Source organism: Salmo salar, chromosome 08 (genome assembly GCF_965601325.2).
Source record: "Salmo salar chromosome 08, fSalSal1, whole genome shotgun sequence".
Taxonomy (NCBI): Eukaryota; Metazoa; Chordata; class Actinopteri; order Salmoniformes; family Salmonidae; genus Salmo; species Salmo salar.
This window is the reverse complement of record NC_138298.1, coordinates 25032401-25104489: the sequence shown is the minus strand read 5'-3', so window position 1 is coordinate 25104489 and position 72089 is coordinate 25032401. Positions and strand designations below refer to the sequence as shown.

Below are 72089 nucleotides of genomic sequence, written 5' to 3'. Positions count from 1 at the left end.
ATTACCTCTACAGCCAGGCTCTGGGGAGCCAACTCCAGTATGCATCCTAAATGACTATAGGTCCTGGTCAAAAGTAGTGCACTGTATAGAGAATAGAGTGCCGTTTGGGACGCACCCCCAGTCAAATATGAAAGAGACGTGAACTTTAACCTTTGTATATAAAATGGGACTTTTATTGCTTAGCCCAAAAGGTATTCTGACTCATCCTGTGGAGGTGATAGTGTGTCTGTGCTTGCCCCCCAGTAACCGCTGCTATTTTTCTTTCTCCTTTCCTTGCACCTTTTGCAACCACACAATCTTATCGAGAACCTTATAAAAGTGCTCACTTGAGTGTTCCTTTGATGAAAGCAGTAATGATATCGCCCCCACTTGAATGTGGAGGCCCCCTCTCTGAGAGGCAATGTAGTTTTGTTTTGTTTTTCTGATTTGATTCTGGCAGCGGCAGAATTATTTACTACTTTTACCCATCAGGAACAAAAACCCTAAGATACCGTTGAAGTATAACATCAGAATATCCATGTGTGTTCCATCGACATATGCCGAGTGTACAAAACATTAAGAACATATTCCAAATTGCGTTGCCATCAGAACAGCCTCAATTCCTCGAGGCAAGGTGTCAAAAGGATTCCACAAGGATGCTGGCCCATGTTGACTCTAATGCTTCCCACAGTTGTGTCAAGTTGGCTGGATGTCTTTTGGGTGGTGGGAAATTCTTGATACACACGGGAAACTGTTGAGCGTTAAAAATCCTTCTTGAACCTTTCTCCTCCCCTTCATCTACACTGATTGAAGTGGATTTAACAAGTGACATCAATAAGGGATCATAGCTTTTACCTGGATTCATCTGGTCAGTCTATGTCATGGAAAGAGCAGGTGTTCATAATGTTTTGTCCACTCAGTTGGCAGTTATGTATTTTTTTCTAGGACACCTCAAGTATTTATTGATATTCCTCTCTCTTTCTCCTTTTCCTCCTCCTCGTCTTTGATCAACAGGCTACTCTAACGTTTTATCAGCCTGGCTACGTCCCTCCTTTCCTCCTCATTGTCTTTGATCAACAGACTACTCTAACGTGTTATCAGCCTGGCCTGCGTCCCTCCTCTCCTTCCTCCTTTTTTCTCCTACAGTCTATTCCAGAGTACCTGCTGCAGCAACAAACGTAGCAACTTTCATTTCCTTTTTTGGAAATGTTGTAGAAGAGAAGTGGGGGGGGGGGGGGGGGGGGCCTCCACACAAAGAAATGAGTTCATGTTATTTTGGAGAGCAGCTTGAACTCCTGAACGACCCATGAGAATGGAACTACAGAGTGGTGTTTTCAGGACAAACAGGAGGGCGAGAGAAGAGAGGATGAGAAAGGGTTGAAAGAAAGTGAAGGGAGGGCGAAGGGTCGGAATTTTGTGAGTGCCAATATTCCACTCTACCTAGGTTGTGATCCAAATTATATTGCTGTAATTAATCCTCACTGTGTGTCTTCCTGTGTCCACGCACCCGCTTGTGTGTGTGATCTGTGTGTGTGTGTCCTTAATGTTTGTGTGTGTGTGTGTGTGTGTGTGTGTGTGTGTGTGTGTGTGTGTGTGTGTGTGTGTGTGTGTGTGTGTGTGTGTGTGTGTGTGTGTGTGTGTGTGTGTGTGTGTGTGTGTGTGTGTGTGTGTGTGTGTGTGTGTGAGCTAGCTATAACCTGCTGCTGTATTCTCTCCAGATACCCGTACCTGTGGTATGGCCAACTGCCAGTATGGCTGTGAGGTGCTGAAGGGAGAGGTGCGCTGTCAGTGCCCGTCGCCAGGGCTTCAGCTGGCGCCGGACGGAAGAACCTGTGTGGGTACGTTCTGTTCTAGTGATAAATATATCAGCACGCACATAAGCGCACGCACACATCCACACACACACACAACAAGATGTGTGAGCCTTATTCAATTATTCAATGCCAGAAGAAGCATTACTTCTTTTCTTGTAATAGAAAAACGTGAGACGGGTGAGTTGTTTTTGTCTTGTCAGCCTTTGAATTTGCTGAATAGATGATCAAATGAAATTTGATTGCCACAGAGCTCGACAAAATACCTTTGGCAGCAATGAAAACACAAGTTAGAAAATCAAATAAGGCCTTGAATGGGGAAGACAGCAGCAAGGAGAAGAACTTTCCTGTTATTCTCAAACACTCTTCTTCACTTTCTGCTGGTCCATTGGCATTCTGAATGTCCTTGACAACCTCAACGGTGATTCCTCTCTCTCTCTCTCTCTCTCTCTCTCTCTCTGAGCTACTAATTGCATTTTTACTACGTGGAGACTGCATAATGGCCTTTCTTAATGAAGGTGAATGCACTGACGGAAGTTCACTGGGAGTAAAATGACCAGGGATCTCTCTCTCTCTCTTTTACATGCCATCACTCAGAAGAGTAAATCTCAGATGGACAAATTGAGCCAGTTAATCCGTGTCACATCTAAATGCAGGCTCTGTCTATTGGTTCATCTTAAATACAAGCTCTGTCGATTGGCTTGGCTGAGCCTTAAGGTGATGCACTCTAGTCGCAGTTTGAGACTGAGGGGAGGTAGAGGGGGTGTGGCTTCAAAACAGAGGCACATCAATCATTGTTGTAGAAGGAGAGAGAGGTTCCTAGCCCACAGGTTTTACAATGGCTCTGGAAATATTTGAGGAGACCCCTTCAACCCTTTTCGGAAAGAGGAGTTTTTTATGGAAGAGGGTGTCTGCTTTAAATAAATGCTAAGGTCAAGGGTCATCAGTGTTAGCAATTTATGTTATTCTTCAATAACACAAACTCCAAAGCAAATCAGGGGGAGATCAAACTCTCAAACTCTGCATGGTGACTTTATCTTCAAAATATTCTTATACCAGAGAGAGTTGATAGCTGTTCCAGGGTAGGATGATTTGGATGAATTATATGTCTGGTCCAGTCTACTAGTCTACTGTAGTCTCTTTGTTATTTTGTGTTGTTCCTCTGGCAACAGAAGAGGCCTATGGCAAGCCCATGGCAAACCCATGTCAAATCCCTCAAAAAATGAGTAAATAAATCTGAAATGCAAAAATTCTTTGCTGTAATCTTGTGATGTGGGCTAGACCTATATTGACAGGCGATGGAGATTGAGAGGCGAGAAACATGTTGAGGACAATACGCTATGATTAACGAGTCATCCTGGGATTAATGAGTGCTGATTAATGATTAACTCCTGGGATTTTTGGATTGTTCCAGAAACTTGACAGCTTCATATTTCATTTATCCTTCTCATAAAAATGCCCAATTAATCAAAGGGTTTGTCAGCAGAAAAAACAGCTATGCAGAACTGAATACAAGCCGATAAACACTAAATACGAAGTGATTGAATGAAACAGCACTGTTCTTTCTAGGCAAGCAGTTCTTTTCATGGGTAGGTTTTCAGACAGAAAAGTAGTGATTGATTGGAAACCTTGTACATATTTTGGCCTGTTGTAGGCTACCCTATAGTATGCATCCATCTTTCTCTTAGACTCTCCATAACACTCGGTAAGTTTCAAGTTGGCGTAACTGTCAGTTGTTTCCCTCATGCAACATTTTACAGCACATTAACTCATGGTATTTAAGTGAAAAAGACTCACCTAAGCCTGTAGTCCTTTCAATGTCTTCCTGCCCCTGTAACTACAGAGGTGATTTGAGTCAACCCGGACGGAACGAGCTCTTAAAACCTTCCCAACCGTGGTGTGTATTCTTCTGATCACAGGATTTAATACATAATCGGCTTTCGTTCATGTTTGAATAAACCCAAAGGAGAGAAGAAGAAATAAGGAGAGAAAAGACCGGTGAAAGAGAGGAAATGCTGTTCTGTTGAAAGATGCAGATGAACCTGTAGGCTATATTTATATATGTAATACCTATATGTGTCAATGTGTTGCTAGCCAACATAAGCATACACGAAGAGACAAATATTTCCATTGATTTACATGGATACATACGGCTTTGGTATAGGTGAAACTATATGTTTATTAATAAAGAATTGAAACCCTGATGAAGGTGGGCTAGCTGATTAAACGTTGGTATTTATTACATGCATTGAATCAGAGCCATGATATTGTACAGCCCTTCCTTCTTAGTATTAATACCTCTCCCTCTAAGTATTAATAAAGACTCAACTATGAACTGTAGTTTCATCTGTGATGGTCTTACTTTCAGACGTGGACGAGTGTGCGACCGGCATGGCCACGTGTCCCCGGTTCCGTCAGTGCATCAACACATTTGGGAGTTACATCTGCAGGTGTCACGAGGGCTTCGACCTGCAGTACATCAACGGGAAGTACCAGTGCCTAGGTACGTAATGAGGTCATCCAGGCTTTCCACACGTCTTACCTGGGGTTTAAGGGTCAAAAGGTCAACGGGCAGGCTTGTTGAGATGTTTTGACCCATCATCGAGTCATTGCGTCTGGAGCGCAGGTGTTGTTTTGTACATTAATCATTTTAAGAGAGAGATAAGAAGAAAGAGAGAGGGGGGGGGGGGGGGACAGAGAGAACAAGGGAGCGGAAAGAAGGAAAGAAAGAGGAAAAACTGCATAACTTTATGAAATCCTGTCAAATCTCTAAGTATTTACTGCATCTTCTCTGAACAAATCACATTCACTCTTTAATCTTGAACGGAGAATCATTCAGTGAGCAGTCTATTGGAATAACGCCTCCTCTGTTCTCACGCCTTTGAGATGTGTCAACAATCAAAAGTTCAACACTGTCAGTCTGTGCAGTGTTCACTAAACTCCTCATAACGTATTCTCTGAATGGGTGAGGGTTTTAATTAACTAACAAGCATTCTTCGTAAAGGATTCAGTGTACTGAATATTCTCTCTCTTCACTCTAATAAATAGCACTTCCCCTAATAAAAGGAGACATTGACATAAACGCTGAACTCCCTCTCTGAGTGAAGGGGAAATTAACCTTGGCCAATTAGCATGCTGTACTTCTGCTACCTTTCACTGTGTTTATGTGCTGTGCAAGAGCTCTCTTTTCTTTCTGTCTTTCTGTTTGTCTGTCTTTCTTTCTTTTTGTATTTTTCCCTCCCTCCCTCCCTCCCTCATACTCAGCTATGTGGTTCTCCTGTCTTTCAGATGTGGATGAGTGCTCCTCAGGCCAAAACCAATGCAGCAGTTTCGCCACCTGCTATAACACGCCTGGTTCCTACAAGTGCAAGTGCAAAGATGGCTACAGGGGGATGGGCCATGACTGCAAACGTAAGCTTGGCCACTGAATGGCCCCGCGGCCCCTCTCTCTTTTTAAAGGGGACAGGGCCCCCTTTTTTATTTTCTTTGGTCGTGTTTTTTGAAGGCTGGAGGGTGGACGAGATTAGGGGGTAGGAAAAGTAGTCTGCAACTTAAGAGCAAGGGGCTGAAATTCTTGTCTCTGTGATGGCTGTCACTCATGAGTGAGATAACCCCGCCCCTTATCGTCTAGTATGGCCATCTTTATCTTTAAAGACAAAAAAAGGGTCAGTCTGTCACGGTTGTTGTAAGAGACGGACCAAGGCGCAGCGTGTATTGAGGTCCACATATTTATTTAACGTGAAACTTCTTCAACAAAACAACGAACAAGCAACAAAACGTGACCATGTGGTGCAACAAGCACAAAACCAAACAATATCCCACAAAACACAGGTGGGAAAAAGGTTACCTAAATATGATCCCCAATTAGAGGCAACGATTACCAGCTGCCTCTAATTGGGAACCATACAAAACACCTAGTCACGCCTGACACAGGGCACAGGGCCTGACACAGTCAAACGTTTTCCAGACGTCAGATGTCTCTTTCTTTTTCTTCTTCCTCCGGCTAGTGTCTCCTTCCTCTAACTTGATAGACCACTCAGACGCCTGTGTGTCTCTTTTGTCTTTGTTGCTGCTGTTCGCACAGCGGCTCAATGGCAAAAATAAAAGTCATCTATTATCATTATATATCCCCAGTAGTTGAATCTTTTGACTGAACTGCTGTACGCCAGTCAGTGTCGGCATCTCAAATTGCACCCTATTCCCTATATAGTACACTATTTCTGACCAGAATGCTATACGGCCTGGTCACAAGTAGTGCACTTTATAGGGAAAGGGTGCCGTTTGGGATGCTACCAGTGTAGCTAGCAGCACACAGAACCCCTCCGCCCGCCTAGAGCACTAGCAGAATCCCGACACTGGTATTTGAAACAATCTGTCGCCCTACCGGTGTGATACAGAAGTGGCTCAAGGGGGAGGGAGTTGATTTGCGATATCCTATTTGTGTGTCACATGCTGTATCAGAGCCCCTCTGTAACCTGAGAAAGCTTGAGCCGAGACTCTCCTTGAGAAGCCCCACACCCCTACCCTCACCCCCCTTCAGTCCTCAATCATGAAGCCCTTTTTCCTCAAGTCGTCCCTAAATGCCTTTTTTTATTCTGCCCTCCGACCTGTGGAATGCGAGGACAAACAATAGATGGGTCTCGAGTCTCTCCTTCATGACAACAGAGGCTTTGGGGGTGATCCTGAGTGCAGGGATTTTTATAGGTGGGGTTGGTATCACTCCACACATGAATACCAGTTAGCTGGCTGGCTGGCTGGCTGGCTGGCTGGCTGGCTGGCTGGCTGGCTGGCTGGCTGGCTGGCTGGCTTTAGCTCAGGGCTGAGAACTATGACTGCTCTATCAGGGGATAAAGTGGAAATGAATGTTAGAAAATTAGTCTTGATATAAGGCAGTGATTTGGTTTCAAAGATAAAATATTTAAAGTCCCTCAATGATGGATACAGAGATAAAGTTGGTTGCTTGTTTACTCAGGTAAAGTCATTGCAGATGAAAGAGCTGGCCTTTCTTTCCAAGGGTCAGTTGGTCACTGCAGTCACCACTTCTTTATGCCTCATTAACACCGAAGCAGTCAGGGTCGTGTTCATTAAGCACCAAACTGAAGAAAAGAATACACTGAAACAGGGAGGGACTATCTGGACACCTCCAATTAGAACTGCACATTTGTTTTCCGTTGCAAAACATTTTAAAACATTTTTATGTTGCGTTCCCAAATTAACACAACCCAGAATTCAGCTCTCAATCCAATTTCTGTTTTCTTTTCCCTTCTAGCCATTCCCAAGGTGGTCATCGATCCCCCCAGGTTCCCCCCGAACCACCACAACATTATCCCTGACTCGGACCACAAGAGGACCACCACCACAATCCGACCGCCCATGACCGCCAAGAGAGTCGCCCCCACCGCCCCCAAAAGAACCACAACCACTCCCAAACCAACGACCACTACTACTACAACTACTACTAGAGCACCTTCTACAACCACACCCCCACCACCCCCACCTCCTCCAAGAACGATGCCCCCCGCCCCTCGTAAGCCAGTGGTCCCCACGAGACTACCAATCATACCCACCAGGAGACCCCCTGTAGTCACCCGTAAGCCCTACGTGCCCCCACGGCGTCCCGCCATCACCTCTCCACCGCCCCCCACCCGCAGGACCCCGCCCTACGTGCCCACACTCCGCCCGCCTCCCCCAAAACAGCCCGAGCCGGTCACCCCAGTGGACAACACCATCGAGAAGGAGGTCACCAAACAGAGAGGTGACGTCCACAGTAAGTCTGGTTTTTGTTTTGCTTGAGGTTTACATTGACTGTTATGCATAGAGAGTGTGTGTGTGTGTGTGTGTGTGTGTGTGTGGCATCCATAAACTTCTGAATGTCCACCTCAGCTACTTTTCTGCAGATTTGGTTAAAAAGAAAAATAATATTTATCGGCCGGAGAGTCAAGTGTGCGCTCCGACAGCGAAACGAGATGGGTGGGGCTAAAGCTTAAGAGGGTGTGAACGATGCTGAATGGGTGTAGACAAAGAAAAGCTCTTCACTAGGTAGCAAAACATTCAACGGCGATATTCTCAAAAGTGAGTTTACAAGTTGATCAACTTTCAAAGCAGAATTACTTTCCCATTGTTCCTCAAATGCAGTGTATGATATACCATTTTCTAGCTCTGAGTCTCTACTTTTATCTAATGTAAAAAAACACCATTTCAAATGTTGGTACATAAGACCGAATCCAGGTGGTGAGTCCCATATGCAGTCAATTTATCCTGTTATGGCTAGGGGGCAGTATTTTCACGGACGGATAAAAAACGTACCCGATTTAATCTGATTAGTACTCCTGCCCAGAAACTAGAATATGCATATAATTATTAGCCTTGGATAGAAAACACTCCAAAGTTTCTAAAACTGTTTGAATGGTGTCTGTGAGTATAACAGAACTCATTTGGCAGGCCAAAACCTGAGAAGATTTCATGCAGGAAGTGGCCTGTCTGACAAGGTGTCGTTCTTCTTGTCTCTGTTTATTGAAGAGTGAGGATCTTAGCTGTCCCGTGACACTTCCTACGGCTGCCATAGGCTCTCAGAAGGCGGCAAAACACTGAATCGTGGCTTTGCAGGCTCTGGCTGAAACAAAGTAGCGCGTTTGGGTAGTGGCTGGTTACAGTACTGTGAGACTCAGGCTCGTGCCCGCGTCGACCGAAAGCTTTGTTTTCTTTCCTGTGTTTAGCTAAATGGACATTCCCGGTCGGAATATTATCGCTTTTTTACGAGAAAAATTGCATAAAAATGGATTTTAAACAGCGGTTGACATGCTTCGAAGTACGGTAATGGAATATTTAGATTTTTTTTGTCACGAATTGCGCCATGCGCGCGACCCTTCTTTACCATTCGGATAGTGTCTGGGACGCACGAACAAAACGCCGCTATTCGGATATAACGATGGATTATTTTGGACCAAACCAACATTTGTTATTGAAGTAGCAGTCCTGGGAGTGCATTCTGACGAAGACAACAAAAGGTAATCAAACTTTTATAATAGTAAATCTGATATTGGTGAGTGCTAAACTTGCCGGGTGTCTAAATAGCTAGCCCGTGATGTCTGGGCTATGTACTTAGAATATTGCAAAATGTGCTTTCAACAAAAAGCTATTTTAAAATCGGACATATCGAGTGCATAGAGGAGTTCTGTATCTATAATTCTTAAAATAATTGTTATGCTTTTTGTGAACGTTTATCGTGAGTAATTTAGTAAATTGTTAGCAAATTCCCCGGAAGTTTGCGGGGGGTATGCTAGTTCTGAACGTCACATGCTAATGTAAAAAGCTGTTTTTTGATATAAATATGAACTTGATTGAACAAAACATGCATGTATTGTATAACATAATGTCCTAGGGTTGTCATCTGATGAAGATCATCAAAGGTTAGTGCTGCATTTAGCTGTCTTCTGGGTTTTTGTGACATTATATGCTAGCTTGAAAAATGGGTGTCTGATTATTTCTGGCTTGGTACTCTGCTGACATAATCTAATGTTTTGCTTTCGCTGTAAAGCCTTTTTTTAAATCGGACAGTGTGGTTAGATAAAGGAGAGTCTTGTCTTTAAAATGCTGTGAAATAGTCATATGTTTGAAAAATTGAAGTTTTTGTATTTTTGAGGAATTTGTAATTCGCGCCACGCCCATCATTGGATATTGGAGCAGGTGTTCCGCTAGCGGAACGTCCAGATGTAAGTTAACTTGATAAGACGCTTGACAAGTTTCTGCCAACTGGATGTGATCACATTTACATATGCATATTTCTTTCATCCAGTTCGTAATATATCAGGCATGATTGTGAAATATGTCCATCCAACCATTCCCAATGACAAAATGAAAACACTTTATGTCTCTCTGTCAACAAGCCAGTTGTGAAGCGGTCCAGAGAAATCACGTGTGTATTATTATCTTAACCCATTTTCAACAGAAACTGGAGAACATCTGAATGCCATTGAACTGAGGGGGATTGTCAGTCTTTTGCCAAAGTATATTCCACTATCTATCTAGGCCAGTATGGGGGGGTGGGGGGGGGGGTAATAGAGGCTAGAGAAACATTATTTTAACACAGTTAAGGGCAGGTAGAGAACTCAAGACGGACCATACAGGCTCATGGAAACCTTACAGGCCCATGGCTTTTGGGGGAACATTCGTGGTCATAGCATAGGCTCACCATATGATAATACCACTTGCTATGCAGTTATTGACAATAATTCACCTAGTTGCAAAAAATGCAGACTTGGTACTAGTCTGACACCTTTATTCTCATTGGATCAGACTTGACCTTACACAGTTAGCCTGCACTATAACACACTGGCCTGGTACCAGATCTGTCTTGCCAGCTCCAATGGTCAATGTGACGTTATATTGTTCTGGAAAGACAGCACAAACAGATCTGCAATCAGACTAATATAATACTGGAATACAAAACATCTGAAAATCCCAGTGCCTATTTGAACGCTGTTGATTAAAAGTCATCGCCAAGGCCCTCTGACATCAATAGGCTGTGAGGATGAAAGGGTGGCGGTGCAGCAGCCATGGTGCATGCTGGGAGGTGAGATAGATCGTGTTTCCCACCGACCTAGCCAGATGGCCTCATAATTAGAAAATTAAAAAAACTAGCGGGTAGATTGCATTCACATCAGTTTGCGTTATTTGGAGGAAGACATCCATATATTCAGCTGAATAGCCTCGGAGAATGTCTTTGAAATGTGTTGTTTGAATGAGATGAGAGGGAGAGGAAAGGACAATGCCCCGGCCATATCAATAGAATATTTTAATTGGATTTGTGATTCAAGAGGATAAGAATGATCGTCAAAGCATAAGGAATACTGTTGTCAGATTTCTGTTGTCCTTTGCAGAAGCTTGAATCAGACTTGGGCTCCCGAGTGGTCAGCAGTCTAAGGCACTACATCTCAGTGCTAGAGGCATCACTACAAACCCTGGTTCGATTCCAGGCTTTATCACAACCGACCGTGATTGGGAGTCCCATAGGGCAGTGCACAATTGGCCCAGCGTCGTCTGGGTTAGGGTTTGGCTGGGGTAGGCCGTCATTGTAAATAAGAATTTGTTCTTGTTAAATAAAGGTAAAAAAAAAAATGTTTTAAGTTGTTCAGAACTTGGAAGCATCAGCTTGTTTATACATTTCAGTTTGTTTACTTTTAGTAAAGTAAATGAAGTAAAACGTTTTGTAAAGTAAAATATAAGTTTTAGTACTTTTAGCTCGTAATTGGGACTCTGTAGATTGCCCTGTAATTGTCTTGTTGAGGCTGTGCTGATCAGTCAAGGTGGAGCTGATGACGCGTGCCAGTCATTGAGGAAGAGGGATTGAGCGCTAACCACTTTCTTGGTCCTGTTGGAATCCTTTTGAAGATACATCCTCCCTTCCATTCATTCCTTGAAGTGGTCGCAGCAAAGAAGTACCCCAGGAAAACTCTGTCTTCTTACCCACACAAACATTTCATAAATGTGTCACCATCGGCTAATCAAATTCCTCTTTAAAGGGATCGTTTTCCAGGTTTTTATCCCAATCTTAATTTATTTATTACCTCAAGAGAGTAAACAGATATTCTGGAGTGATATTGTTGCAATATAAGTACAATTTTGGAAGAGAAGTGTTTCCCCAAATTTGTTTGTCACACGTTCATACTCACATCCCATGCATTGTTTACTTCACACGGCTTCCCATAAAGGTTTTATTTAAATTCTAATAAAAACACTTAACTTCTGTTGAGGTAAGAAAACAATTATGAATTGGGTAAAAATCCAGAAAATTATCCCTTTAAGACACATTCAAAAAAAGGAACTTGTGCATTGAAAAAGCCTGTGCTTGGCTTGGTTAGCAGAGTATGTGAAAATCCCCTCTTGAGCTTTAAGCCCCGTCGACTGCCCAAATATTTGCCACAGAATTAAACAAGACAGGGTCAAGAGGAGCGCTAGCGACAAGGACGTCTAACACAGTGGAGTAAATCAGATTTATTAAGCGTGGGAGTGCAGCTGCTGGCCGAGGGAGATTGATTCCCTGAAGTAATACTTAGCCCTTTGTTTCTCACAGTGTAAAGTGGAGCTGTACATTATCGTGTCCAACTGCCATGGACTTCAGTAGGGCAGACCTGGGTTCAAGTTGTATACTGAAAATAAAAATAAACGCAGCATGCAACAATTACAACGATTTACCTGAGTTACAGTACATATAAGGCAATCAGTCAATTGGAATAAATTCATTAGGTCCTATTCTATGGATTTCACATGACTGGGCAGGGGTGCAGCCATGGGTAGGCCTAGGTGGGCATAGGCCCACCCAGTGGGGAGCCATGCCTAGCCAATCAGAATTAGGTTTTCCCCACAAAAGGGCTTTATTACAGACAAATACTCCTCAGTTTCATCAGCTGTCTGGATGGCTGGTCTCAGATTATCCCACAGATGAAGAAGCCGGATGTGGAGGTCCTTGGCTGGCGCGGTTACATGTGATCTGTGGTTGTGAGGCAGGTTGGATGTACTGCCAAATTCTCTAAAACAACGTTGGAGACGGCTTATGGTAGCGAAATGAACATCCAATTCTCTGGCAACAGCTCTGGTGGATATTCCTGAAGACAGCATGACAATTGCACGCTCCCTCAACTTGAGACATCTGCGGCATTGTGTTGTGTGACAAAACTGAACATTTAAGAGTGGCCTTTTCTTGTCCCCAGCACAAGGTGCACTTTTGTAATGATCATGCTGTTTAATCAGCTTCTTGTTATGCCACACCTGTCAGGTGGATGGATTATCTTGGAGCAATGCTCACTTACCGGGATGTAAACAAATTTGTGCACAGCATTTGAGAGAAATAAGCTTTTTGTGCGTATGGAAAATTTGTGTCTGTCCCCGTAGGAGAACCCTTTTTGGTTCCAGGTAGAACTCTTTTGGGTTCCATGTAGAAGGGTTCTAAATGAAACCCTTAAGGGTTCTACCTGGAACCAAAAAGGTTTTCTTCGAAGGGTTCTCCTACGGGGACAGCAGAAGAACCCTTTTTAGTTCTAGATTGCACCTTTTTTCTAAGAGTGTACAGTAGCACGCTCAGCCAATGTAGCTCCTAGGGAGGTCCTCCCCCCCTCCCCCCTTTCCCCTTCCTCCTTGGCCTGAATACGTCTATGGCCTGGATGCCTGGCATTGCTGGAGAGCCTGGTGTCTTGCCAGGGAATCTGTGCACAGCCCTCTGCTTCCTGATTCCACAGACAGACAGACAGATAGGCAGACAGACAGGCTGACGTGCTACATCAATGTCAGGTCAGGAGTGGCCCAAGCTAGTGGCTAACACTGGAGTAAATGAAGTAGACTGCTAGAACACAAGGTGGGGTGGGAGAGCCAGGGGTTAGGATTCAGACGTCAAGTGTCGTGCCTTTGGAACAGTATCAGTGTATCGTACCCTAATTGAGGTGTTGGCAGTTATGTTTTATCAATCCTATTTTTCTTTGAGATTTTGTCATTGTCAAAATATCATTTTCCATAGGCAACTTAATCTAAACATCATGTTTGACAAGTTAAACCTGGTCAATAGGACTTTGAGTGACGTTGAGCTAGACAAGAAGTACTGTACTTAGAGTAAGGTGCATCTTAAGCTCCCACAAACTCCCATGTTTCCATTTGACCTGTGACCTTTTAGGCATTGGGGCGACTTGGCATTCCAGTATATAAGGCAGTATGACCACAGTTATGTCAGTAGAGACTGAGGGTTATTTCAGTAGTGGCTGTGTTACTGTGCCACGAGAGAGGGGCCCCAGGGTCGTGTGTGCGTGCGTGCGTCACAGCGTTTACACGGCCATTGCATCAGAAACAGCTGAAGACCCCCCCCCCCACCCCTTGCGCTGTGTCTACCAATCATAGGGTCTGAATTAGCAGAGTTGAGTACAGTAGGCAGAATGGACCTAATATGTGAACCCGTTTGTAGTACAGTGTACTGCAGTGTATGAATGTGTTTTTGTTCTCATTCAGGTGCCATGTATTTTGTCTCTATCCAAATTATATCGTATCTTTGAGGGTTGATATCAATTTTCATGCTCTTATATAGCGGTGGTCAAACCTGTCTGAGAACATATTCACCTGCCAGATAGGTGTGCTGATTAACAGCCAAATATCCCAGAGGATATTGCTCTTCTCCCTACTATCTATCATTATCAACAAAATATGTATTTTGTATTCTCTGTCAATGTAGCGCGTACACACAAACACTTATTCATTTCCTTAAAACCTCTTGATTCCGTTTTTTCTCTTTGCTCCCCTAGTTCCGCGTAACCATGATCACAACACCGTCTTGGGGGTCGACTTTGACATTGAGCTGGGCAACACGGCCGACGAATCGAAGGATGACCCAGGTAAACAGAAACATTTGTCAAACACGAAGGGAAAGATATGATAGTGACTTGGTGTGTTTTTGATGGACTGTCACAGGAAAGTCACAGATTAGATTTGTCCTGTTTGTTTATATGACACATACCCAGAATGCATTGCTTCATGATTGATTGATTAATTGGTTGAGTTGAAGGTTTAATGTAACGACCACAGGAGGTTGGTGGCACCTTAATTGGGGAGGACGGGCACGTGGTAATGGCTGGAGTGGAATGGTATCAACAACATCAAACACATGGTTCCAGCCATTATTATGAGCCGTCGTCCCCTCAGCAGCCTCCACAGGTACTGATGCGGCAGTTAGACAAACACACACACGCTGACGCACACACACACACACACACACACACACACACACACACACACACACACTTGAATAAGGAAGAGCAGTGTACTCTTGGTACTTGAGAACGTTATCCACCACACCTGGGGCTTGCTTATGTGATTTATTGATGTCAATAAAACACTATTTAAATTGCCTAATGATTCCACTATGGGCTTATTTTGGCATGCCGTACATGATCGGATCAGCAGTTTGGCGTGAAACAGTGCTTTCATTGGCTCAGAGAATGATCCTGTTAAGTGCTTTTCACGACCCAATGTTCAGGGTTGAAATGATGAATGCTAGTTTCATCTCAAGACACAATTTGTACTTGCGATGCATGAATTATTATGGCTTATGTCCAAAACAAATAAATCAAAATCGAAATGATCATTCGTATCCGATTACTCACTGTCATGACCACAATGTATTTCTTGATGTCACGTCCTGACCAGCAGAGGGAGTAGTTGTGTAGTTTTTGGTCAGGACGTGGCAGAAGAAGTCTCTGTATGTGTTTTCTAGTATGTCTGTTTCTTTGTTGGTCTGTGTGGCTCCCGATCAGGAACAGCTGGTTATCGTTGTTCCTGATTGGGAGTCATATATTAGGAGTGTGTTTTTCACCTGGGGTTTGTGGGTTGTTGTTTTTCGCACTGCTATATTCTGTATAGCCTGTGAAACTGTCACCTGTCTTTCTTGTTTTCTGTGTTCACTTTATTCTAATTAAATATAAAGATGAACATTCATATCCCGTCTGCGTTTTGGTCATCCATTCCCAACGACAGCCGTTACAGTTGATGGTTTATGCGGAGTGGCTAAATGAAATGATATGGTGGCTGACACACTTCGATGAACACACACACACACACACACACACACACACATAAACACACAAGCATACATACACACGCGCACACACAAACCCACACACAGTTATCATCAGATTTATTTTGTGAAATGAAGGCTTGCTTTGCAGGCAATTCAGATCAGTTCGCTCCCATTTCATCCATCACGGCGCTCTCAGTCCACCGCTCTTGAGAAATCAATATTTATTGTTCTGTAATAACTTGTGCATTCACCACCTTTCTTTCACATCTTCTCTATGTTCTTTCATATACATAAGAGAGAATGGAAATGATGCTGCATCCATTGGAATCAAAGGCACACAGCAGGAGGGATTTGAGCCACGTTCACGCAAGGAGAGCCTTTGTGTGAGCTTCGTTCAAGCAAGGAGAGCTTTTGTGGGGTAAAGGTACTTGAAATATGTGAAACAATGTTGTTTAAATTCCTCTTCAGAGGCTGGTTACCTGAGCTGCTCCTTTGATAATGGCCTTTGCGGTTGGATCCGGGACAAGGATGGCGACCTGCACTGGGAGACAACACCGGACCCATCTGGTAAGAACCAGAGTTCACTTTTTTAGACTTTACTTTTTGCTAGTCAGATTAATGCAAACCAGATTATTCTGGACGTTGCTACAAATGGTTCAGAGGAAGCAATATTTCCTCAGGGAAGGCAAAAATAACATACATGTCAACTTCAAAAAAGTTGACTAACCCTTTAACCTCACTTTTGCATTCAGATACTAACATTTTAATGATAAGCACAGAAGTTCTCTTTTCATATTAGAACATTGTCTCTAAAAGTGTGTTGCTGGTTTTACAACAGGAAGGTCTGATCCTTGGTAGATCTAGCTGTGGTTATTATTCATTGAGAAACAAGTGCCTTTTGAAGAGACTGCATTATTCAACAGTATTCAAATCAAAACACTTGATTACAGGCAGACAGTTGGTTCAGAGAAAACAAGATGTGTTTTTTTTTGCAATGGTTCCACTCAATCATATGTCAAGAGTAAATTTAATTCAGTCTATTCTGACTCTTTTTAGTAGTGTAACTTTATAGACCCAGGAGGACATTTTGGGGGGTTTTCGGTACGAATTTCAATGAGGACAATATTCTGTAAAATGGAGCTGCCGATAACGAAAAGATGAAGCCACCTGATTGAGACACATGCATCTGAAAACTAAAACCAGTGTTCTAGCATCTCCTTCGTTTCCAAACGTTTTCCCCCGTTTTCTCCTATTGAACACTACCCTGATTGTGATGTCACTTTCTCTTCCTCTTTCCTCTCCACAGGTGGAAAATACCTCACCATCCCTGAGGTGAGCGACAAGAAGAGCGGGCGAGGGGCGCGCCTGGTCCTCCCGTTGACTCCTCCCTGGAACGACGGTAACCTGTGTCTGTCGTTCCGCCACAAGCTGGCAGGACACCATGTGGGTATGCTCCAGGTGTTTGTGAAGAAAGGGAAGCAGTACAGCCCGGCCGTGTGGGGAAGGACGGGGGGCAGCGGCTGGAGACATACCCAGATCACACTGTGGGGCACGGGACTTGAGAGTGTGAGTATTCAGTAGTGTATATACAGTATATATATATATATATATATATATATATATATATATATAAACTCAGCAAAAAAAGAATCGTCCCTTTTTCAGGACCCTGTCTTTCAAAGATAATTCGTAAAAATCCAAATAACTTCACAGATTTTCATTGTAAAGGGTTTAAACACTGTTTCCCATGCTTGCTCAATGAATCATAAACAGTTAATGAACATGCACCTGTGGAACGGTCGTTAAGACACTAACAGCTTACCGACGGTAGGTAATTAAGGTCACAGTTATGAAAACTTAGGACACTAATGAGGCCTTTCTACTGACTCTGAAAAACACAAAAAGAATGATGCCAAGGGTCCCTGCTCATCTGCGTGAACGTGCCTTAGGCATGCTGCAGGGAGGCATGAGGACTGCAGATGTGGCCAGGGCAATAAATTGCAATGTCTGTACTGTGAGACGCCTAAGACAGCGCTACAGGGAGACAGGATGGAGAGCTGATCGTCCTCGTAGTGGCAGACCACGTGTAACAACACCTACACAGGATCGGTACATCCGAACATCACACCTGTGGGACAGGTACAGGATGGCAACAACAACTGCCCGAGTTACACCAGGAACGTACAATCCCTCCATCAGTGCTCAGACTGTCCGCTATAGGCTGAGAGAGACTGGACTGAGGGCTTGTAGGCCTGTTGTAAGGCAGGTCCTCACCAGACAACACCGGCAACAATGTCGCCTATGGGCACAAACCCACCATCGCTGGACCAGACAGGACTGGCAAAAAGTGCTCTTCACCGACAAGTCGCAGTTTTGTCTCACCAGGGGTGATAGTCGGATTCGCGTTTATTGTCGAAGGAATGAGCGTTACACCGAGGCCTGTACTCTGGAGCGGGATCAATTTGGAGGTGGAGGGTCCGTCATGGTCTGGGGCGGTGTGTCACAGCGTCATCGGACTGAGCTTGTTGTCATTGCAGGCAATCTCAGCGCTGTGCGTTACAGGGAAGACATCCTCCTCCCTCATGTGGTACCCTTCCTGCAGGCTCATCCTGACATGACACTCCAGCATGACAACGCCACCAGCCATACCGCTCATTTTGTGTGTTGATTTCCTGCAAGACAGGAATTTCAGTGTTCTACCATGGCCAGCAGAGAGCCCAGATCTCAATTCCATTGAGGACGTCTGGGACCTGTTGGATCGGAGGGTGAGGGCTAGGGCCATTCCCCCCAAAATTGTCCGGGAACTTGAAGGTGCCTTGGTGGAAGAGTGGGTTAACATCTCACAGCAAGAACTGCCAAATCTGGTGCAGTCCATGAGGAGAAGATGCACTGCAGTACTTAATGCAGCTGGTGGCCACACCAGATACTGACTGTTAATTTAGATTTTGACCCCCCCCCCCCTTTTTGTTCAGGGACACATTATTCCATATCTGGACGAGTTCCCGGACATGTCTGTGGAACTTGTTCAGTTTATGTCTCAGTTGTTGAATCTTGTTATGTTCATACAAATATTTACACGTTAAGTTTGCTGAAAATAAACGCAGTTGTCAGTGAGAGGACGTTTCTTTTTTTGCTGAGTTTATTTAAAAAAAGTTTGGGGTCACTTAGAAATGCCCTTGTTTTCCATGAAAACATACATGAAATGAGTTCAAAATGAATAGTAAATATAGTTAAGACATTGACAAGGTTATAAATAATGATTTTTAATTGAAATAATATTTGTGTCCTTCAAACTTTACTTTCATCAAAGAATCCTCCGTTTGCAGCAATTACAGCCTTGCAGACCATTGGCATGGTAGTTGTTAAGCGCCGTCCACAGGGTATTGTATGGCGTTGCAAAATGGAGTGATAGCCTACCTTCTGCAACATCCCCATTTACCCTGTATAAATCTCCCACTTTACCACCACCAAAGCACCCCCAGACCATCACATTGCCTCCACCATGCTTGACAGATGACGTCAAGCACTCCTCCAGTATCTTTTCATTTTTTCTGCGTCTCACGAATGTTCTTCTTTGTGATCCGAACACCTCAAACTTAGATTCGTCTGTCCATACCACTTTTTTCCAATCTTCCTCTGTCCAGTGTCTGTGTTCTTTTGCCCATCTTAATCTTTTCTTTTTATTGGCCAGTCTGAGATATGTCTTTTTCTTTGCAACTCTGCCTAGAAGGTCAGCATCACGGAGTTGCCTCTTCCCTGTTGACATTGAGACTGGTGTTTTACAAGTACTATTTAATGAAGCTGCCAGTTGAGGACTTGTGAGGCGTCTGTTTCTCAAACTAGACACTCTAATGTACTTGCCTCTTGCTCAGTTGTGCACCAGGGCCTCGCACTTCTCTTTCTATTCTGGTTAGTGCCAGTTTGCGCTGTTTTGTGAAGGGAGTAGTGCACAGCATTGTACCAGATCTTCAGTTTCTTGGCAATTTCTCGCATGGAATAGCCTTAATTTCTCAGCCAGAACAAGAATATACTAACGAGTTTCAGAAGAAAGGTCTTTGTTTCTGGCCAATTTGAGCCTGTAATTGAACCCACAAATGCTGATGCTCCAGATATTCAACTAGTCCAAAGAAGGCCAGTTTTATTGCTTCTTTAATAAGAACAACAGTTTTCAGCTGTGCTAACATAATTGAACAAGGGTTTTCTAATGTTCAATTAGCCTTTTAAAATCATACACTTGGATTAGCTAACACAACGTGCCATTGGAACACAGGAGTGACGGATGCTGATAATGGGCCTCTGTACGCCTATGTAGATATTCCATTATAAAATCAGCCGTTTCCAGCTACAATAGTCATTTACAACATTAACAATGTCTACACTGTATTTCTGATCAATTTGATGTTATTTTAATGGCCAAAAATGTGCTTTTATTTTAAAAACAAGGACCCCAAACTTTTGAATGGTAGTGTATATATACAGTACCAGTCAAAAGTTTGGACACACCTACTCATTCCAGGGTTTTTCTTTATTTTTACTGTTTTCTACATTGTAGGATAATAGTGAAGACATCAAAACTATGAAATTACACATATGGAATCATGTGTTAACCAAAAAAGTGTTATATTTTATATTTGAGATTCTTCAAAGTATCCACCCTTTGCCTTGATGACAGCTTTGCACACTCTTGGCATTCTCTTGATTGTCTGGGTTAGGGGAGAGTTTGGCCGGCTGGCATTTCCTTGTCTCATCGTGCTCTAGCGACTCCTCATGGTGGGCCTGGCGCCTGCAAGCTGCCTTCCGGTCATCAGTTGGACTGTGCTTCCTCTGACACATTGGTGCGGCTGGCTTCCAGGTTAAGCGAGTAGTGTGTCAAGAAGCAGTGCAGCTTGGCAGGGTCATGTTTCAGAGGACGCATGGCTCTCGACCTTCTCTCCTGAGCCAACATTGTAACTACCAATTGGATATCGCAAAATTGTGTAGAAAAAGGGGGTAAAGTAAAAAAATGTAATAATATTAGAGTGTAAAGCTGTATACAGTAGCATATAGAGCGTATTAAGCAGTATACAGTAGTATATAGAGTGTAAAGCAGTATACAGAAGTATATAGAGAGTGTAAAGAAGTATACAGTAGTATATAGAGAGTTAAACAGGTGACAGTAGTATATAGAGAGTGTAAAGCAGTATACAGTAGAATATAAAGAGTAAAGCAGCATACAGCAGTATATAGAGAGTATAAAGCAGTATACAGTAGTACATAGAGAGTGTAAAGCAGTATACAGTAGTATATAAAGAGTGTAAAACAGTATACAGTAGTATATAGAGAGTAAAGCAGTATACAGTAGTATATAGAGAGTGTAAAGCAGTATACAATGGAATACGGAGAGTGTAAAGCAGTATACAGTAGTATAGAGAGTGTAAAACAGTATACGGTAGTATAGAGTGTAAAACAGTATACAGTAGCATAGAGTGTAAAGCAGTATACAGTAGTATATACAGAGTAAAGCAGCATACATTAGTATATAGAGAGTGTAAAGCAGTATACAGTAGTACATAGAGAGTGCAAAGAAATATACAGTAGTATATAGAGAGTGTAAAACAGGTTACAGCAGTATACAGTAGTATATAAAGAGTGTAAAGCAGTATACAGTAGTATATAGAGTGTAAAGCAGTATACAGTAGTGTATATAGAGAGTGTAAAGCAGTATACAGTAGTATATATACAGAACACCTTCCTAATATTAAGTTGCACCCCCTTTTTCCCTCAGATCAGCCTCAATTTTTGGACTCTACAAGGTGCCGAAAGCGTTCCACAGGGATGCTGACATGTTGACTCCAATGCTTCCCACAGTTCTGTCAAGTTGGCTGAATGTCCTTTAGGTGGTGGACCATTCTTAATACACACGGGAAACTGTTGAGATTAAAAAAACCAGTAGCATTGCAGTTCTTGACACACTCAAACCGGTGCGCCTGGTACCTAGTACCATACCCCGTACAAAGGCACTCAAATATTTTGTCTTGCCCATTCACCCTCTGAATGGCACACATACACAATCCATGTCTCAATTGTCTCAAGGCTTGAAAATCCTTCCTCCCCTTCATCTACACTGATGATTGAAGTGGATTTAACAAGTAACACCAATAAGAGATCATAGCTTTCACCTGGTCAGTCTATGCCATAGAAAGAGCAGCTGTTCCTAAGGTATAAAGCAGTATACAGTAGTATGTCTGACACCACACTTAACTTTGCCATCTGTGACTGACCTTTAGCAACGACTGGTACGTTGGTTATTGGAGTGTGTGTTTGAATCATGGTTGTCCTCAATTGATGTTCTACTATATAGCCATATCAGAGACTGCCTTTCTCCCTGGCTAACCATCGATGCCCCCCTCCTCTCAAGCCATATCAGAGACTGCCTTTCTCCCTGGCTAACCATCGATGCCCCCCTCCTCTCAAGCCATATCAGAGACTGCCTTTCTCCCTGGCTAACCATCGATGCCCCCCTCCTCTCAAGCCATATCAGAGACTGCCTTTCTCCCTGGCTAACCATCGATGCCCCCCTCCTCTCAAGCCATATCAGAGACTGCCTTTCTCCCTGGCTAACCATCGATGCCCCCCTCCTCTCAAGCCATATCAGAGACTGCCTTTCTCCCTGGCTAACCATCGATGCCCCCCTCCTCTCAAGTCATAGCAGACTGCCTTTCCATGCCACCTCTGTCTGAAGCTGACTAGACACCATTCACATTCCATTTTGATAATTAGTTGTACCTGTTTTTTTTGTTTTGTTTTTGCTTCTCAAGTGCTTTGAGATAAGATTTTGTAATCGAAAGTGCTATATAAGCTAAATAACGTATTTATTGTGCTGTGTTGTTGTTCCCAGGTGATCCTGAAGGGCGAGCGCGGGCGCGGCCGGAGCGGAGAGATGGCCGTGGATGACATCACCTTGAGAAAAGGTTCCTGCACCGAGGAGCACAATCTGAGAAGACATTAATACACACAGCAGAGAGAGACAGAGATGGAGAGAGAAAGAAAGAGAGAAGTGGAGAGAAGATAGAGCCCAGGGTGGAGCAGACTCTGATTGGACCCCCATAGAGGGTCCAAGAGCACCTCTGGGGAGAAGGAGCATTTCTCTCTGCCTGTCCACCAATAAGAAGACCGCACCAAACCTGTCCACCAACAAGAGGACTGCACCAAACCTGTCCACCAATAACTAGACTGCACCAAACCTGTCCACCAATAACAAGACTGCACCAAACCTGTCCACCAATAAGAAGACTGCCCCAAACCACAGGGGAGAAAGAGGGTCCGCCATGTGATCCCCCACCACCCACCACCTCTACCCAGTCTCTCCAACTCTCCATCACCCGGTCCCTCACTATTAACCTGTGCATGCCCCTGGTAACCCTGGAAACGTCCCTGTGAGCACTGCCACCCAGCCAACCACACCGCCCAAAGGCCTTCATCGATGTTTCATCATCTTGCTTTCATATTTTAGTCAGAAGCCATATCTGATTATTTGCTATCCATCATTTAGATTGTCTAACTGTTTTAACCTGCGTCGTGTTCGTTAGGTACCAAACAGGGAAAAACTGACTGAAACGGGGAGGGACTACGAGGGCTTGTCCAATAAGAAACAATTATTTACATTTTCCATTACAGAGCATTTTAAAACATTTCCTGTTCTGTGCCCTAATGAACGCGACCCAGGGACAACAAGAGAAGACACCAATCTGTAATGATAATGGGGAGAATGAAAAATCCAAACCCTGCTCAGTTTATTTAGACAAATCAAATTCTGTAAAACTAGTGCTGAGGCACTCGTATGTTACTATTGCTACAACCGTACGCAAGTTCACATGATAAGCCATTATGATAAAAACAAATTCTCCCACTGCAAGATTTGTTTTATTTTAATGGATTATTTCCAAGACTTTCTGAAATGGGTCTTGGAGAAGTGGCGTATGAATTCTGAATTTTAAAATTGACCGTGATTTCTCTCTATGTGCTTTGTTCTATTAAGTGCAAGTTGGTTGTACTGGCGATGACAGTATCAACGATTTCTGGCTCTCACCCAGTGTATTATTGTAAATGTAGTCGTGTGTACATATTCTAGAACACTTTCATGCTCATATTAAGCTGTGTGGTTTATACGTTTATGTAAATTCAGACTTAAGTATTAATTGGAGTTGAAAAATGTATGGTTTTCGTTTGTTTCTATAATTCAAGATCAATATATGGATAAACATTTGAACCTTGTGGGAATACAAGGCTGTTTACAGTACATAAATGACCATATCTGTTCATGTTTTATGTTGAATTACTAGATCGCTTCCTCTGTAGTTTTTTAACGTTTTGCAGTACACAGTTGCATTATTGTGTCATCTGCCATAATGAAGTTTCTGATCTGTTGGAAATTCAAACTGTACTATATGCATGGATCAGTTCACCAAATTCTCATATACTCAGCCAATTATGTAAATAAAAGGACATTGACTGATACATGTTTGACTAAGCGTGTCATTGTCATGTTGTCTTTGTCTTTTCTGTGTGACACACTTTTACATCAAATCTAAAACAAAAAGCAATGCTTTAAGTGAGAACTAGGCATTTGTCTGAAGCCAAAAATTCACATGAGCACCACAATGACCACTCCACCCATGTTCCACTAAAGTTTTCCGGCACATAACTTTGACCTACTACGGTAGCTATGTCGCAAAGGTGGTTGGTGGCACCTTAATTGTGGAGGACAGGCTTGTGGTAATGGCTGGAGCAGAATTAGTGGACTGGTATCAAATTTATTTATTTATTTATTTTATTTAACCTTTATTTAACCAGGAAAGGCTCATTGAGATTTAAAATCTCTTTTTCAAGAGCATCCTGGCCAAGATAGGCAGCGCCAAGTCATTACAAAAATTAGACAAACAACATGAAAAACTACAAGTAATCTAGTAAAAACCATAGAATTAACAAAGAATATAACAAAATCAAAAACAGCAAATTAAAAACATTGACATGTCAGGGAATCAGTCTCAAGATCATTCATCAGTGATTTAAAAATACCAATCGGGACAAGTTCTTCCAGTTTAAAAGTATTTTGTAAGGCATTCCAAGACGATGGCGCAAAGCCCTTTTACCAAATTCAGTTCGGACATTTGGAACAGTTAGCAGGATAAAGTCCAGCGAACGAAGAGAGTATCCACCACATTTCTGAACAATAAAAATGCCCAAATAAAAAGGTAGTAAACCCAAAATGGCTTTGTAAATAAAAGTATACCAGTGACTGAGCCTACGAGTGACTAGAGAAGGCCAGCCAACCCTGGTATATAAAGTGCAGTGGTGCGTAAGGGTTTTGCAATTTAAAATAAATCTCAAAGTGCCATGGTAAAGGGTGTCAATTGATCTCAAACACTGAGCGGAAGCATTCATATATAAAATATCCCCATAGTCTAGTAAAGGCATAAATGTAGCTGATACTAGCCTCCTTCTGGCTTCAAAAGAAAAACAAGCCTTATTCCTAAAATAAAATCCTAATTTCAGCTTCAATTTTTTTTAAGTTGTTGAATATGCATTTTATAAGAGAGGCCATCATCAATCAAAATTCCAAGATATTTATATGAGGTTACAACCTCAATCTCCTTGCCCTGACAGGTAGTAATAGGTGAAAGGTTCAGAGGTCTATTTCTTGCTTTAGAAAACACCAGTAGTTTAGTTTTGTCAGTATTGAGGATAAGCTTCAATTGAGACAAGGTATGTTGAACAGTATTAAAAGCAGTTTGCAAGTTCTGGAAAGCTTTTGTAAGAGATGATGCACAACAGTAAATAACAGTATCATCAGCATAAAAATGAAGTTGTGCATTTTGGACATTTTTGTCTAAATTATTTATATAAATAGTGAATAAGAGAGGACCAAGTACAGAGCCTTGGGGCACACCATTTAAGACAGACAATTTAACAGACCTAAGCCCATCAAATTGAGTGCACTGAGTTCTATCAGACAGATAGTTAACAAACCATGCAACTGCATGCTCTGAAAGACCTACACTCGACAATCTCTGCCTTAATATAGCATGATCAACTGTATCAAAAGCCTTAGAGAGATCAATAAAAAGTGAGACACAATGCTGTTTTTTGTCAAGAGCTTCAGTGATATCATTTAAAACCTTCATGGCTGCTGTAATTGTGCTATGCTTCTTCCTGAAACCCGATTGGTACATTGATAAAATAGAGTTAGTATATAAAAACTCTTTTAGCTGGTCACTCACAAGGGTTTCAAGTATTTTCACCAGGGGTGACAGCTTTGAGATTGGCCTATAATTATTTAAAAGAGTTGGATCTCCCCCTTTTAAAAGTGGCAGGACAAATGCTGATTTCCAGATCTTTGGAATTTCATTACATTCCAGGGTTAGATTAAACAGATATGCAAGTGGTTCAGCTATGAAATCAGCTGCCAGATTTAAAAAGCAGGAATCCCAAAGATCAGGACATGCAGGCTTTCTCTGATCTAAGGATTTCAGGGCCTTATGTACCACCTGCACTGAGAATGGCAAAAAGCTAAAAGTTTGACCAGCTCTCACTGGTTCATCAACACAAGGTTGTACAGAGACAGAGGACACTGAATCAAACAGTCTACCAGATGATACAAAGTGCTCATTGAAACAATTCAGCATTTCAGTTCTGTCATATATAGCAACAGAGTCCTTCAATACACATGACGGTAATTCATTAACATTACTGTTACCAGACATAGACTTAATAGCCTTCCAAAACTTGCTAGGGTCATTCAGGTTATCAGTGGTAACAGACATAAAATATTCAGACTTGGCCTTCCTGAGAAGAGAAGAACACTTGTTTCGTAACTGCCTAAAAACAAGCCAATCAGCATCAGAACACGATTTCCTTGCTTTAGCCCAGGCTAGATTACGGTCGTGAACAATGCAAGAAAGCTCAGACGAAAACCATGGATTATCCCTCCCTTTAACCCTGAACCTGCGGAATGGAGCATGTCTGTTTACTATTTGGAGAAAACCATCATGAAAGAATTTCCAGGCAGTTTCCACATCAGGGATAAGCTCAATCTTGCTCCAGTCAAAATAAAACAAATCATGAAAGAAAGCCTGCTCAATGAAACACTTCAGATTTCTCTTACGAATAAAACGCGGGTTAGACTTAGAAATCTTAGTATTTCTAATAGCAACAACAGCACAATGGTCACTTAAATCATTACAAAAAACACCAACCGCAGAATATTTATGTGGAACATTTGTCAATATCAAATCAATCAGGGTAGATTTATCTGGGCATTTTAGATTAGGGCGAGTGGGTGAGTTAATCAACTGGGTAAGATTCATAGAATTACAAAACATTTTTAAATCATCAGACACCGGCATTAACCAACACCAGTTGAGATCACCAATCAAAATCATTTCACTGTAAAGAAGTTTAGACATGAGGTGCGTCAAAGAAGAAAATGCATCACCGAGAGCAGAGGGGGGTCTGTAACAGCCAATCACAGTTATAGAAAGACCCTTAGAAACCTCAATATTCAAAGCAAGAAATTCCAACTGTTTACAAATAGTTTCAGACTTTGCCACACTTACAGGGAATTTCGTTTTTACATATATAGCCACACCCCCACCTTTCTTAACCCGATCAGTGCGATAAACATTGTAACCAGTTATACAAATATCCGTATCAAGAACAGACTTGCTGAGCCAGGTTTCAGAAAACACAATTATATCAGCATCAGTTGATTTAGCCCAAATCCTAACCCCATCCATTTTTGACAACAGGCTGCGTACATTTAAATGAAAAATACCAAGACCAGATCTTGATTTAAAATCAGAGGGGGTTTGGAGACATTGCATATCAGGGCCAGGGTTAGGCTGCACGTTACCTGATATCAACAATAGAAGAATAACTAGGCACCTCTGTTTAATAACTTTGCACGGCTTCTCTTTTTTAAGAGACCTACTGCAAGCGAAGTCTACAAGTGAGTTTCCAGACAATACAAAACAGTCATTTAAAACCATTAGACTTTGGTAGTGACACAAATTCGTAATGTTCACATCATGCCACAAATACATCGGCACTTGGACGAGTGGAACGAGTGAAAAGGAGCGAGTTCCTGCAAACAAAATGTCCAATGGACGGGAGAGCACATTGTCAGATGTACTCACCCAGCGACAATGTTCGTTTTCTCCAGATCTCGTTAAAGTCAGTGCACAAAGCAATACCACGAAAATTGTCATTTTCTCTGACAAATGTAAATAGAGCCCAATGAAGGTAAGGGGAGAGAGGGACAGCGTATATGTAAATCTGAATGGGAGTATTTGCACGTGTGAGTAGATTGGGTGTTGAGGTTGATTGAGAGAGCGGGTTGGGGATTGTAGAGCTGCCACTGACAGCCAGACGAAGAGCAAAAAGGAGCAGCTTGGACGAGACACTCCGTGGATGAAGAAGGAACTCAGGCCAGCCAGAGATAGGGTTACTTTGGTAAACTTCAGTGCCGAGTTGAAGTGCCAAGTTGAGGAAGACCCGTGATCTTTACAGCAGCAAAAATAAAGTAATTTGCACTACACAACAAGGAAGTTACTCAGTCATAATAGGTTATTAGTAGGTTAAAATGTACTAGTCACAGACAAACGACTTGACATGCTACCATCTTGGATGCTACCATCGTATACCATCTAAGTCACACGACGATGATAAAGATTCTCGATCTGCAGAACGTTTCCCTCTCATGGAGTCCATGTGTTTGATGCCATTCCATTCGCTCCGTTCCGGCCATTATTATGAGCTGTCCTCCCCTCAGCAGCCTCCTGTGCTATGTTGGTTTATTGTACTTAAAACAATGTATTTGAGGAGGTGTGCCAACAATAATGTAATTTGTACTGCATACAAGTTCAAGTATTGGATTCTTCACACACCACACTAATCCCATTCAACTACCTTTCAAGGTGTTTTTTAATTACATGAAAGGAAGCTTTGCTTTTATACTTACAATACCATAATGCTTGATTGACTGAGCTGTTTTGTCTTGTAGTAATGTGGTGCCTGCCTGTATTTCCATAAACCATTATTTTAGCAATACATGTAATTGAGAACCAAAATATTTTTTGGGGTCAGTAGGTTCCCAACATAAGTGGTGGTGTGTTGGACACAGTCACTCATATATAGAGGTCTATTCATGGGTTGCATGTTTGTCACAATATTGTTTTGGGTTGATGCCCGACTGAGCATTCTACTCAATGTATCGTCAATGAGCGCTGATGAAGATTTAATCCGAAGCGCATTACAGTGGCTTGGAAATACAATGACACTCAAAAGGAGGCAAATAATTAGTAGGAAAACCTTTTGTCATAATTTTGTCGATCAGGAGCTTTACCGAGGCAGTCCCGTTAGATCTCTTCTATACAGACAAGTTATATTTGCATGATTTAGCTTATTCGTTCATCATTAACGTTAGCTTCATTCATGTGACCGACCAATACTGGGTCATGCATGTGACAGACCAATACATCACAAGGCTTCTTCTCTCTAAGCTGAGACCTTGAAACTGAGATATCTTTCATCTTTCAAAACAAGAGTCTGGGAATACTCCCAAATTGAAGCTACTAATAGTGAGGATTCGTTGAACTAGTCACTTGCATGAACACAGAAAACTGTTATTAGAAAAGCACAAACATAGAACACAGAAATGTAGAAATAGAAAAGCACCAACATAAATGTTCCATCACATGGGAAAGACAATGCATTTGAGTGCCTTCGAATGGGGTATGGTAGTAGCGCTCCGGTTTGTGTCAAGAACTGCAAATCTGCTTGGTTTTTCACACTCAACCGTTTCCCGTGTGTATCAAGAATGGTCCACCACCCAAAGGACATCCAGGCAACTTGAAACAACTCTGGAAAGCATTGAAGTCAGCATGGGCCAGCATGCTTTCGACACCTTGTAGAATCCATTCCCTGACGAATTGAGGCTATGCTGAGGGCAAAAGCGGGTGCAACTCAATGTTAGCAAGGTGTTCCTAATGTTTGGTATTCTCACTGTGTATATATATACGGTATATACAGTACCAGTCAAAAGTTTGGACACACCTCCTCATTCCAGGGTTTTTCCTTATTTTTACTATTTTCTACATTGTAGAATAATAGTGAAGACATCAAAACTATGAAATAACTCAGAGCCCCACCTGTTTTGAGCACCACACTATTAGGTAAAAAAAAAAAATATATAGTATTCTGCTAGCCAGCAGAAAATACAGAGCATTGCGCCTGATTGGCTCAGTTTTCTCTCACTCATGGGACAGTACGTCATCCCCAATTCTAAGGTTAGAGCTCGAAGATTTTAGCCCCTTGGGTTCTGCCATAGAGTTATATTAGAAGTGCCCATCCAAGAAGGCTCAAGGTCATTGGCCACAGAAAGAATGACATCAAGTCACGTTATATCTACAGTAGCTTTGATTGGACTGATTGGACATCATACTTTCCAAGTCTTAGCTAGCAGTCATCATCAGTTGTCATCAAGTCGACAATCTACTGGCAAATCCTTTTTAATCCTTGTCATATGAAGAGAAATAATGAAGAGAAATTATAGATAAAACGTATCGGTGCTGATCGGCCACGTACATAAAGATTACACAACAAGTTGGAAATCGCAAATTCAACAATGAGTCGTTTGGAAGGAATCAGTGGCTAACTGCAAACGTTGCAAAGAAACCACTAACGTTAGCCAGCTATTCAATGGAGTGGCTGTGTTTTTTTTTCTCTGAGTTACCACCATAAATCTAGAGAATGCCAGACTTTGATGACAAAATTTGCCAACAAAGGACTGCTGCGCCACCTTCACAAGGTGAGTCCAAGAATGTCTTGTATGCTGCATAAATGATGTAAAATGCAAGGGAGAAATGTATACTGTACATACTAAGTGTATGTTGTGTAGTAATTTGTTAGTAGCCCATGTGCCTCACCCTAATAATTTGGTATATTTTTACCAAAGCGGTATTGTAAACACATCGTTCGTGGCCTGGTGTGTGCTTGTTTGGCTAGTTTATTTTGTACAGCTTTGACAGTGCTACTGATAGTAGTTGTGGTGCTTGACTTGCATGTGCAAATTCAGCACACACAACATTCTATAATATAGTTGTGTTATTTGACGTGTCAAATAAAAAGCTTATTTAACCAGTCAAATAGTGTTATATGATGTATCTTTTTTGACACGCAAAGACCCAAACGGTGTTCAATGTGCCTCACTAATAATTTGGTCTATTTTCACCTCTTAATTTCGCCTACTGTTCTAACTTGGTGGTGCACAAATAGCCTATAACCTGTTTTAGAGAAATGTAATGATTGAATATTGTAAGAGCTTTCATTGTCTGTTTACATGCCCGATTTATTTATCCTACGGTTCTGACGTGTACAGGGAGTACACTGTAAGAATGGGCTATGTTCTGAATTCTGTCGCTGTACATTTCAAAAGTACTGAACAAATAGTTATACTGATTATGTCCGTCGTCGCTTGCTCATTAATGTCTTCATCGAAATTACGGATTGCCTCTTATCCGCTTGTTGTCCCCTTATGCCATAGTTTGTACATCTCAATTGTCAGTAGAAACCACATTTGTTTAAGCAAGTCAGCCAAATCAGCTATGCTTTTCTGTGTAGTGGCTTTGCTGGCATGCATCCCGCTTTTTTATTTTTTGCCCCACCAGGATTTACATACTAAAATTGCCACTGTCTGTAATGCATTTGAATTAACAGGTGTGCCTTGTTAAACGATCACTTGTGTAATTGCTTTCCTTCTTAATTGAGCCAATCAGTTGTGTTGTGACAAGGTAGGGGTGGTATACAGAAGAGCCCTATTTGGTAAAAGATCAAGTCCATATTATGGCAAGAACAGCTCAAATATGCAAAGAGAAATGACAGTCCATCATTACTTTAAGACATGAAGGTCAGTCAATCCGGAAAATTTCAACAGCTTTGAAAGTTTCTTCAAGTACAGTCGCAAAAACCATCAAGTGCTATGATGAAACAGGCTCTGATGAGGCCCGCCAATTGAGATGGTTTGGGATGAGTTAGACCGCAGAGTGAAGGAAAAGCAGTCAACATGTGCCCAGCATATGTGCGAACTCTTTTAAGACTGTTGGAAAAGCATTCCAGGTGAAGCTGGTTGAGAGAATAACAAGAGTGTGCAAAGCTGTCATCAAGGAAAAGGGTGGCTACTTTGAAGAATCTAAAATGTTAAATATATTTGGATTTGTTTATCACTTTTTTGGTTACTACATGATTCCATATGTGTTATTTCAAAGTATTGATGTCTTCACTATTATTCTACAATGTAGAAAATAGTAAAAATCTAGAAAAACCCTGGAATGAGTAGGTGTGTCCAAACTTTTGACTGGTGCTGTATATCTTTAGAACTAGTGTATTAAAAAACAGGCTTGGTCCTTACCATGGACATTCAGGGACAAGGATGGAGATCAAAACTAAGACATTAATATATTCAATAAAAAGGCTCTTAAACATCCAGCAACTAAAATAATAACTATAAGGTAAACACACAAAGCAGAGATACAAAGTTACTATTTCTATCTTGGCTGCACTGACTGTAGTGTGACTACACTGATGCTGCATTTACGTTCTCGTTGGAATTGGCAAACTTCCCAGTAAGGACGTTCAACATGATTGTGATCAAGTACTTTTGAGGTTGGAATAATTCTTGCGTTTTAAGCTAGCTAGATAAGCTAGCTAACGTTACTAATAATAACGTTAGCTAGCGTGCTTAACATTCCCAAAATGTCAGCCACAGGGGATATTCTAGAGATTTGGATATAATGACCAGATGCTTGTGTCTCTGCCCTAACAATGGGATTCATTGTCCACAGAGTGGAACAGTGAGCTGTCAAGCTCCCGCCTATTCCTCTTTGTGGTTTGGTGGATGCATCTCGTTATTTGAATACTTATTTGAATAATTGATGAGGGGTTTTGAGTCAACTCAATGGAGAGTGAGATGCTATGCTAGCCTCATGAATATGCATAGACTGTTGCAAATGTCAACAGGAACAACTCCAATAAAAAGTAGTTTTTCTCCAAGTTGCCGTGATGTCACGTGTATCACACTTATGTCACTACACTCGTAACAACCCGAGCATTACGAAACTTGTTTTGTATTGCGTCACAGGAGGTGTCTGACCTACGATGACCATCATATAGGAAACTACACGGTCCCTAACCCCCTGCTCTACAGGTCACCTGGCCTGAATTGCCTCACTATAGTTTGGGGATTTGGCGCACAGGTCAGAAAGAACAATGGGATTGTCCATGTTGTGGTGAGAGGAATGGCGGGAGCAGGTGCAAACGTGGATCTTGAATCTGATGACGGTGGAATAGTGGACTGCACTGTTTTCCAAAGGATTGCAAAAAGGAGCAAGGTTATTTTGGAAAACAAAATGTTGAGTTCTGATAATGTACCTTCTTACATGTTAGGAATACGGTTTGTAGAAGAGGAGCAGATGACCCAAATACCAAACTTGAACCCGATTGAGATACCTAAACAGGTGGAAAAAGTATTCGGTAAAGTTCGATCTGTGAGGATCACGAGTAGTGGGCTAGTTTTGATTTGTTCTACTTCTGCAGAGCAGAAAGAGCGTGTGTTTTGAAAAGCATGCCGTGGGTAGCTCTTCAGATCATGGCACCTGTCAAGGCGGTCAAGGGGGTAATTTCGGGAAGTTGATGTGAAAGAAATGAAGTATATCCCTGGAGTGGTTGATGCATGTCGTATGAATTGAGTGGTAAATTGAGAAAAAGTGAAGAGTATCTGTTATTTCATTTTTTTAAGCGTCCCTCCCTACCCAGGTGATGTTGGGATATATGAATTATCATGTAAGAGCGTTTGTCCCAAGAGGGATACAGTGTGATCACTGCCAAGCTTTTGGGCATGTGTAAAGTGTCTGCAGAAGGGAAAAGCCAAGATGTACATGTTGTGGAGGAGACCATCTAATGTGTTGTAGAAGTGAGGAGAATGTGAAGTGTTGCAATTGTGGTGGGAACCATGAGGCGACGTCTTTGGAGTGCCCGACGAGGGTGAAGGAGGATGAGGTGGCTAGAGTCAGTGCTAATCAGAGCATCTCATATGCCTTCTGATTTGCTGGACCTGGCTCCCAAGTGGGTGGGCCTATGCCCTTCGAGGCCCACTCATGGCTGCGCCCATGCCCATAGATTAGGGCCTAATGAATTTATTTATATTTACTAATTTCCTTATGAACTAACTCAGTAAAATCGTTGAAATTGTTGCATGTTGCGTTTATATTTTTGTTCAGTATAGTTCAACATACAACCATTCTATGTAAACTTGCAAATGCAATCTACATGTAATATCCTGCTACAGTATGAAAATTGCACAATATTTCGTGTTTTGACTTCAGATCTTATTGATTTGGTAGCGATAATAACAGTTAACAGTAATAACAGCTGTAGCAAATCTTACTTTTATCTAAACATAATTTTTGTTCCAATTTATTCCCAAAACAAAGGTTGTTTCTAAATTAATATCTTTTGAAGTTAGTGTGCAAAATAAAGCACAGGCTTGGGCCGCATGGACCATGAACATAGAGACAAGGATGAAGATAAAAACGAAGACTTTATTTAATGAAATTGAAAAGCTCTTGATCAGCCAACATATAAAAGAGTTTCTTACATAAGGCAAACACACAAAGCAGAGGTACAGCTACTATCTCTATCTTGGCTGCATGGACAGTAGTTTCCTTCTGGCTCCCCACACTTTTATTGAGTGGGTTCAATTGAGAGCTACACTGCAAATAAATCAGGAACATCACTTGCTCTCAGCAGCAAGGCACTATGGGATGTAGGTAGTGGCCATTTTGAAGTTTACCCCCCACACTGCCATTTTAGAGGAAGGGAGCTGCAGGTGAAATATATTACCCTTCCAAGGCTACCTGTCCCCAGGGGAACTACACTGGATCTCCTGGTCTAGCTGGAAAATGGAAGGCCACATACTACTTTGTATGCAAGGTTAGGTCAAGGACAGTACAAAGATAGGCTAAAACTACTTCTCCAATAGAAATCCCTGATCACACTTTGAGGGGATGTCATGGTAACGTTGGCTAGCTGAGTGAATGCCAGAAACGTGTCCTTAGGTCTAACGGTCGTCTCGCACTGAACTGTGCATGTGCAGGCTGTCAAATCAAAGTCGATCATTCGATAAAAAGTAGTTAAAAACGTGTCAGTTTGTCACTCACGAGGTTGGAGTAATAACAAGTTCAGCTACTTGAGACATTGGTTCGAATCTAGGTCGTGCCTTTATATTTTGAGAGAGAAAAAAAAAAAGTGAACTTCTCGATCTTGGCCAGCTCTGGTTATGTGCCTCTCAGATACCTATATCGAGACTTCCTAAATCCTAACAAAGATGGTGGATACAGTGCATTCGGAAAGTATTCAAACCCCTTGACCTTTTCCACATTTTGTTACGTTATAGCTTTACTCTAAAAGTGAGTAAATCTTTTTTTCTTTCATCAATCTACACACAATACCCCATAATGACAAAGTGAAAACAGGTTTTAAGAGAGTTTAGCAAATGTATTTTTTTTTAAGTAACAGAAATACCAGACAACATGCTTTGAGACTCTAAATTTAGCTCAGGTGCATCTTGTTTCTATTGATCATCCTTGAAATGTTTCTACATGTCATGTCCTGACCAGTAAAAGAGGTTGTTTTATTATTGTAGTGTGGTCACGGCGTGGCAGGGGGTGTTTGTTTAGTGTGTTTCGGGGTTTTGGTTTATGTTCTATGTTTTCTATTTCTATGTGGGTTTTCTAGTTTTTCTATATCTATGTTAGTTTTGGGAACAACCTCCAATTAGAGGCAGCTGGTTGTTGTTGCTTCTAATTGGAGGCCATATTTAAGTGGGTTTGTGGGTGGTTGTTTCCATGTATAGTGTGAGTACCTTACAGGACTGTTTTTCGTCGTTGTTTTTGTGTAAGTGTTTTGTTTTGTTTTTTCTTCAATAAAAGGAAGATGAGCATTCACATACCCGCTGTGTTTTGGTCCACTCCATACGACGAACGTGACACTACAACTTGATTGGAGTCCACCTGTGGTAAATTAAATTGATTGGACGTGATTTGGAAAGGCACACACCTGTCTATATAAGGTCCCACAGTTGACAGTGCATGTCAGAGCAAAAACCAAGCCATTCGGTCAAAGGAATTGTTCGTAGTGCTCTGAGACAAGATTGTGTCGAGGCACAGATCTGGGAAGGGTAGCAAAAAAATTCCACAGCGTTGAAGGTTCCCAAGAACACAGTGGCCTCCATCTTTCTTAAATGAAAGAAGTTTGGAACCACCAAGATTCTTCCTAGAGCTGGCCACCTGACCAAACTGAGCAATCAGGGGAGAAGTGCCTTGGTTAGGGAGGTGACCAAGAACCTGATGGTCACTCTGACAGAGCTCCAGAGTTCCTCTGTGGAGATGGGAGAACCTTCCAGAAGGACAACCTTCTCTGCAGCACTCCACCAATCAGCATGGTGCATGGTAAAGCATGGTGGTGGCAGCATCATGCTGTGAGGAAGTTTTTCAGCGGCAGGGATTGGGAGACTAGTCAGGATCGAGGGAAAGTTAAATGGACCAACGTAAAGAGAGAGATCCTTGATGAAAACCTGCTTCAGAGCGCTCAGGATCTCAGATTGGGGCAAAGGTTAACCTTCCAACAGGACAACGACCTTAAGCACACAGCCAAGACAAAATAGCTGTGCAATGACGCTCCCCATCCAACCCGAGAGAGCTTGAAAGGATCTGCAGAGAAGAATGGGAGAAACTCCCCAAATACAGGTGTGCCAAGCTTGTAGCATCATACCTTAGACGACTCAAAGCTGTAATCGCTGCCAAAAGTGCTTCAACAAAGTACAGAGTAAAGGGTCTGAATACTTATGTAAATGTGATATTTCAGTTGTATTTTGTTAATACATTTACAAAAATGTCAAAAAAACTGTTTTTACTTTGTCATTATGGGGTATGTAGATTAATGAGGGAAAAAATTATTACATAACTTAAGAATAAGACTGTAACGTAACAAAATACCTTTCGAATGCACTGTAAATGAAGACAGTTCAGTTAGGCCATTTCCTTTATTTATTTTTGTCAGTTCCGGTCTGCTTAACTTGGACTCCAATGCAATAACAGCTGAGTCTGGTCTACTTAGTTCATTGACTTTCATTGATCCAGAAAAAAAACAGCGAGTAGTGTCTCTCGCTCCCACTTCCGTCTCTGATCCTAATTGGATAGCCATGACCCTAGGGGATTGGAGTTGACGGCTATTTTAAGGTTCACTCTACTGAAGTGTATGATGATGATAAAGAAGTCATTTTTTGAAATCTTTATTTAACTAGGCAAGTTAGTGAAGAACAAATTCTTATTTACAACGACAGTGTTCAGGGGCAGAACGACAGTTTCTTACCTTGTCTGCTCAGGGATTCGATCCAGCAACCTTTCGGTTACTGGCCCAACGGTCTAACCACTAGGCTACCTGCCACCCCAAAAAACACACGTTTAAACTTAAGTTGACCTGAATATTTTGATTAAAATCACAAAAATATTTTTGGCACTTTGACCCTTCATCTACTTGTCTAGGTAGGGGTAATGAACTTGTAAAAATACAACCCAGTACAACAACAAAAAACGAGACATCTACAATGCTCTGGGTAAATTTGACCCGCACTTTGACCTTTATAACTCTTGAATGGTGTGTCCTAGAAACAAGCTGCTTCCTGCACAGAGGCTGAGCAACATTTATTTGAAGTGGAGTAAAGGTTAAATAAAACGGAGTTGATGACGATCTGACTTTTCCCTGAACTTTTATTCTCCGGACCAAAGATCCTGAAGCTTCTGCTCATCACATTCTGTGCGTGTGTTTATTCTCTACTTTATCACAGTCCTTGCTCTGCTCTTAGAGAACAGGCTGCTCTGGCAAATGGTGCTGTTTAATAAAGATGGATCAAAGCTGAATCAGTGTCTGCAAGATCACATAATGAACCGACTATAATAGCATAGTATTACTGTAAGTATAGTATTACTGTAAGACAAAAGCACCAGTGCATTTTTCTCTCATGTGGCCAAAACTTAATAGGTCCACTAGGCAAAATACACAGGTAGGCTATGCTACACTTTGTTAACACTATCTGCTCCACAATTCACACAATGTACATCATTCAAAACAACACTGTAGGATAGTTTGAAACACTGTATAACTCAAGAAGATCAAACTGATTGAGATTAAATGGTTGGTATGCAGATACAGCATGGACGTTTCACCGGTAAAACTTGAAGAATTATCATTCTTGATTGACAGTGACAAATGTGAACTACATTGTTTTTAGAAGAAAAGGTCTGGGAAATGTCAGATCCGCAGCCACATTTTGATAAGGGAAACTGTACTTACTGTAATTTCCAAATTGGCCCAGAACATCAATCGTGTATAGTCTTTTCTAACATAATAGAAGGGTTAAGTAAAATATTATTTATAATATTTTTGTTTCAGTTCAAGTTCTAGTTCAAGTGCAACATGTATCTAACAATTGAACCAAAGTCAATTATCTAGGTTGCATTTATTAGGGCACACCGTAGAAAAAGGTTGTAAAACATCCTTCAATGGAAAATGAAAACAAGTGGTTCTTATTGGAGAAGTCCAGGTAGTCTCTCCCTGTATCTGTGCATTTCTTCCATTTGGTGCCTAATAAATACGACCCCCGACTCATTTTACAGGGCCACACTGTTCTCCACATTGTTGGGATTCAGGTAGGTATATGACAGGGGCAAAGAGACATTCCTGCCTTGGATTTCAAAGTTGCATTTCTTCATCACATCTTGAGTTTCGTGAATCAGTTTCAGAGGGGTCTTCTCGCTGAAGTGATCCTGATAGCCATTTCCAAGAGCAACCTAAGGAGGCAAGAGAGTTGATGAAATTTTAAATAACATGGAAACTGTTGTTTCATGAACCACTGAGGATATTTTAATTATGACTACTAAGGAAACGATTCGATTGGGATTGTTATGAAATGTTTTAAAGTCATAGAATATACTTTAATACAGTTTCTCTCATATACTCACATAGTCAGTGGACTGCGTGCTCAGAAGGTACAAAACTGCCATGCCATGGACGGTGGTATTGATGTCAGGGAAGGTCTTCAGCATGGTGCTCTCAGTACACTGCCCCTTAGTGGTGGGAGGTGGCTGTTGCAGGGAGATGGGGAAGTTGGGCATCCAGCCCCCAAAATCAAACTGGAATGACAAAATAGATCAAACTACTTTGCTTTTCCAATATAATACATCAGAAACATGGCAAACTAAAATCACACAATAGGTTTCATCACCTGTCCATTGCTGACTGCAGCATGTTGGACAGACACTGTGAAAATCACCATGGTGAGAAACTTGACCAGCTCTGTCACTGAACTGAAAGACTGAGGGATTCCTGCATGGAGAAGGTACAGTAAACCACTTCATTCAGACACTGTATTGACATTTTGCTAATTATCCGGGATATAGTTTTGGAATGTTAACCATGAAAGGGAAGTTGACCTAAAATCCAGAAATTCCCAAGTGATTCCATACATTGAAACTAATTTGGTGGAGTTTGCCCTCTCTCCCTTTCTCTCCCAGTAGTGCCGAATGCAGACAGCTGCAAAACCTAGTCACACGATACAGTATGTATCATTGTACACTGCTCGCTTTGCTTCATTGTCAGTGAATGAGTCAATCAGAAATCTATGGATTGTGGACAAATGCTTTGTTTTATTGAAACGTACAGCCGAATAAGCAATATTTTTTTGGGAATGGTATTTGTTATCTACCTAGCAACTACTTTGCTCTCTTCTGATTGGTCAGATGTTTGCTAATTGTTGGAAGCTAACAGGAGGTATTTTTCCATGGACATTGTAGATACTTTCACCAGCTAGCACAAGGATGAAGGACTCATCTGGACAGCTGGTAACAGCTAGCTACTATCTTTTTCTGAGAGACTTAGAGGATTACTGCAGTTTTTGTCACCTTTGCAAAAATGTTTAAGCTTATTTGCCAACTTTTTTCTACTTTCTTGGAACGTGTCTGAAACAGAATCTCTGAACAACAATAGTCCTGAACCTCTAGCTAATGCTAAACTAGCTGGACCATTAGACAATGCTAATCCAGCTGGACCTTTGGACAATGCTATTGACTTTGTAGCCCCCCCATCACTTCTCACGGCGCCTGAAAATGTACCTACCTACCACCAGCTTTTCAGGGAGATGGCACTTGGGTTGTTTGCTTGCTAGTCTTGTCGCTTTGAAGTGGCTGTGCAGGCAATGGACAATCTGCCAGATATGGAGTTGGACCTGTGCTAGCCTCAGTATTGCCCACACACCTAGCTGATTCAGCATTCCTCTACTGGGACAGCCTTTCGCTAATGGTTCAGAAGACCTACTCTGTTGTCAAGACCAAACTCAAGGAAGCCCTTGGCCCCAAGCACTCTCTTTCCATTCTTTCAGACACATGTGAATGCTTGCCCTAGGAAGCCTGGTGAGAGCTTGGATGTGTACATTGCTGACATCACTCGTTGCTTCTGGAGGCCTTCCCAGACTATGACCACAAGGGGAGAAGTTTCACCACTTTGCGGCCGGATTGGACCCAGCCTTGCAGGCGAAGATTCATGAAAATGGAGCGGAGGACATCGGTGATGTCCTGCTCGTCGCAAGTTGCTTTGAAAGAACACGTGCAGCTCTCCAACTACATGCTGCATACCCGCCAGTGGCACAGACCCCAGACTAGGTTGCTATGGTTCGTTCTAATGACACGGATGAGAAGCTCCTTCATGCTGTGAAATAGTTGACTCTCACTGTGAATAGCCTGAAGAGTGAAGTATGCCAGCTACAGGTGGAAAACCAGAACCTCACACAGTGTTTTGGCTTCTGGGCCGACAGGACGTCCACCCCATCCAATGATGCTGCCAGAAGAGCACTCGGCTTCTCACCAGACCATCAAACTCAACATCCATCATGAGCCTACTACTCACCTGAATGCCGTGGCCCAGAGTGTCACCGTCTGTAATTTATTGCCTCTCCAGAGTACTGCCAAGGCCAACGTGATTGGAGCTCTGATGGTGGAAGCTGTCGCTACTACTCTCTAGATTACCCACCAAAACTTCACTACCCAGACTACAGGCACCAGTCTGATGCAAGGGACAGATGACACAACAGCCTCCAAGGATAGAGGGATAGGTGAGCACTCATTACAGGTGCAGTGTACACTTCCAGTCCCCTGACAGACATTAGGCAGTCTAACGTGTCTGGTTCCACACAGCAGGAAAACAATCACTAGTTGTTTGTTAAGGAGCAAACTTCAGCCATTGCACCAGAGCTCCCTGTTGACACCCCACGATTCAAAATCCAAAAAGACAAGATGGCTTCCACAGAGGGTGTTTCAGCTAACATACTTGCCATCTTTGAGGGAATTGAAGTGTCTGCTCCTCTTGACACAGGATTGACCATTTCCATCATCAGTGAGGATTTCAGAACTTCACATCCAGCTCTGAAAAAGCGCGCCATGAAGACATCCGTTGCATTTGCTCGCTTTGTCAATGGACAATGTTTGGACAATGTTTGGACATTCCCTGGACTTTGTCAGTATGCATTTCCCCTAGGGAAAGAACATCTCAAGCATGAGTTTCAAGTTGTCAGAAGGGCCCACCATTCAGTGATAATAGGCTTGGTTTCCTGCAACAGCAACATGCCCTACTGGATATCAGTTGTGGAAGACATGCTGTACCACATCACCTTCCCTGGATGTTGCTGCACCTCTATGAAGATAGATGACTTGTGTCCATGCTGCTGTGCTGTTTGTTGCTACTTGGCTGCCTGCCAAACTTTTCAGTTTTACTTTTAATAACAGTTTCATCAAAATCTGCATTTAACACATTTAACCTCTTTGGGCTAGGGGGCAGTATTTTGACGTCCGGATGAAAAGCTTGGCCAAAGTAAACTGCCTGTTACTCAGGTCCGGAAGCTAGGATATGCATATAATTGGTAGATTTGGATAGAAAACACTCTAAAGTTTCTAAAACTGTTAAAAATAATGTCTATGAGTATAACAGAACTGATATGGCAGGCGAAACCCCGAAGACAAACCAGTTTTTCTAGGTGGCTCCCATTTTGGCTGTAGTGTTTTCATGCGCGTGGATGATTTGTTGTTTATCTCCGGTAAAGACAATAACGATTCTCTGTCTTACATTTTATCGTTTATTTACGTATTAGGGTACCTGAGGTTTGATTATTAAACATTGTTTGACTTGTTTGGAGAAGTTAATTGGTAACGTTTGGGATTCATTTTGTATGCATTTTGAAGGAGGGAAACCGGTGGATTATTGAATGAAGCACGCCAGCTAAACTGAGTTTTTGGGGTTATAAAGAAGGACTTTATCGAACAAAAGGACCATTTGTGATGTAGCTGGGACCTTTTGGAGTGCCAACAGAAGAAGATCTTCAAAGGTAAGGCTTTTATTATATCGCTATTTCTGACTTTCGTGGCGCACCTGCCTGGTTGAAAAATATTTTTCATGCTTTTGTATGCGGGGCACTGTTCTTAGATAATCGCATGGTGTGCTTTCGCCGTGAAGCCTTTTTGAAATCTGACACAGTGGCTGGATTAACAAGACGTTAACCTCTCTAGGGTAGGGGGCAGTATTTGCACGGCCGGATAAAAAACGTACCCGATTTAATCTGGTTATTACTACTGCCCAGAAACTAGAATATGCATATAATTGTTTGATTTGATTTGGATAGAAAACACCCTAAAGTTTCTAAAACTGTTTGAATGGTGTCTGTGAGTATAACAGAACTCATATGGCAGGCAAAAACCTGAGAACAACAAAAACAAAAAACAAAACAACATTTGTTATTGAAGTAGAAGTCCTGGGAGTGCATTCTGACGAAGAACAGCAAAGGTAATCCAATTTTTCTTATAGTAAATCTGAGTTTGGTGAGGGCCAAACTTGGTGGGTGTCAAAATAGCTAGCCCGTGATGGCGAGCTATCTACTCAGAATATTGCAAAATGTGCTTTTGCCGAAAAGCTATTTTAAAATCGGACATAGCGATTGCATAAAGGAGTTCTGTATCTATAATTCTTAAAATACTTGTTATGTTTTTTGTGAACGTTTATCCTGAGTAATTTAGTAAATTCACCGGAAGTTTGCGGTGGGTATGCTAGTTCTGAACGTCACATGCTAATGTAAAAAGCTTGTTTTTGATATAAATATGAACTTGATTGAACAAAACATGCATGTATTGTATAACATAATGTCCTAGGAGTGTCATCTGATGAAGATCATCAAAGGTTAGTGCTGCATTTAGCTGTGGTTTGGGTTTATGTGACATTATATGCTAGCTTGAAAAATAGGTGTCTGATTATTTCTGGCTGGGTACTCTGCTGACATAATCTAATGTTTTGCTTTCGTTGTAAAGCCTTTTTGAAATCGTACAGTGTGGTTAGATTAACGAGTCTTGTCTTTAAAATGGTGTAAAATAGTCATATGTTTGAAAAATTGAAGTTTTTGCATTTTTGAGGTATTTGAATATCGCGCCACGGGATTACACTGGCTGTTGAGTAGCAAGCGTCCCACCTAGCCCATAGCGGTTAAATATTTATATTTCTGTAATTTGAATTTCGCGCTCTGCAATTTCACCGGATGTTGTCGAGGTGGGTCGCTAGCGGAACACCTGCGCCAGAAAGGTTAACAACTTCTTCGTTTTTTCTTCGCTCTACTTTCTTCATTCAACTTTTTCACCCTGGATGCTTTATCGGGACATGGTTCTACAGGACCTCCACCAGCCGAAAAAGCTAAGTAGTAACATCTAACTGCAGTCGCTGTACTCATAATATACAGGAGAACTATCTCCTTATGGTGAGGATAGCCGTGTTGCAAGCCCAGCTTCAGATGCAATTGTTAGGCAAGGGCAATTTAAGTGTAGGAAAGAATGAAATAGCACCTGTGCCACCAGTAAGTATAGATAATAGTATAAATCCCTCTGCACAGTCTCCACAGCCGGACAATTTTCTCAAGGCTCCTGGAAACAAATGCTGTCGGCATGCTCAACCGGTGTCGCTCATTCAGCCGCCAGAAACTTTTAACCGGTTCTCCCCATTAAGCAGCGAGTCAGAGGCTGAGCCTTCTCAAGTCTCCCCTCCACGCGTTACGGGTTCTGAGCTGCCGAAGACTCCCACCATTAGCTCTGACAAATTGAAAACCCTAGTCATTTGCGACGCCATTACCCGCAATATTAGACTTAAAAATCATCATCCAGCGATCATAGACTGTTTACCAGGGAGTAGGGCTACAGACGTAAAGGCTAACCTGAAGAGGGTGCTGGCTAAGTCTAAAACTGGTGAGCATAGAGAGTATGGGGATATTGTTATCCACATTGGTACCGACGATGTTAGGATGAAACAATCAGATGTCACCAAGCGCAACATAGCTTCAGCGTGTAAATTCGCTAGAAAGATGTGTCGGCATCGAGTAATTGTCTCTGGCACCCTCCCAGTTAGGGGGAGTGATGAGCTCTACAGCAGTCTCACAACTCAATCGCTGGTTGAAAACTGTTCTGCCTGCGGCTATGGAACCATGACCTGTTCACCAGACCTGATATTTTCGACTCTCTCTCTCTCTCTCTACTCATCTGTTGTCTTGACCTCTGAATGATCGGCTATGAAAAGCCAACTTACATTTACTCCTGAGGTATTGAGTGGTTGCACCCTCTACAATCACTGTGATTATTATTTGACCTTGCTGGTCATCTATGAACATTTGAACATCGTGAAGAACAATCTGGCCTTAAATGGCCATGTATTCTTTTATAATTACCCAGAACAGCCAGAAGAGGACTGGCCACCCCTCAGGGCCTGGTTCCTCTCTTGGTTTCTTCCTAGGTTACTGCATTTCTAGGGAGTTTTTCCTAGCCACAATGCCTCTACATCTGCATTGCTTGCTGTTTGGGGTTTTAGGCTGAGTTTCTGTATAGTGACGTGCTGATGTAAAAAGGGCTTTATAAATACATTTGATTGAGACTAACTTGTCGTCTGCTCAAGTTCAGTCACTGAAATCGCTTCTCAAGAAGTACACAGACATCTTCAGCAAGAGTTCAGAAGACCAAGGTCGAACAGGCCTAATAAAACATTGTGTCCGCACAGGCAAAGCAATGCCTGTCAAACAGCGTGCCTACCGTGTGACACCAGACCAAAGGCAGGAAATATAGGACCAAGTTGACAAACTCTTGAAGACAGTTGTAATCGGAGGAAGCTACATTCTTTGGGCTGCACCAGTAGTTCTGTCCCCAACAAGGACAGATTCTGGCGTTTCTGTTTGGATTACAGAAATCTAAACTGGTTAGAAAAGCTAGACTGGTTCTCAACATGGGTACTGGCACGTGGAGCAGGAGGATCGAGAAAAGACAGCATTCACAACAGGAGGTGAGCTGTATGCCAATGAGACTGACCAATACTCCAGTGACATTCAAGAGAATAATGGAGTATGTACTGTGAGGCATCCGATGGAAAACATGTACTTGGATGATGTCCTCATCTACATCCGCTCCTTCGAGGAACACCTGCAGCACCTGGAAGTAATCCTCTCCAGGTTCCAAGCCAGCAGCCTGAAGCTGAACCCTGCCAAGTGTCGTCTCACCCAAAACCAGTTACTATTCCTAGAGCACATCGTGTCCAAAGATGGAATTCAGCCAGAACCAAGTAATGTGCAAAATGTGAAGGACTGGCCTACTCACACATCCACAGAAGTGAGAGCCTTCCTGGGACTCTGTGGATATTACCATAAGTTTATCAAGAGCTTTGCACACCATGCTGTACTGCTAAATATGCTGACTGAAAATGTTCCATTCTAGTGGACTTAAGCATGCCAAGACGCATTCGCCTACCTGAAACACTCCTTGTCAGAGCCTCCCATAGTTGTCTTCCCAGACTTCACACAGCCGTTCTACCTTTACACAGACGCCTCCTGCTCTGTGGTGAGCGCTGTGCTTGCCCCAAAAGAGGAAAGGCGTGAGACTGCTGTTGCTTATGCTAGCCATGTACAAGAAGCTTTTACAGAATACAAATATTCTAAGACATGTATCCTGCTTGCAATAAGGCACTAAAGTAATACTGTAAAAAAAAAAAAAAACTGGCAATAACTTTTTGTCCTGAATACAAAGTGTTATGTTTAGGTCAAATCCAATACAACACAAACTGAGTACCACTCTTCATATTTTCAAGCATAGTGGTGGCTACATCATTATATGGGTATGCTTGTAATTGTTAAGGAAGTGGGAGTTTTTCAGGATAACATTTTTACAGAATGAACATAAGCACATGCAAAATCCTAGAAAACCTGGTTCAGTCTGCTTTCTGACAGACACTGGTAGATTAATTTACCTTTCAGCAGGACAATAACCTAAAACACAAGGCCAAATCTACACTGAAGTTGCTAACCAAGAAGACTGTGAATGTTCCTAAGTGGCCAAGTGTTTTCATTTGCTATGGCAAGACCTGGAAATTGTTGTCTAGCAATGATCAACAAACAATTTGAGCTTTTATTTAACTAGGCAAGTCAGTTAAGAACAAATTATTATTTACAATGACAGCCTAGGAACAGTGGGTTAACTGTCTTGTTGAGGGGCAGAACAACCGATTTTTACCTTGTCAGCTCAGAGATTCAATCTGGCAACCTTTTGGTTACTGGACCAACACTCTAACCACTAGGCTACCTGCCACCCAACAAGCTTGAAGAATTTGGAAAAGAATAATGGGCAAATATTGTACAATCCAGGTGTGCAAAGCCCTTACAGACATACCCAGAAAGGCTCACATCTGTAATTGTTGCCAAAGGTAATTCTAACATGTATTGACTCAGGGGTGTGAATATGTATGTAAATTAGATATTTCTGCATTTAATTTTAAATAAAATTTTTTTAAAAAAGTCAAACATTTTCACATTGTCATTATGGGTATTGTGTTTAGATGGGTGAGAAAATAATAATATTTCATCCATTTTGATTTCAGGCTGTAACACAACAAAATGTGGAATAAGCCAAGGGGTATGAATACTTTCTGAAGGCACTTTATGTGGTTGTGGTACAGGATTACTTTTCAAAGTACGTCAACCTCTGCACCTTGAAAGACCAGCTCTGTCTCTTCAAGAACTTTGTCAGCGAACATGGCATACCAGAGACCTTGAACACTGACCAAGAACATCAGTTTGAGGCAGACATCGTCCGAGACCTTTGCCAGTTGCTGGGAGTTAAGAAGACCAGAACCAGCCCCTATCATCCACAATGTGATGGGATGGTGGAACAATTTAAAATCGGACACTCATCAATCTCCTGACCAGGACACTGCCCCAACAGCCTGGTGACGAGTGCCTCAACCAACTTGCCCTGGCCTACAACACCAGCACTCCCTCTACAATGGATTTCGGCCTCTTATGGTTGAGAAGCGAAGATGTCAGCCAAGCTACTGTTCCCCTCTGGACTGCAGCGGTCCGTCTCTACACCGGGATCGCAAGCAAATTATACAGCTCAACTCACCGACATGGTCCAGTCTGCCCTTTGGATCTCCCACACAGAACAGAGAACATGCTCACTTTCAACAAAAACGCAACTACGACGAATGTCATGCACATTCTCTACAACACAGGAGACCTTGTGGCTTAAAGGCCCTACAATAGCACGTCAGAAGCTTTCACATAACTGGAAAGGTCCCTTTGAGGAGTGCCTTGGATCTACAGAAGAGGACCCTGGTGTAATCTACAGGATCAGGTACCTGCTGGACCAATCTAACAAGACCCAAGTGATCCACAAAAATTGTTTAAGACCGTACACCTCACCTGTACCCCGACCTGGAACAAATGAGCCTGTGGAACACTTTCCTGCACCTCCTCAACCTCTGACCCTGACCGCCTTGTCAGGTGCCTTACCCTTCAGATCCTCAAGGCCCTGTGAGACATGGGAACAGTACTTACCTGAGACGTCCCTGGATCCCCCTGTGCCTCACCAGGCCCCTTGTCTGGACCCCTCTTGCCCAGCCCATTAGACATTGACCCACCTGACCCCTCAGTAGACCAGATGTCTACACCCCAACCAGCAGTACTGGAGCAAAGTTCGTCTGAGAACCCAGGTTGCCGCCAAGTTAGTCTCTTAAGTTACAGGGGAGTCTATGTACTGAAGTGAGAAGTCTACAGATCTTTGGACCTCCAGCAGTATTATTGTTTCCTTATCGAATGTAGAAACGGGGACGTTTCTCTAGGGGGAGGGGGGGGAGAAATGTAAGATTATTGTATGAGAGTTATTTTCTAAGCCACTGTTGTTAGTTCTACAGTGTGGTGAATTGAATTCTTTCCTTTCTCTCCAAAACTCTTGAACGCGCCGTGCTTGGCCAGCTCTCTTGCTATCTCTCTCAGAATGACCTTCTTGATCCTAATCAGTCAGGTTTCAAGACTGGGCATTCAACTGAGACTGCTCTTCTCTGTGTCACGGAGGCTCTCCGCACTGCTAAAGCTAACTCTCTCTCCTCTGCTCTCATCCTTCTAGACCTATCTGCTGCCTTTGATACCGTGAACCATCAGATCCTCCTCTCCACCCTCTCCGAGCTGGGCATCTCTGGCACCGCGCACGCTTGGATTGCGTCCTACCTGACAGGTCGCTCCTACCAGGTGGCGTGGCGAGAATCTGTCTCCGCACCACGTGCTCTCACCACTGGTGTCCCCCAGGGCTCTGTTCTTGGCCCACTCCTATTCTCGCTATACACCAAGTCACTTGGCTCTGTCATATCCTCACATGGTCTCTCATATCATTGCTATGCAGATGACACACAATTAATCTTCTCCTTTCCCCCTTCTGACAACCAGGTGGCGAATCGCATCTCTGCATGTCTGGCAGACATATCAGTGTGGATGACGGATCACCACCTCAAGCTGAACCTCGGCAAGACGGAGCTGCTCTTCCTCCCGGGGAAGGACTGCCCGTTCCATGATCTCGCCATCACGGTTGACAACTCCCTTGTGTCCTCCTCCCAGAGTGCTAAGAGCCTTGGCGTGACCCTGGACAACACCCTGTCGTTCTCCACCAACATCAAGGCGGTGACCCGATCCTGTAGGTTCATGCTCTACAACATTCGCAGAGTACGACCCTGCCTCACACAGGAAGCGGCGCAGGTCCTAATCCAGGCACTTGTCATCTCCCGTCTGGATTACTGCAACTCGCTGTTGGCTGGGCTCCCTGCCTGTGCCATTAAACCCCTACAACTCATCCAGAACGCCGCAGCCCGTCTGGTGTTCAACCTTCCCAAGTTCTCTCACGCCACCCCGCTCCTCCGCTCTCTCCACTGGCTTCCAGTCGAAGCTCGCATCCGCTACAAGACCATGGTGCTTGCCTACGGAGCTGTTAGGGGAACGGCACCTCCGTACCTTCAGGCTCTGATCAGGCCCTACACCCAAACAAGGGCACTCCGTTCATCCACCTCTGGCCTGCTCGCCTCCCTACCTCTGAGGAAGCACAGTTCCCGCTCAGCCCAGTCAAAACTGTTCGCTGCTCTGGCACCCCAATGGTGGAACAAGCTCCCTCACGACGCCAGGACAGCGGAGTCAATCACCACCTTCCGGAGACACCTGAAACCCCACCTCTTCAAGGAATACCTGGGTTAGGATAAGGTAATCCTTCTAACCCCCCCCCTTAAAAGATTTAGATGCACTATTGTAAAGTGGTTGTTCCACTGGATATTATAGGTGAATGCACCAATTTGTAAGTCGCTCTGGATAAGAGCGTCTGCTAAATGGCTAAAATGTAAATGTAAATGTAAATTGGAATGGTAATTGATTATCTACCTTGCAACTACTTTGCGCTATTCTGATTGGTCAAATGTTTGTTAATTGTTAGAAGAGAACAGGAAGAATGGCAGTTCATGAATGCTTGTAACAGTGTTCAGTTAAAGATTAAAAAAACCAAAGAGTAATCAGTCTCCATCCAGTTTGTATCCACAAAGAGAGTCATCCATCCACCATTGAAAGAACCATGAAATTACATTAGTTTCTGTAACTATGTTTCCATCCACAGCCTTTATGTAGGTCATACCGTATAAAAAAAAGTAATGACAGCTGTGATGGAAACAGGAAGTATCGGTACAATTACAATAAATGACGACAGATCATTTGTTCGTTCGACATTGTGGGATATTTGTGTGTCGGTGAAATTAATTATGCAAGAAATGGCAGTGGAAATACCTTTTGTGCAAATATTGATATAATAACCATCATATCCAAGAAAACTTGGAGCCACGCAATGATATGGTGTGTGGTTCACTACAACTTGGTTATTGTGGGAAGTTTATAGAGCTGCAACGGGCCGGGCCTCGCTTTCCGTGGTTATGGTTCCAGGAACTGACACAGCCACTCATTTTTAGCATACACATTTCAGCAACATGCTACAGATGAAATAAGTTATGATGAATTTCCCAGGGTGGTGAAAGTGCACGGTGATGAGCTTGATGCTACTTTCCAAGAAATATCGAGGGGTTTATTCTGGTGACATGATGATAGATGCTTGACTGCCGTTTGACAAATAAAAATCCATAATAATCTCATAATGTAGACTACCCCCATCCTCACTGTATCTGACAGCTGTTGGCTAGAGCACATGTGCCAAAACCAGAGTAGGCACATTTGCTATTTAACGCAACAGTTTGTCACAAAACTATCGATAGAGTTATGAATATGATGGAAACACATTGAACTTGAGATTTAAAAAAAACTTTTGTGAAAAAGTACATTTTGTCATCATGCACTGATTTCTATCTGCAACAAGTCCATTTGGTGGAAACACCACTGGTGTGAAAATGTGAAAAAGATTTTAGAATATTCACATGAAAATCTGATGCCAATTGGTTTCAAACCTACAGTAGATACTGTATGGAATCACTTGGAATTTTCTGGATATTAAGTTTCTGGATATTACGTATTATTAGAAACATTCATCAACAAATCAGATCTGTACATTTGTATTGCACTGGTGTAGTCTTATGATTAAGAGTTGAGAAAGAGCTAGTGTGTCTTTTAAATGAGAAAAGTTCAACCTGTGCTGGTTTCTGCCAGGAAACCATGGAAGAAGATATCCTTGATCCAGTTCTGCAGTTCACAGTCCTTCTGGACGTCTGAGTCACAGGTGTAGTAGTGACCAATCATTTTCTGAACAAACCTATACAAAACCACAGGACAACATCAGGTATTAGCAAAACACTATGACAAAACACAGGGCTGTTCCACCAGTTAGGTGCCTTATGAGTAGTGTAACTTGGTGATTTTAATTTCACCTAATTTTAACATTGTCATAAAGAGCACATGTTAAACTTCATTAAAAAAATATATCAGAGGTTTAATTAAATAAAATATATTATAGTAAGTGCCTATTAAGTGTCGAACAAAGTAACAGGGTTGACCGTAAGTGTTTTGACGATTTTATCTTAAATCAGCTATAAATCTCATGGTGACAGGGAATGGAAGCTTGTTCTGTGCAACAGGGAGGGACAATTGCATTTTTATTTAACCAGGCACAGACGACAGCACAAAGGGCAAGAAGGTAGAGACAACAATACATCACGCAAAGCAGCCACAACTGTCAGTAAGTGTCCATGATTGAGACTTTGAATGATGAGATGGAGATAAAACTGTCCTGTTCGAGTGTTTGTTGCAGCTCGTTGCAGTCGCTAGCTGCAGCGAACTGAAAAGACGAGCGACCCAGGAATGTAAGCTTCATTTAAAAATAATAAGAATTGTGAAAACATTTCTGGCCTGTCTGTCTATGGGTAACTGGGTTGAAATTTTATGCTTTTGACATCTAGTCAAATTGTTACGACTTAACTAGATGTTCAATGTTTCTTTACGGAAAAAATTGTTAACAAAAAATTGTTTCACCAGTTTAAAAAGAGTTCAGTTCACTTAACAGGATTGACCTTTAAAATTAGGAACAGTTTTTTTTAACTTAATTAATCACTAATCATGTGAAATATATAATAATCTTCAGAAATTACTTTGTCAAAGCAACAAAATAACTAAAGCTTTAAAATGATGGTGAAATGTTGTAGAAATGTTGAGGTTAAGTGGGTTAAAATCTTCCTAGAAGTCACAGAGGATGCACAGAGGGACATGTTAAAATGCTGCATTTTTTCACTTTAGCAACACTTTATTCATATAAAAAAATGTATGGAATTTTCCATGAGGTCTATTTAATATAGCTTTAATATAACAGGCTTAAAAAATATCAAAGGTACACAAAAGGCACTCATTTCATGGAATGACCCAGCACTGATATTATGGGCTACATTGTCATAGTGCAAAAGAGCACAAATCTTAGCAAAAAAGACCATAAGCCTCATTATAATCTGGCAGCATGATTTACTTTGGAGGAAGGAGTTAACTAGAGTTTAGTAAACTGAGCAAAAATGTAGCTGCATGAACTAGCCTCCTTATAATGCACACATCTAATTGTGCTGTCAAATTGACAGATTTTGGATTTTTTTCACCACAAAACTCAAGAGACCTGTACACAAACTACCTGTGAACGATGTCCCACAGCTTGAGTCCATCTTCCCTGTAGAAGAAGTTGGGGATTGACTCCAGACCGCGTGCAATGATGTCCTCCGGCATACAGAGGGAGCTGTAGGTCAATGAGGCCACCGCTTTCTTCAGGAACTCCATCATCCCTGGACCTCCTACGCTTGCATTCTTCAAGATGGGTTAAAGGGATAGATCACCTTTTTTTAATCATGGCATAATCTATTTCACAGAGAAAAAAAATATCCACCCTTGTCTAAAGTATTAATTTTTTTTCGACAGTATTTTTATTTATTTATTGAAAAATGTGCTGTTTCCATCAAGCCTGTTGGGTAATTCAGCCACATAAAATGGTTGGATGGAAACATGGTTTATGTAACCAGTGAGAAAAACCTATCACTTCTCCCCTTGTGTCATATAATAGGACATGCAGTTGGGTTCTAATGGCAATCAGTGTTTTAAATATCAAACAGGGTTATCGATGACAGAACTTGTTAATGACAGACACCAGGGTTGCCTGATATCACAAAAATTATGCTCACGCATCGATGGGGCAGATGGCTGTGTGTTATGAGTCTGAACGGTCAGATAGCTAGCAACAATGACAAGAAGCTACCATGTGGGGAATCGCAGGTGGCTTGTTTCAGCTAGTTTTATTTTGTCCTTGATACCATGTCTTGTTTTGAGGTGTTTTAACTTATCACGTCTATGCTAATATGGCTATGCTAATATGGCTACAATTCTCTATCTAGCTAACCAACAACTGTAACGATATATTTGAGAGACAAGTGCTTATTGTGCAAATGTATTTATGTTTTCAATAAACATTTGGAGACAAATTATAGTTAAAGTTGTCAATAATCCTTCGGCGTTGACAGTTGTTTTGCCCTCAAATTGCACTTGCATCGGTTTTGTTGCTAAACAACCCTCCCGTTTATTAATTCAAGTTTTACGGCTGAGAGGTTCGCGGAGATGTATCACAACAATGCCTGACAGTTCAGCCTGATGATCAATTTACTCTACCGCGGAATGTGTCGCTTGGTGTACATCTCAAAACGATAACCAGCTCAGTGTCAAATGTGTTACAGGCTTTGATTTTTCCATTTATGTTTTGAGGTTGGACTTTAGCACATACAGTATAGCTCGTTAGCATGTAGGGCGCACTGATTGGTGTCACCTCATTAGACAGTATGTGTTACACCTGTGCTGGTTGCCATCTTGTTAGTGGGATGGTGTTTCACCGGTGCTGGCCCAGGTGCTATTTAAGAGTGGGTGGCCCAGTGCTCCAGATGTCTTGATATATGTGGAGGGTCAACACCTTTAGGTGTGGCGCTCCCTATTTGAGTTCTAGAAAAACATTCCTTTGTCTGATTTCGTTTTGCTCCACCTTTTTGGTTTGCTTCCTGTCTGTAAGTTTGATGTGGGTTTTTCTTTTGTTTGCCTCTTCTTGGGCAAATTTTGTCGGAGCTCCAGGTAGGTTCCAGTTGTTGTTGCTAGTCAACTCCCAGTGGACACCCCCATGAGTGTCTTTCAATACCCCTCCTAAAACCCCACCTGTTTTGTTTTGGTTGTTGGTCAGTGACTGTTAGTTCCCCCTTCTGTTTGAGTGACATTTTTACTGGGGAACGTAACAAAAGTTACGATTGTATAATCGTATAGTGTTTAGAAGGCCTTATTTTAGATGTACTTCATGGTGTTTAATCCGAACAGTTTTTAAATAAGTTAGCTGGTAATTTAAGAACGTCCAGAATAATCATTTCTGGAGAATGTAACAATGCTAGTGGGAATGGATTGTATCAGCGGTGCATTCATAAGCATGCGGAAAGCATGGTGCTTCTTTTTTTAACACAGAGCTCTCTTATGCTTTTGAATCAGTTTCCACTAGCATTGTGATATTCCACAAGTATTAACGTTCTCAGCCCTCTCCTGTACTCCCTGTTCATCCACGACTGCATGGCCATGCACGCCTCCAACTAAATCATCAAGTTTGCAGACGACACTACAGTGGTAGGCTTGATTACCAACAACGACGAGACGGCCTACAGGGAGGAGGTGAGGGCCCCCGGATTGTGGTGTCAGGAAAATAACCTCACCAAAAACACTCAAACTTTTACAGATGCACAATCGAGAGCATCCTGTCGGGCTGTATCACCACCTGGTACGGCAGCTGCTCCGCCCATAACCGTAAGGCTCTCCAGAGGGTAGTGAGGTCTGCACAACGCATCACCAGGTGCAAACTACCTGCCCTCCAGGACACCTACACCACCCGATGTCACAGGAAGGCCAAAAAGATCATCAAGGACAGCAACCACCCGAGCCACTGCCTGTTCACCCCGCTATCATCCAGAAGGCGAGGTCAGTAGAGGTGCATCAAAGCAGGGACCGAGAGACTGAAAAACAGCTTCTATCTCAAGGCCATCAGACTGTTAAACAGCCATCACTAACATTGAGTGGCTGCTGCCAACATACTGACTCAACTCCAGCCACTTTAATAATGGAAAAATGTATGTAATCAATTTATCACTAGCCACTTTATATTATATAATGTTTACTTACCCTACATTACTCATCTCATATGTATATACTGTATGCTATACCATCTACTGCATCTTGCCATCTTGATGTAATTAAATGGATCACTAGCCACTTTAAACAATGCCACTTTATATAATGTTTTCATACCCCACATTACTTATCTCATATGTATATACTGTACTCTATACCATCTACTGCATCTTGCCATCTTGATGTAATGTATCACTAGCCACTTTAAACAATGCCACTTCATATAATGTTTTCATACCCTACATTATTCATCTCATATGTATATACTGTACTCTATACCATCTACTGCATCTTGCCTATGCCGCTCGGCCAGTACTCATTTATATATGTTTATGTACATATTCGTATTCATTCCTTTACACTTGTGTGTGTATAAGGTAGTTGTTGTGAAATTGTTAGGTTATATTACTTGTTAGATATTACTGCATGGTTGGAACTAGAAGCACAAGCATTTCGCTACACTTGCATTAACACCTGCTAACCATGTGTATGTGACAAATACATTTGATTTGATTTTGATTTGAATTATAGAACATAAGAATGGAATAGGCGGTACCTCTGTGATCACCCCATTCTCTGATACGAGGGTCTGTCTAGCCAGAGTGTTGATCTGCAGAGTATAGCGGAAGTGAGAGATCAGGAGCTATGGAGAAAGATGGAACGATCGTACATGAAATTCACACTTAAAAATGCTATGTATTGTACTGTACTACAAACAACCTACTGCTTCTTTCAATTACAAAAAATACATACAATGAATACATTTATTTCCAAATACTTCAGGTTCTCTTAATCATGTTAAAAGTATTGAGTTAATAGGAAAATGAGAACTCGCACAACTGTAGTGTTATAACAGTTGAAAACAAACTCAGTGTCTGCATGCACAGCAGTAAGTATGTACCTTGTAGAGAGGATGCACCATTGGTAGGTTGCGCAGTGTCGACACGGCAAACACCTCAGCCAGCAAGTGAGTCCTCAGCAGGTGAAAGTTCAGCTCGTGTTCGGCGAAGTCGGCGTTCCTCACAAAGATCTTGGCCAGGAGCCAGTCATACTCAGAGTCAGTAGGAAGGAAGATGGGGTTGTCTTCTCCAGGATCCTGCTTCAGCTGTGAAAGGAAGCAGAACAATCATGGCTTGCTTCATTAATTGAGAATGTGTATATTGTTACAATTTAAAGACATACGGAAGTTTAATAGTTGTTTGCTTAAAACGAGTTTTGCCTGTATGGTTCATGCAGACATAGGACATGACATCAATCATGAAACCCCCAAATCCTTAATTTTAGCCTAACAGTATATGCTTTTGCTCATGCTTTTTGCTTTCTGGTACAATGAGTTAATTTCTGGGCAATATTTATGTCCATTTATGGGACTCCTTTTGGTTCAAGAGAACTCCCAGTGGCAAACATTCTGTTAAGATTATTTAATTTGGGTTTCGAAAGTAAAGATCTCATTCTTATGTGAGATGTACCTGGATTGCGATGGGAATGAGCTTCTCTTCTGGGGTCACATAGAGCAAGCAGAGTGGGGCAGCCAAGAAGTGCTGTTTCCCGTGGATCACGTTTGCTGTCACTCCATGTAGACGCTTGTAGTCAACCAGGAAGATGTTGCCTTTCTGTTTAGGTTAGGACATTAATGAGTTAGGGAGGCAGATGTTGCCAACAACACCACCATGCCAAAGGAAGTGTACTGACACAATGTATAGCATATTGTGCTGTACTACACACAATTTCCTGAGGAAGAAACCACTGGAGCAATAACAGAATGATGAATGACATACATTACTCCCTTTTAACAAACCTGAATTTCTGCTTCAAGATTTTTTCCAAAAAGGGAAGCCTTCACCATGTGTTCTGTGACGGGGAAGTTCTCTGGAAGCTTGGAGCAGCGATGGATCATCATGGGGTTGAGGCCGTTCAGAAGCTGGTACCCGAAAAACTCGTCCTCCTTCCAGTTCTTTTCGACATATTCTAGAAAAAAAACAAAAATGATCATGTATAAAATGAAACTTTGTGCAAAATAATAATGAGATGCTAATGATCAGTGAGCTATTTGAATGCTGCCTTTTTAAAGACTGAGACCAACTTACCATAGACGTCAGTCTTGTGTTTATTGAAAATGTGACTGAGTTCATCTAGGCTCTTCCATTGTTTCTTGTTGGTGGAATGGGTTTCTAGTTTCAGTGACACCAATCTTCCGGGATAGAGGAGGAACTTTACTTCAACATGAGAAAGATGGTGCAGTTGATTAGAGAATGGTGCTAACAATGCCAGGATGTCCCCAGGGCTCTGTGCTAGGTCCACTACTCTTCATCATCTACATCCTCCCCCTAGGGTGATCAATTCATTCACAGGCCACATATCTTTAATATTATGTGTCAATCGGCATTTGAATTGGTGAAAAGTTCAGCTATTTGCTTATAATGTCTGCTACATGGTTAATTGGCTTGTTATTTGATATGATTTCAGGCATAATTTGAGTGGCTAAAAACAAATTAATTTAGGAAAACCTTGCCTGAGGGTGTTATTACTGGCATCATTCCTATAATCCACGTTCCACCACAACCCTGATGGCCACATTCTCAACATTTCATAATATCACAATTACCTGAACTGGTGTAGGACAATCACATCTCATCTCACTGTAAATTAAGTATTTTTAAAGGTGTGTTGGGGATATGCCAATAGAGATGATTAAATATCTCATGAATTTCCCGGTGCTGCGTCTTATGGTTCTCAACCTGGGTTCCATGTTCCCCTGGGGATACTTGGCCTATACTCAGGTGGTACTTGCGAAGACTCACAAGAGCATAGGCCTACAGGTAAAATGCACACAAGGGGGTATACTTCAGGGGTATTCTGGAAAGAGCAAAATGTGACTGTTTTACAGTAAGCAAACAATTTTGAAAACCAGTGCTCCAACTTACGCTTCGACTGCTGTGAAGTTGAACTCAAAGTCCTTGGTGAAAGAGAAGCGGACCTCAGCAGGGAGATCAGAAGCGCTGTCAACTTTCATTATTTCAGGTACACCCTCGGCATATATACTCCAACTGAAGGGAATAGACATGGTAAATCAAGACGGGATACACAGCCTGTCGTTCACCATTACATACAAAATGGCAGCTTAGGTGACTTCACATAAATATATCTGTGTTTAAGAGTTATTTGTTTCTTTGGAGTTTAGAGTTTATTGTTTAGAAAAAATTATGTGTCATTCCACAAATGCTACAACTATACACTACCGTTTTTTTTATACATTGTGGACCACTCAAATTGAGTTGAGACACTAAAAACAATCATAGTCAAACATGGTACAGTAGAGGTGTGATCTATAATACATTACATCTGTACACATGTATGCATAAACAAACATCTGTACATAAATGGACAATTAGGCACTTATAAAGAAGTCTCCATTGGAGGATAAGTTGCATTTACATAATTGTTACTTGAAGACGTCGTAATTTACCATTTTCATCTAGACTGTTAAAATAATATTTTTGACTGGACAGCTGAAGAAACACATCCTGTCTAATGTTGTTGTATAACCCACAGTGAAGCAAGACATGAGCATCTGTTTCAATGGAACCACTGTAAAAAGTCCATAGATGTTTAAGGGAGTGTTTGTGTATCGACCAGTCTCAATAGCGAGAGGGGTCACTCCACATAAAAGAGTTGCAAGAGAGCTTGGATATTGCTTGGATAAAACTGTACGTACATAGGATTCAGTCCCAAACAAGGCTATTATAGTTCTTTGTTTTTATTTTGGATATTTAAACAAAGAAATAATAATAACCTGTTTAGTTTCAATTCATTTTCAGACATGATTTTCTAGTTTAGATTCTGTTTTCATTTGATAAAAACATTTCTATTTCATTTTGATATTATTTTGGTTTTAGTTTTTGTGTAAGGGACAGAAAGTAGCCTATGCGTGGGAGGCTAGAAGACATGTATGTGTTGTTGGACTACAGTTTGAGTGTTTTTGGGGGATTTCACTTCTTGCCACTGGGGGGCAGTTTAAAATAAGGTGATGGGTCAGGTCATAGTCAAGGTTAGATTTAAATTCTAAAGTCAATCTCAATGTGACTTTTCCATGTTAACAGCAACCCAATGCTTTTTTTAACCTTAGTAGTCAAATCAAATTTTATTGGTCACATAGACATATTTAGCAGATGTTATCGCGGGTGTAGCGAAATGCTTGTGTTGCTATCTCCAACAGTACAGTAGTATCTAACAACTCACAACAATACACACATCTAAAAGTAAAAGAATGGAATTAAGAAATATATAAATGTTAGGACGAGCAATGTCGGAGTTGCATTGACTAAAATACAGTAGAAGAGAATACAGTATATACATGAGATGAGTAAAGCAGTATGTCAACATTATTTAATTGACTACTGTAAGAAGAATAAAGTACCTTTACCTGACAGAAAGAGGGAAAAGAACATCAAATTAAGTCATTGCACATGTGTTATCTACTAATACCTAGTAATAGTGGTGAACTAGTTAGGCCTATTTGAAACGTCGCCATTTTCCTGGCAGCATTTACCCATCCAATTCAGAACTTTTAAAACCTATTTATATTTTTGCCCAAAGTTTAGTAGAAAAACAAACTGCAACTGAACATAATTTGATGTTTTTTGTTTTAGTTTGTTTTAGAGGCTAATAGAGGCTGTTTTAGAGATAATAGTTTCAGTATAGTTTTTCAAACTGATTTCTTAATCATTTTATTTCAGTTTAGGAAATAGTTTTTTCATGATACATTTTTGTTTTAGTTTACTATAATAATTTTGGTCCCAACAGTGAGTGTGTTTTAAAAGACAGTAGGTGCACATTTTGTTACTTTCATGTTTGTACCACTTTAGTTCATTGCTCTCTAAAAGTGCTGATTCAAAAGTATTTTGATGTTGTTTTGAATTGTTTCTGCATCTTAGGAATTGAGTTTCAAGATCTCAGAACCAGCCTCTCACCGGTACACCTTTTGCCGACTCTGCAGCTCCTTCTTTCTCTCTTCTATGGCCTCTGGCCAGGTCTCATTGAATATCAGTTTACCTTATCAACAAAATGCCATAAAGTGTGATTATTTTCATGTTTTGGGGGGATTGATCAGCATCATAAGCCATATAAAGTATATCCACCATTATTCCATAAAAATGGCCCCTTTGACACACATTTCAAAATAAACTACAAATTACATTCAGCTAGCTGATGTATAATAGGCACAGCTGGTATACTCAGAACTTAACCTAGACAATGATCTATATACCAACATACTGACCAGTGGCCTCCCTGAACACCAGACGCTCATAGCCTGAGATCCAGTGGTAACAGGGGAAGTTGGCCGTGTCTCCCTCTGGTGTGGTCACCACTACTTTAGAGCAGAACCAGTCATTGTTGAGGAAGCAGAATGGGAGGTATGGCTCTGATTCCAGCACCACAAACTCCAGATGGCCCAGGGAGGAGGGACAGGGCACATCAAGCTCAATCACCTACAGAGAGATAGATGACATGTTAGAATGATCCCAGCAAATAACTTTCTCTCAACATTGCCTAAGTTGAGCCTGTTTGTTTTGTTGTTTTTCAATCTTTTAATTTTTTTATTTCTTTTTTATTTCACCTTTATTTAACCAGGTAGGCCAGTTGAGAACAAGTTCTCATTTACAACTGCGACCTGGCCAAGATAAAGCAAAGCAGTGCGACAAAAACAACACAATAGAAAAATCTGTATGCAGTGTGTGCAAATGAAGTAAGGAGGTAAGGCAATAAATAGGCCATAGTGGCAAAGTAATTACAATTTAGCAATTAACACTGGAGTGATAGATGTGCAGATGAGGATGTGCAAGTAGAAATGCTTGTGTGCAAAAGAGCAGAAAAACAATAACAAATATTGGGATGAGGTAGGTAGTTGGTTGGATGGGCTATTTATAGATGGGCTGTGTACAGCTGCAGCGATCGGTAAGCTGCTCTGACAGCTGATGCTTAAAGTTAGTGAGGGAGATATAAGTCTCCAACTTCAGTAATTTTTGCAATTCTTTCCAGCAAAGAACTGGGAGGAAAGGCAGCAAATGAGGTGTTGGCTTTGGGGATGACCAGTGGAATATACCTGCTGGAGCGTGTGCTACGGGTGGGTGTTGCTATGGTGACCAGTGAGCTGAGATAAGGCGGAGCTTTACTTAGCAAAGACTTATAGATGACCTGGAGCCAGTGGGTTTGGCGACGAATATGTAGCGAGGACCAGCCAATGAGGGCGTACAGGTTGCAGTGGTGGGTAGTATATAGGGCTTTAGTGACAAAAACGGATTGGCACTGTGATAGACTGCATCTAGTTTGCTGAGTAGAGTGTTGGAGGCTATTTTGTAAATGACGTCGCCGAACTCAAGGATCGGTAGGATAGTCAGTTTTACAAGGGTATGTTTGGCAGCATGAGTGAAGGAGGCTTTGTTCCGAAATAGGAAGCCGATTCTAGATTTCATTTTGGATTGGAGATGCTTAATATGAGTCTGGAAGGAGAGTTTACAGTCTAGCCAGACACCTAACTATTTATAGTTGTCCACATATTCTAAGTCAGAACTGTCCAGAGCAGTGATGCTAGTCGGGCGGGCGGGTAGAGATCGGTTGAAGAGCATGCCTTTAGTTTTACTAGCATTTAAGAGCAGTTAGGAGGCCACGGAAGGAGTGTTCTATGGCATTGAAGCTCGTCTGGAAGATTTGTTCAATCACCATAATGTAGCTTCAATTTGGCATTTGGAACAGTACAGGGGGTTTAATACTTTGTTCACTAGGTACAGACCACACCTTCAACATAGTTTTAAAGATTGTATTGTAAGGGAATGGGTAGTTGATGTAGCTAGGTGAAGGGGGAGTGTGATGCTTGAGGTAGGTAGAGGTGTTCTTGTTCGTAGGACAATGAAGAGCGGTTGTTCTTGAGGAGGGGCATGGTTGACCATAGGACAGTGGAGAGCGAGTCCTCTTGGTGTAGGTGCGCGGTTGTCTATAGGATATATATTTTTTACCTTTCTTTAACTAAGTGAATTAAGAACAACTTATTTAAAATGACTGCCTACCAAGAGGCTAAAGGCTTCATGTGGGGACAGGGATTAAAAGAAACAACACCCATCACGACAAAAGAGACACCACAACACTACATAAAGAAAGACAACACAACATGACAACACAACATGGTACAGTAGCAACACAACATCAGCACAACATGGTAGGAACACACATTGGCAGCAGCACAACATGGTAGCAGCACAAACAAGGTACAAATATTGTTTGGCACAGACAACAGCACGAAGGATTAAAAGGTAGAGATAACAATACATCATGTGAAGCAGCCACAAGTGTCAGTAAGAGTGCCCATAATTGAGTCTTTGAATGTAGAGATGGAGATAAAACTGTTCAGTTTGAGTGTTTTTTGCAGCTCCTTCCAGTCGCTAGCTGCAGCCAACTGAGAAAGAGGAGGGACCCAGGGATGTACTGTGTGTGCATTGGGGACCTTTAACAGAATGTGACTGGCAGAACAGGTGCTGTATGTGGAGGTTGAGGGTTGCAGTAGGTATCTCAGATAGAGGGGAGTGAGGCCTAAGAGGCTTTTATAAATAACCATCAACCAGTGTGTCTTGTGCCAGGTATACAGAGATGACCAGTTTACAGAGGAGTGTAGAGTGCAGTGATTTGTCCTATAAGGTGCATTGGTGGCAAATCTGAATGGCCAAATGGTAAAGAACATCTAGCGGCTTGAACACCCTTACCTACCAATCTATAAATGATGTCTCCGTAATCTAGCATGGGTAGGATGGTCATCTGAATCAGGGTTAGTTTGGCAGCTGGGGTGAAAGAAGCGATTACGATAGAGGAAACCGAGTCTAGATTTAAACTTTAGCCTGCAGCTTGGATATGTGCTGAGAGAAGGACAGTGTACTGTCTAACCATACTCCCAAGTTCTTGTACGAGGTGACTACCTCAAGCTCTAAACCCTCAGAGATAGTAATCAGTGACACATCCATAACCTGAGCGGAAACCAGATTGCATACCAGAGAGAATACTACAAGTGTATCCAAAACTTTTTCTAACAGTTAGGATCAGCATGAGCTCCCACTTTAAATAAAGGACACACTGTGGCTGCCTTCCAAGCGTCTATGACAAATCCGGACAAGTCATTTAACTGAGCAGCCGTGAAACAGTGATCACTAAGGTTATTACAGAAAACACCAGTATGATACTGTGATGGACATTTTTATAATGTGAAGAGACAGCCTTGAAAATGTTCATCTTGTCTTAGTGTCATAAATAATCCTTGGTTCCTGCCTGTGCTTGGTAAAGATATGAGGGGGGGGCGACATGACCCCCTCCTTAGGACCATCTGGCAGAATGCCCAGAATATGTTCTTTCAGTTAAGATAGGAGACTGTGCCAGACACATGCCGGAACCAACTCTATGAACTATGTAACATGTCTGTAACCAGAATATAAGGGATAACGGGACTGCCCCAGAAGAGAGAGCTCCTAATCGATCATTGTACTTGGTGTATTGAGTTGGTTGGAACCTCTCCAGTGCGCTGGTAATGAAGGATTATTCATTTATTATTGACTTCGAGTGTCCCTGAGTAGAACTTCCACTACAATACCTATCAGGATTATTTGTGAGGATAGCATCAAGGAGAGGAGCCTTTTCTGGGTGTTTGGAGGTTGGTAATGATCTGAGAGAGATTTAGGTAGTCCCATTGTTTTAAGACTTGGTCCGGTGGTTTAATCATGTCCCAGTTTAGGTCACCTATCAGGACAATTTCATACTTACTGTAAGGGCCCAGGAGAGAGCTTAGGCCAAGTAGGTTACAGGCCGGTGCTGATGGTGGACAATAACAACCAGCAACAATCAACAAAGAGCGATTTAAAAGCTTAACGCTGAAAACCAGCAAAACCAATTGTGAGACAACCGAGCACTGAAAGTGTTCTTTGGTAAAGATTGCCACTCCACCACCACTGGAAGATCTGTCTTGCAGAAAAAGGTTATATCCAGAAAGGTTATGAGTGTTCAGAACAGTCTTTCTTCACCATGTCTCAGTAATGCACATTTCCAGATATCATCCGCAGTAATAAAATCAGGGCATGGCAGAGGACAGGAAGAGCTTTGCGGTGTTGATTTTTTTATGATATTTGAATGTGCATCAGATGTCAACAAGATCATATTGTACAGCAATATTATCAGCTAACATGAATACAAAGCCGGCGAGAGAGGGTTAGAATAGGATGGGAGGCCCAGAGTTGTGAGTGTGGGAACAAACATCTTCTGTCCGACGGTCGGGTAAATGAGCTGGAGAACGAGTGCTCTTGGTGTAGCGGCGAGGTTGTCCATAGGGCGCTGAAGAGCAGGTGCTCTTGGTGGCGGTACGTGGTTGACTGCAGGTGCTGGAGGAGCGGGTTTCCCCTGAAGTTGGAGGCATGGTGATTCCATCATGGAGGACTGATGGGATAAGGTGGGGCTCGGAACTGTGTGTTTCGTAAAGGAGTCCTGTTCGTGGCATCTGGCTTGTGCAGTGCACATCCCAAAAATTCAGGACTCACAAATAGTGGTTCAGGAACAGAGGGTATAGTGGACTCGGAGGAGATCTTGTGGGTTGGATCGGATGTAGCTGTGGTAATCCTGGGGTCCAGCTGGTTAGCAGTTAAACTATGTGGTCAGACAGCTCTTGGTGAGAAGCAGTGATCAGCAGAAACCTGTTGTATTCGGCGCATGTAACAACAAAAATAATGTGATTTATGAATGATGGAGGCCACTGTGTTCTTGGGAACCTTCAATGCTGCAGAAATGTTTTGGTACCCTTTCCCAGATCTGTGCCTCAACACATTCCTGTCTCGGAGCTCTTCGGACAATTCCTTCGACCTCATGGCTTGGTTTTAGCACTGACAGGCACAGTCAACTGTGGGACCTTACATAGACAGGTGTGTGCCTTTCCAAATCATGTCCAATCAATTTAATTTACCAAAAGGTGGACTCCAATCAAGTTGTAGAAACATCTCAAGGATGATCAATGGAGACAGGATGCACTTGAGCTCAATTTCGAGTATCATAGAAAAGGGTCTGAATAGTTATGTAAATAAGGAATGTGTTTTACATTTTTTTATACATTTGTAAATATTTCTAAACCTGTTTTCACTTTGACATTATGGGGTATTGTGTGCAGATTGCTGTGATTTAAAAAAAATATTTAATCAATTTTAGAATAAGGCTGTAATCTAACAAAATATGGAAAAATCTAACTGGTCTGAATACTTTCCGATGACACTGTATATGGAAAAATACACATTTTAAAATTCTAACCAATTGATTGGAACAGATGACTTTCGGTCTACCAACAGTTTTGGGGGACAACCCTACTCCATATATACTTCCACACACAGATGGATTGTGGTAATCGGTGGGGCAAACCCAAAGACAATTTGGGGGATGCATGCGAGCAAAGCCACTGCACAACACAACACTAAACAATACATTCATTGCACTAAAACGGTGACAAACAGTGCCCACAAATCGTTAGGGCCTACATAAAGATGTCCCAGCAGCAGAGTCCCAACACCTTGCCACTGCTACACCTGGCTATCAACGGAGCCTTGTCTGGCAGCGAAACAGTTCATTCAGGCTCATTTGCTGCCTTTAAAAAAACATAGCTGATATGGCTGGCTGGCTGGCTTGCTTAAACTAATGTGGTTTCTGCCTGACAATTGAGATGTACAAACTATGGCATAAGGGGACGACAAGCAAATAAGATGCAATCAGATAATTTCGATTAAGACATTAATGAGTGAGCTAGGATGGACGTAGTCAATAACTTTTTGTTCAGCACTTTTGAAATGTACAGCGACAGAATTCAGAACATGGGCCATTCTTACAGTGTTCTACCTGTACACCAAGTCAGAACAGTAAGATAAATAAAAGGTGCATATAAGCAGACAATGAAAGCTTTTACAATATTTGATGAATACATTTCTCTGAAACAGATTAGCGGCTAATGTGCACCACCAAGTCAGAACAGTAGGCGAAATTAAGAAGGCTAAAGATACCAAATTATTAGGGTGAGGCACATGGGCCTCTAACAGCTTACTACACAACATACACTTAGTATTACTTTCTTAGCTACAGTATACATCTCTCTCTCTGGCATATTACATTATGTATGCAGCAGCATACAATAAATGTTTGGACTCACCTTGTGCTGTGTTCACTTGAACAGGAAGGTGGTGTGGCGGTCCTTCATGGGCAAATTTTGTCATCAAACGTTGTCAAAGTCTTCAGGTCGTAGCTCTAGAAAGAGACCCGAGTCCCCGACTTGGATGACCATTCAAAAATGTATTTTCCCAGTCGGAACTAGTTTTTTACCTGAGTTCCCAATTGTCTTGAACTCAATGAAGTCAGATTTCCCAGTTCTGAGTTGAAAGTTGTTTTGAGCACGGCAGAAATCAGGATGCGTTGACAGCATCGCCAATGTTGAATGTTTACCATTTTAAGCTTGGAAATCAAAAACAAAAACCGAGATTTGGGACCACACACCAACTCCACCTAATAGCAGGCTAGCAACTGCTTTGTAATGCTTGCAGTTAGCCACTGATTCCTTCCAAACCACACTGTTGAATTTGTGATTTCCAACTTGATGTGTAATGCCAGTAGATTGTCGACTTGATTCATAACTGCTTGCTAAGATTTTGAAAGTATGATGTTGACATGGTCAGTCCAATTAAAGCTACTGTAGATAACGTGATTTGACGTAATTTTATCTGTGGCCAATGATCTTGAGCCTTCTTGGATAGGCACTTTTAATGTAACTCTATGGCAGCACCCAATAGGCTTGAATTTTCGAGCTCTTCCCTTAGCTTTGACAGTGGCGTAGTGTCCCCATGAATGACAGAACACTGAGCCACTCACGGCGCAACTAGAGAATATTACCAACCCCTATGCTCTGTATTTTCTGCTGGCTGCCCCAACACTACAGAAAGCACTGAGCTTACTCAAGAAAGCAAAAAAAATAGAACATTTTTCTATGGAGGCTTTATTACCTCAATAATTTTTTATTTTATTTTGCATTGTTTTTGCTAACTAATATGTGACACGTATTAATGCCAAAATAACATGCAAAACAGGAACCCCCCCTTTCAAAAAAAGCTATAATTTATTTAATTGGGGCTCAAAACTTGGGTATAATACAACTTTTTTATTTTTTCATTATTATATATTTTTTGCCCTTTTTCTCCCCAATTCCGTGGTATCCAATTGGTAGTAGTTACTGTCTTGTCTCATCGCTGCAACTCCCGTACGGACTCTGGAGAGGCGAAGGTCGAGAGCCATGCGTCCTCCGAAACACAACCCAACCAAGCCGCACTGCTTCTTGACACAGCGCATATCCAACCCGGAAGCCAGCCGCACCAATGTGTCGGAGGAAACACCGTACACCTAGTGACCTGGTCAGCGTGCACTGCGCCCGACCCGCCACAGGAGACGCTAGTGCGCGATGAGACAAGGATATCCCTGCCGGCCAAACCCTTCCTAACCCGGACGACGCTGGGCCAATTGTGCGTCGCCCCATGAGCCTCCCGGTCGCAGCCAGCTGCGGCAGAGCCTGGGCTCGAACCCAGAATCTCTGCTGGCACATAATACAACTTTTTGGAGAACTTGGCTGACAGTTTTTGGGATGTACTCTCTCCCCTTGTTCCAACCAGTTTAAACCCCCCTCATGTCTATGTCTGCGCCCCTGCGGAAATCGAATTAGCATAAACAAAAATCCCCATCAAACTCCATCAGTTTAAGCTAGAGATCATTTTTTGCATGGGCTGCATCTAAATCCATCGCATCCGCCGATGTCGCCCTTCAGCATCTAGGGTGAAAGATGGCAGAGCTAGAGCTGTGTTTGTCAGACCATGAGACATCCCAAAAATCAGTCTTCCACGAAAACGTCTGGAGCGTCCGAAGGGTTTGGCCTGCAAAAAATTATGACCCCTCTATGGAAAGATGAGACTATCACAAACGTGTTTTGCTCTAGGAAGCCTGCAAGCTTCACAAGACTAGTTTAAAGGTAGCGGGGAACCAGTTACAAAAAATGAATGGAAGTCTATAGGAAGATAGTTTAGTGCCTAAAATAAGAGGGTTAAATACATGTAAAAACCATATATATAAATAGTTTCCTGATCTTTCTTATATCTCTCAGATATAGGACAGACACTTCAGAACAATCTTCCTTTAGATAATCTGTTCATCCATGTATGAAGTTTTCTATGGGCTAAGAGCATTAAGGCCAAACTCAATGTTTCATCAAATATTTTTGGGGATACCTTAAGGGGTCCTTAAACAATTCCACATGTTAGCTTAGTATATGCTAGTCATAAGAATGAAAATGATGTGAATGGATTTAGATTTTGTCACCCAAATGGACAGATGGTCAAAGGAAGTAAAGTTGTGGCAATGGGTTACTCACAGCCCCTCGGGGGTGGCCCCCAATGAATCTACTTTTTGGGAGGCAGATGCGATGGCTTGAATCCATTGTGCCACGGAGTTGTATATAGATACTGTTCATTGTGCCGGCGTACAGCATTTCTCCAGTGAACACCTCTGCTTTGTAAATAACACTATTGTCTCTACAAAGCAAGTTCAGAAGACAGAAATATGATAAATATATGATACATTCAATATTTCATTTATACTGATGACCAATCTTTTTGTTAGCTATTGTGTCAGAATGAGACCACAGGATGATCCGAAGGGATTGTTACCTTACCTACAACAACAGCACTGGAACATTGTTAATGTGGAAAGCAACCCGTCTGCCTAGGACCACAATTACAGCAGGGTTATTCAAATCTTACACTACAAGGGCCAGACTGCTATTGGTTTTCTGTTATATCTGATGATGGATTGCACCCACCTGGTGTCACAGGTCTAAATCAGTTCCTGATTAGAGGGGAAGAATGAAAAATAAAAAGCAGTGGAACTGGCTTCGAGGTCCAGATTTGAATTTGAGGGTCATTGGCTGCATTTACACAGGCAGCCAAATTCTGATCATTCAACCAATTATAAGCAAAAAAGCTGATCTGATTAATCAAAAGACCATTTAGTGATAAAAATATCAGAATTGGGCTGCCTGTGTAAACGCAGCCTTAGAGTAAAAAAAATATATATCTATGAAGCTACATGGATTAGACTCAGAGCCACAAATAGTAACTGCAAGTATGAAAATTATTCAACACTTATTGCATGTTATATTAAACATTCAACAGCAAAGTCAAATGAGAAAGGAACATGGGATCAATCTAGTACATGACAAATAATAAAGAACTTTATAAATATATAGAACATATAAGATTTCAGCTTTCTTACCCCGATATGATGCAGTAAATTAGCAGTGAGAAATCAGAGTTCCACTGTACTCAGCACCTCAGACATCATGGCTCTTTTATATGGTTTATATATGTCTTGTTTGTTCAATCATTCATTAACAGAGAAGAAATGAGGAAACAAAAATCATTAACTTCTGATTCGTCATAGTTTAGTCTTTTAGCAGATGCCCTCATTGTGTTCGTTACAGTTTACACACATTCAATGTTGTATTATTCTAAAATTGACCATGTTCACATGCGCACAGTAGTCCGGATAATAGCTCATATCCCGGTTAAGGTCTTATCAGGGTAAGACGTTTAAGGCCTTTAAAATCAAATCACATTTTGTTTGTCACATGCTTTGTAAACAACAGGTGTAGACAAACAGTGAGATGCTTACTTACAGGCCCTTCCCAACAATGCAGAGAGAATTATAATAACATGAGAAATAAATACACAATGAGTAATGATAACTTGGATATATACACGGAGTACCAGTACCGACTCACTGTGCAGGGGTACAAGGTAATTGAAGTAGATATGTACAGTACATATACCTGGGGATAAATAAGAATAGATAATAAACAGTAGCAGCAGCGTATGTGATGAGTCAAGAGTTAGTGCAAAAAGGGTCAATGCAGATAGCTATTTGGTTAACTATTTAACTATCTGGACTAACTATTTTGCAGTCTTATGGATTAGGGGTAGAAGATGTTCAGGGTCCTGTAGGTTCCAGACTTGGTGCATCGGTACCACTTGCCGTACAGTTGCAGAGAGCACACTATGACTTTGGTGGTTGGGGTCTTTGACAATTGTTTGGGCCTTCCTCTGACACCACCTGGTATAGAGGTCCTGGATACTCACGAGTATCCCTGTATGCATGAATAAACAGAATATTCCTAAATTGCCCAGAGACTGCAGAAATATTTTTTTCTGCTTATAATTTATGACATTAGGTAGGCTGTTAGTAAACTTGTCTATGATTAGATACATGCAGCATCTCTTCTGTCATTACCTGGTGCTCATCTAGAACACTAAATAAAGCCTTGCTCACCAGAATGTCATAAATCAATAGAATTATCATTGCATCATAAACAATCTAGTTCAGCGGTTCAAAACAAATTTGCCCAGGGACCCCACCTAGGCAAACCGGAAATCCAGGGACCCCCATCCTATGTTAACAAAAAAAGGAGCATCTTGTCTTATCAGGTGAATGATAATGGCAAGTAGAAGTAATCAATATTTTTAAATGAATAGATTTGGATAAAACCAAGATTGAACTCTTTGGCCTGAATGCCAAACGTCACATCTGGAGGTAACCTGGCACCATCCATACGGTGAAGCATGGTGGAGGCATGGTGGAGGCAGCATTATGCTGTGGGGATGTTTTTCAGCGGCAGGGACAAGGAGACTAGTCAGGATCGAGGGAAAGATGAACAGAGCAAAGTACAGAGAGATCCTTGATGAAAACCTGCTCCAGAGCGCTCAGGACCTCAGACTGGGGCAAGGTTCATCTTCCAACAGGACAACACAGGAGTGGCTTCGGAACAAGTCTCTGAATGTCCTTGAGTGGCCCAGCCAGAGCCCGGACTTGAACCCGATCGAACATCTCTGGAGTGACCTAAAAATAGCTGTGCAGCAACGCTCCCCATCCAACCTGACAGAGCTTGAGAGGATCTGTAGAGAAGAATGGGAGAAACTCCACAAATACAGGAGTGCCAAGCTTGTAGCGTCAAACCCAAGAAGACGCAAGGCTGTAATCACTACCAAGGGTGCTTCAACAAAGTACTGAGTAAAGGGTCTGAATACTTATGTAAATGTAATAATTTTTGTTTTTAATAAATTTGCAAAAAAAAAAAAAAAAACAGTTTTTGCTTTGTCATTATGGGTATTGTGTATAGGTTGATGAGGGGGAGATTTAAAAAAAAATCCATTTTAGAATAAGGCTTTAACGTTAGAAAATGTGGAAGAAGTCAAGGGGTCTGAATACTTTCCGAATGCACTGTATACAGTTCATTATATTTTGCATGCTTTCTGTCTGGTTTTGGTTGTTTAAGTTGACACTGAAGCAGTTTTTCGATCCCGTACATGACCACATAGACGGCCCGCAAAACAATCTTCTATACAGAAGAAAAATCTGCAATTTCCTCTATATTAAAGAAAACAATTTTGGGAATGAAACCATTTATCTACTTCCTCAGAGTTGGATGAACAGGAACAGCTAGCATGCTAACTGTTTCTGTAGACTTCCAGTCATTGCACTAATGCTAGTTTGCATTAACTCGTGAAACTACCTCTAACTTCCTTCATACTGGACGCAGAAACATAAAAATGGTAGATAAAATGTTATGTTGCAGCTAGCGATATTAATCAAAGAACGATTAGAGGTCCGTGCAGTACCTCCCCAGACCTCTAGTGGGCCGCAGATCCCAGTTTGAAAACCAATGAATGAAATAAATCATTTCTCCGCTCCTGTTCATGAGACAAAATGTAACATTTGGTCTATAATTTTACTGCGAGAAACAGTTCATTCTGCAGGAGTTAACATTCTAATAGGCTACTGTCAGTGTGCAGACTTCAGTTACAACTTTATTACTGTTCCCATCTGAACTTCAAATGTGATACTATGTGAAACAGCCTGCGCAGACCTCGAAAAACAACAGTAAACGGGATAAGATGTTTACATGCTACAGTATCCTGTCAGTATCCAGACATCTTATTCAGGTTTCCCGAAACCGGGATACGATCTCCTGCTATTGTGCCGTTTAGCAAAGCCCTGCACTGTGCCATAGCTGACCCTGGCTTTCAACCCCTCAAGGTGTGTGTGGGGTTCAAGCTTGCTTAACCTACAGTGTGTGATGGGATGAGTGTGTTTTTGCCGAGACATTTTTATTTATTTTTTTTAATTGGGGGGCTGCAGTAGAACAATATGAATGGATTTAGAACACCTGCCCCATCAAAGGTCTGTGCACAGCTTTCACCTGGTCAGTCTGTCATGGAGAGAGCAGGTGTCCATAATGTTTTGTAAACTCAGTGTAACATGTACTTTGTTGGGATAGTTCAGGGTTTATGGAGTAAGGAAAATGTCTTATTTCCTTTGTGACTCTTGTCGGGATAGTTCAGGGGTTTCCCCTGACCATGAAAAGTGAACAACTTCCTTGACATACCTCTCTGGTTCAGTGGAATAAGGAAAATGTTTT

At 41.9% G+C, this 72089-nt stretch overlaps 2 protein-coding genes across 13 annotated transcripts in view; one reads left to right on the top strand and one right to left on the bottom strand.

The window, feature by feature from the left end:
- Positions 1–23838, top strand: part of LOC106610313 (nephronectin) — a 53269-nt gene extending 29431 nt beyond the window's left edge. For all 9 annotated transcript variants that reach the window (XM_045722879.2, XM_045722885.2, XM_045722878.2 and 6 more), the window contains 8 exons: positions 1698–1817; positions 4159–4293; positions 5079–5201; positions 7060–7557; positions 14072–14161; positions 15811–15909; positions 16649–16908; positions 22220–23838. In XM_045722879.2, coding sequence (XP_045578835.2) covers positions 1698–1817; positions 4159–4293; positions 5079–5201; positions 7060–7557; positions 14072–14161; positions 15811–15909; positions 16649–16908; positions 22220–22330 — 1436 coding nt within the window. In that variant the 3' untranslated portion in view covers positions 22331–23838. The remainder of the gene's footprint in view (positions 1–1697; positions 1818–4158; positions 4294–5078; positions 5202–7059; positions 7558–14071; positions 14162–15810; positions 15910–16648; positions 16909–22219) is intronic.
- Positions 23839–33954: 10116 nt separating this feature from the next.
- LOC106610314 (hydroperoxide isomerase ALOXE3) lies at positions 33955–68949 on the bottom strand. Of its 4 annotated transcripts, XM_045722875.2 has the most exons (17): positions 68891–68945; positions 68439–68464; positions 68292–68341; positions 67992–68151; positions 59805–60015; positions 59497–59578; positions 57451–57573; positions 56614–56717; positions 56325–56494; positions 55996–56139; positions 55428–55631; positions 55083–55169; positions 51963–52132; positions 50485–50606; positions 38717–38817; positions 38454–38624; positions 33955–38282 (listed from the first exon to the last, which is right to left on the bottom strand). In XM_045722875.2, the coding sequence occupies exons 3-17, from the start codon at positions 68312–68314 to the stop codon at positions 38103–38105; spliced, it is 2052 nt and encodes a 683-aa protein (XP_045578831.1). In that variant the 5' UTR covers positions 68315–68341; positions 68439–68464; positions 68891–68945; the 3' UTR covers positions 33955–38102. The 4 variants fall into 4 exon arrangements, with proteins under 4 accessions (XP_045578831.1, XP_045578832.1, XP_082834616.1 ...); XM_045722876.2 differs by having other exon boundaries at positions 55083–55136; positions 68292–68464; positions 68891–68949; XM_082978490.1 differs by lacking the exon at positions 68891–68945 and having other exon boundaries at positions 68439–68467.
- Positions 68950–72089: the final 3140 nt, after the last annotated feature.

Excerpts from the sequence above, each read along its gene's own strand:
- LOC106610314 (XM_045722875.2), bottom strand. The coding sequence starts at position 68,314 with ATGTTCCAGTGCTGTTGTTGTAG. Across the intron at positions 68,152-68,291 it reads TTCCAGTGCTGTTGTTGTAG|AGACAATAGTGTTATTTACA; the intron begins GTAAGGTAACAA and ends CTTGCTTTGTAG. Across the intron at positions 55,632-55,995 it reads TCATTCCCATCGCAATCCAG|CTGAAGCAGGATCCTGGAGA; the intron begins GTACATCTCACA and ends TTCCTTTCACAG.